The sequence below is a fragment of the Podarcis gaigeae genome (assembly GCF_964106915.1).
Source record: "Podarcis gaigeae genome assembly, chromosome: 15".
NCBI classification, from domain to species: Eukaryota; Metazoa; Chordata; class Lepidosauria; order Squamata; family Lacertidae; genus Podarcis; species Podarcis gaigeae.
The window spans coordinates 45645353-45713757 of NC_139692.1; the positions used below are offsets into that span (position 1 = coordinate 45645353).

Genomic DNA, 68405 nt, shown 5'->3' on the forward strand with positions numbered 1-68405 from the left:
AGCCTGTTTGGGCGCGAGAGCAGTGAAGCCGCTGCTTTGAATTTGGAGAGGTTGCAGGGTGCTCTTTCATAGAATCGTCAGGTTGGAAGGGGGCCCCCTCTGCAATACAAGGATCACCACTAAAGGTCAGGAGCCCTGGTGTTGCTGGAGTCCAATCAGCCCCAGCCAGCAAGGGATGATGGGAGTTGGAGTCCGGAGGCCTCTGCATGACCCCATGCTTTAAACGTCCACCCAGGGATCTGGAATCTACTTCTAGCTTGCTTTTGTGATTATTAAATTTGTTGGCCACTATCTTGCCCAGGGCAACCCAAAGCAATTTAAAAACAAACAAAAAACCCACAATGGTACACTAAAACGGGTGTGTGTGTGGAAATAAATTTAAAACCCTCTACTCAAAGGCCCCGTTCTCGTGTTGCTACTCTCCAGACTTCTTGTGGAGGAGGGCCTCTGGTGACAATCACAGCAGGTCGGTTCATATGCGGAGAGGCAGTCCTTGAGGTATAATAATAGTAGTAGTAGTAGTAATAATAATAATTTATTATTTATAACCCGCCCATCTGGCTGAGTTTCTCCAGCCACACCGGGCGGCTTCCTATTGAGTGTTAAAAACAATACAGCATTAAATATTAAAAACGTCTCCTAAACAGGGCTTCCTTCAGATGTCTTTTAAAGAGAAGATAGCTGCTTATTTCCTTCACATCTGAAGGGAGGGCAATCCACAGGGCGGGCGCCACCACCGAGAAGGCCCTCTGCCTGATTCCCTGTAACCTCACTTCTCACAATGAGGGAACCGCCTGAAGGCCCTCAACGCTGGATCTCAGTCTCTGGGCTGAACGATGGGGGTGGTCCTGAGCCGTTTAAGGCTTTATAGGTCAAAACCAGCATTTTGAATCAGGGCCCAGAAACTAATTGGCAGCCAGTGCAGTCAGGCCAGGATCAGTGGCATATGCAGTGTTGAATACGGGGTTCTCAAAGAGGTTGTGGTCATTATTACAATTTATTACCCTCCTTTCACCCAGAGATCCCAGGGTATTAACAGTTCAAAACAACTTGCAATCTCAGAAATAAGGCAAGACCTTAAAAAAAAGGGGGGGAAGGTTGTAGACTGCAGCCAGCAAAGCTGTAGTCCCAAACATGCCAGCTGGGGCAGATGGGAGATGTTGTCTGGCAACATCTGTATGGCACCAGGTTGTTGGAAGCTACCAAGTGGCTACTTCCCATCTATTTTTGTACTACAACTCCCATCAATCCCAAACATGCAAGTCAAACAGGGTTTCTGCTGCTCTGGAGGGCATGACCCAAACTGATGGACTCAAATGACAGGGAGGGAGATTCTGACTCGACATTGGGAAGAACTTTCTGAAGGGAAGAGCTGTTCCACAGTGGAAAGGACTCCCCAGGAAGGCAATGGAAGTTTCTAAGCAGAGGTTGGCCGGCTATCCATCGCGGATTCTTCATTGCAGACAGTTGGATTGGATGGCTCTCTGCCCACGCTGCAATCCTATGAAATGCCTTCACAGCATCACAGGTGTGGCTTCGAGAGCTCAGAAAATGTCTAGCAGCAGGCAGCAGCAGCATCTGGCCATGTCCTGCTTAATTCCTTCTCTTCATTCATTTGGGGAGAGGGGATGTTTGTGCTCTTGTTAACTGGCTGGCAGTACATCCCAACCTACTAGCAGTCTTAAATGGTGCCTGGGTATTGACCATTTTCGAGCACCATGGCTCTGATCCTTGCTAGCGATGCCATGGAAAGGGTTGTGTGGGGGGGGGGGAGTACCTGGTTGTGCCCTGGAGGTGGATGGCAGGGGAAAGAGTTCAGAACAGCTACCTTTGTCCCTCTGAGAAGGTTCAACCTCCTGGCCATGGTGTCCTGCCTCCCCAAATGGGAGAACCACCCTCTGCTCACCCTAGTTTTAATACCCATGGTTTAAACTGCGGAACTCCCTCCCACAGGAAGCAGCGCCGGCCACCAACCTGGGTGTCTTTAGAAGTTTTATTAGACCATTCCCTGGAGGAGAGGACGATCTGTGGCTCCAACCAGGATCACTTTACTCTGCCTCCACAAATGGAGCCAGGGATGCTTCCGAATCCCAGTTGCTGAAAGCCACAGGAGGGGAGAGTTGCTCTTGTGGGCATCTGGGTAGCCGCTGGGGGAAGAGGAGGCTGAGCTAGATGGGCCACTGGCCTGATCCAGCCGATTCTTACTGTGTTCTCTGTCTGAGCTGACAGGTTCACCCTTTGCCTACGGCAGGAGCCGTATCTTGTAACAGCTGTTTAACAGTGGAACAGTCGCCCTAGAGAGGTGGTGGAATCCCCTTCCTGGGAGGTTTTTAAGCTGAGGTTGGACGGTCATCTGCGATGGATGCTTTAGTTGAGATTCCTGCATTGCAGGGGGTTGGACTAGATGACCCTGGGGTTCCCTTCCAACTCTACAATACTACATTGGCTCCCAGTACGTTTCCAAGCACAATTCAAAGTGTTGGTGCTGACCTTTAGAGCCCTAAACAGCCTCGGTCCAGTATATCTGAAGGAGCGTCTCCTCCCCCATTGTTCTACCCGGACACTGAGGTCCAGCTCTGAGGGCCTTCTGGCGGTTCCCTCACTGCGAGAAGCCAAGTTACAGGGAACCAGGGAGAGGGCCTTCTCGGTAGTGGCGCCCGCCCTGTGGAACGCCCTCCCACCAGATGTCAAAGAGAAAAATAACTACCAGACTTTCAGAAGACATCTGAAGGCAGCCCTTTTTAGGGAAGCTTTTAATGTTTGATGCATTACGGTATTTTAATATTTTGTTGGAAGCTACCCAGAGTGGCTGGGGAAGCCCAGCCAGATGGGCGGGGTATAAATAAATTATTATTATTATTATTATTATTATTATTATTATTATTATTATTGACATGTAATAGGGAGCCTCTGGACTGCAGTGGAGCTCAACTGGAAGTATTTGCCTCCCTGCTCAGAGTGGCTCTTCAGAGGTGGTTGAGAAACCCAGCAAGGTGGGAGAGTGAAGACCAGATAAGCAGGGTGGTGGGAAAAGATGGGGAAAGGCTCAGGCCCATCAGGAAGGGTCCTGGCTTGGTGGTGGGGCCAGACCCAGGGGGTAATCCCTGCCCGAAAGCCTGGAAGGCTTCAGCCAGTCAGGGATGATGGGAGTTGTAGTCCAACAACATCTGGGGACCCACAGGTTGAGAACCGCTGGGGTGAATGGACCCAATGATCTGACTCCATGTATGGCAGTTTATTGGATTCCCAATCAAATCACCCCTTTATTCAGACCATGAGGACTGGGAACTTCATTTTAGGTGGGGAGTGCCACAGGTCTGTAGCAGAGTATCTGCTTTGCATGCAGAAGGTCCCAGGCTCTGCCCTGATGGCATCTGCAGTTAAGGCTGGGACAGAGCCCTGCCTGAAACCCTGGAGATTCATTGCTGCCAGTTGATGCAGACAACACTGTGCTGCCAAGGAGGCTTTGGGTGCGAATCCTGCCAACTCTAGGGTTCTGAAATTCTAGGTGGAACAAATCTGACTTGGTGGAAGACAGCGTCCTTTGCAAGCTTTGCAAAGACAAATCTTTGGCCGCAGGTCCCTAGGGAAAGAAGGAAGGCCTGGAAGCGCAGAAACTGTAAATCAAAGGTGTAAAAATGCTGGAAATTTGAGAGCATGGGCTTTAAAGGCTGCTCCTGTTGGCAGAATCTCTTTCCTCTCTCATCTGGGAGCAGCAACCTTGATTTCCCCTTCGTGTCCGGAACACCAGTGGCCTTTTATGAAGAAGCCAGAGAACGCGAGGAGTGCTCAGCAGGCAGACCATTCCTACCCAGAGCCTCTCAAGGAAGGGATACCAATTGGCCTCCATCTGTGAGCAGTCAACATCTGGGGAGGCAGACCCCCCTCTTGAAGTGTGGGGAAATGAGCCAAAAGTGCATATCCTTTGGTGGGCTCTTCCAACTCTTCGATTCTAAGGGTCCCACCACATCCTGAATGCACTTGGTGCTTTGTGCAGGATTCAGCAGCCCGAGAACCATCCCTGGGTTACAACACCAAAAAAAAACATGTTCTGGTCCTTTAGATTTAGCTAAGGAGGTCACAAAGGATGAGATTCACAAGCTGCTTTATTTTTCATCATAACATGGAATAGGAAGGGACTGTCTGCATTGCAATCCCTTGCAATGCAAACATTGATGCTAAAGAACTCCCAAGTCGAAACAAAATTTAAAAAAATAAATAAATTCTTCCAGAAGCACCTTAGAAACCAACTAAGTTTGTTATTGGTATGAGCTTTCGTGTGCATGCACACTTCTTCAGATACACGAAGGCTCATGCCAATAACAAACTTAGTTGGTCTCTTAAGGTACTACTGGAAGGATTTTTTATTTTTTTAATTGTGTTTCGACTATGGCAGACCAACACGGCTACCTACCTGTAACTAGAACTCCCAAGTGTTAAGGATCAAGCTGTTTCTCTCTACCTGAGGACTGTCTGTCTGTCCTGGAAGAAACAAGCATTTCTGATCACTTACTCTCTCTATTTTTCAGCAAAATGCAGCAGCGTCAGGGTTAGGGAGCCTTGGTCCAAAACACCTGGGGAGCAACATCAGGTTGGCACCAACTGGGCTTGGGGCTTGAGCCCTGAGGCCTTCTGCCTGCAGAGCAACTACTCTGCCCCCCTGTGCCCCCTTGGCAGAGCTATTGGGGTTTTGGGAGGTGGTCTTGTGTCCTGCTTTGCTTCTGCCACCTGGCAGACGAAATCCCGCAAAATGCAAGCAAACAGGCGCCAGTTTGCACGACTTGGCAGGATTTCATTCTTGAGTGCATGTATAGACTTCCTGGGGTGGGACACTTGGTGCCAGCGGACTTTGGCAGGCAAGCACCTTTTGACTGGGCAGGGTGGGTGCCAGGCACCCTCAACTCTTCCAGACCCCCCCTCCACTGATGTTTCCCTGCCCTCTCCTGGAGGGGAGCACACAAGTAAAGTCAGGGTCTTTGGGCTCAATCTGATTCTGCCTGTTTATTACGCAGCCTGGACTGCAGAGACCTTGCCCCCCGAGTCTGGGTGGGGCAAATGCTGGGACCGTCCATCTCTCTCCCTGAGATGCCTCCTCCTCCCTTTCCTCTTCCTCGGAGGAGGCTGGACAGTGGGGGGCCTGGGGGTGGCCTTGGGCAGAGCAGTTGGTTCTCTGCCCCCTGGTTCGGCCAATCCCGCAGGGTCATCGCCAAGGATGGCATTGAACAGATCTTCCTCCCCTAAGTCCGGACGCCCCACGGGGTCTTGGAAGTCCACCTTGGCCGGCTCTTGCTCCACCAGCTGCTTTGGGAAGGTGGCGGGGTCCTCTCTCGCCGGATGAGGAATGGGCGCAGCCTTTGCCACCGCCTTCTTCTTCTTCAAGCCTTTTCCCCTTCTGCCTTTTCTTCCTTTGCCCTTGCCCTTCCGCTGCTTCCTGGGGGTGTCGCTGGGCCTCGCCTGGGGGGCAGGAGTGGCCCCAGCCACTGCCACAACAGCCGGGTCCGGCTTGCGGGGAAGAGGAGATGAACCCACCAACAGACGGAAGGAGGTGGTGGTGGTGGAAGACTTTGCCGGGGGCGGCTGACGGGTTGCCAGCCCATCTATGAGCCCCCCGCCGTATTCGTACAGCACTGGATCTTGCGCCACAGCAACTGCCACGGTTGTGTAGTTCTTGCACCTGGCAAAAATTGAGCAGACACATAACCAGGAGTTGCAGGGGTTCCCTGAGCACACAGGGGAAACTTCACAGGCTGGGGGCATCACTTTGGTTCGTTTCAAAGTAGGGATGCTGAGGACTAGAAACCTGACCGCTTTTTAAAGCAGGGGTGGGGAATCCTGTGGTCTTCCAGGTGTTGCTGGACTTCAGGTCCTGCTAACCCCAGGGAGGGTGATGGGAGGTGAAGCCCAACAAATTTCCCCACCTCTGCTTTAAAATGAAAGAGATCAAGTTTCTAGTCCTTGTGCTACCATTGCGTCAGAAGTCAGATGATTAGCTGGGGAGACGAGGTGTGTGTTTTAAGGCTTGGCAGTGCTTCTGGCACCCGTAGCCACACACCTGTGACTACCACCAGCAGAATAAATTACCTGCATGGAAAGAAAATGTACATTTTTTTCCATATTTGCATGCAGCACATGTTTGCAGAATCTGGATTATTCTGGAGCAGGTTCCTTTTGTTTCATTTTAAGGCCAAGTCCAGCCAGCCCTAGTTGCAGGCTCCCTTCTTGCTAATTGATTTGAATACATTCTGATGCTCCCAGGTGAGTTTTACAAAAGTGCTTTTGTAACTGTAGAGCATAGAAAAGATAAAGCCCACTAAAACCAAACTGCAGCTTTTCAAGCAATGATATAAAAATCACCTTAAAGAATTTAAAACGTGCAACCTCATTGAAAACCGTGATTCTACCAGCAGAAAAGAAAACCAGGCAGCCTCTGTCTTGAATAAAAGCTAGGAATGGGGAGGGAGGCAACCAGGCCGGAATCCCCAGAGGGAGAAGAGTTGGATAATATGGCATAGTGGTTAGAGTGTCAGACTAGAATCTGGGTTCAGATCCCCCTGCACTCAGCCATGAAGCTCCCTGGTTGTGACTTTGGGCCAGTCACTGTCTCTCAGCCTAATCTACCTTGCAGGGTTTTAAGTGCAATAAGAAAATAGCACAAAAATCATCATCAACAACATCCCCTCTGTTCATTCCTTCCCTTGTTTCCCTCTGCATTCAAAGCAGCCTCTCCCAACTCCCAGCCCCTCTGTTTGTGCTTTGATGGAAAAGCCTGCTGCAATAATAGCAGAGCCATTCCTTGAGCACTCATCCTGCTTCTGTTGCTCAAGTTTGAAGAGGAGGTTGCTGGGGGCAGAGAAGGACTAAAAGCCGCTTACCAGACGTAGAGATAAGGCTCCACACATTGCTCTTTGTAGGCAAACTCAAAGCAAGGCACTTGGATGACGTTGAAGAAGGCCTGGCCCACCACGCGGGAGGCTGTGTCGTTCACGGCTCGCAGGCATGCCTTTAACCTATAAAAGGAAGGCGGAGGGGTTTCCATTTCACTTATTCTGCATAGAATAAACACCTAGTTTTTCCATTTGAAAAATCCCAAGGGGGCTCCGAAAACACATCCTTTTAATTTTTGTATTTATTTTTTTAAAAAACCCACACTAACCTTGTGTTGTGCATTGCAGAGGGTTGGACTGGATGACCCCTGGGTTCCCTTCCAACTCTACAGTTCTGTGCCATTGGGGATTGAACCTGGGCCCTTCTGCATGCCAAGCCAGAGCTCAAACCCTGGCAACCCCCTGACGTCTTGGTCTTGTGTTGTTTGAGGTTTTCTATGTTATAACACACAATAGCTCCACAGATTTCTGTCGCCTTATCTGGGCTGGCCTTGAAGATCTGGGTGTTTGGAAGAAATATATGGAGGGGGAGGCAGGATTGAAGAGGGGCTCCTCCTCCTCACTTTTGGAAACTGCAGGGCCGGGGTTTTACGCAAGAGGCAATAGCTCAGTTGGTTAGAGCGTGGTGCTGGTAACCCGCTAAGGTTGTGGGTTTGATCCCCGTATGAGACAGTTGCCTATTCTTGCATGGCACTACCATCACTACCGGGACGCGGGTGGCGCTGTGGGTTAAACCACTGAGCCTAGGACTTGCCGATCAGAAGGTTGGTGGTTTGAATCCCCGCGATGGGGTGAGCTCCCATTGCTCGGTCCCTGCTCCTGCCAAACTAGCAGTTCGAAAGCGCGACAAAGTGCAAGTAGATAAATAGGTACCGCTCTGGTGGTAAGGTAAACAGCATTTTCGTGCGCTGCTCTGGTTTGCCAGAAGTGGCTTAGTCATGCTGGCCACATGACCCGGAAGCTGTATGCCGGCTCCCTCGGCTAATAAAGCGAGATGAGCGGCGCAACCCCAGAGTCGCCCACGACTGGACCTAATGGTCAGGGGTCCCTTTACCTTTGCCATCACTGCCATTCTGTGGTTCTGTGTTTTGGGGGCCCTGCAGAAACTTCCTCCCAAACCCTGCCCCTCCCTTCCACTCACCTGTTATCGCAGTCGCAGTGGCTGATGGTGTGCCATCGGAAATTGCGGTACCCGTACTTGTAGGTGAAAGGGTGGATGACGTGCTGGCAGTGGTCGTGTTCCCGGCAGCACCTGTCCGTCTCCTGGTGAGCTCCTGAAAGAGGGCGGGAGGGATTGGAGGGCGGCAGGTAAAATTAAGAAGACCAGCCTAGGTATGGCTTTAGAAACAATGGCTCCACAAGCTCATCCGCTGTGTCCCCTCCCCTACCCCGAAAAAGCATCCTTCAGAATAGCAGCATGCATGACCCACTAAGCCTAGGGGGCACTGCCACGCTCCCTGGTCCAAGCCAAGCAGCTGCGCTTTGGGCTCCTCCTCCGGTCAGCCCCCATCATCATCATCATCATCATCATCATCACATAGCTGTGGTCACAGGAGGACACAGGAAGGCCCTCTGTCCTGGATGCTTTAACTGAGATTTCTGCACTGCAGGGGGTTGGACTAGATGACCCTCAGGTCCCTTCCAACTCTACAATTCTATGACACATTTCTAAGAGGAGAAGAAAAAGATCTTAATTGATGACTCTGAGCTCTTCTTTAAAAAAAAAAATCATTTTTCATTTTCATTCATTACATAATCTCAAATTCTTAGCGTTTACTATATATTCTCCCCTCCCTCTCTCCCCTCCAAGACTTCCCCCAACTTGCGTTTCTGGTTTGTTTCTATTTTCACCCACTTTGCTATCTCTCAACAGAAAAGGTTATTAATAACATAACTTCAAACCTAAAAACCATAAAAAGAAAATTAAATACATCATCTTATTTCACTATCTTCTAAACATTTTCTGATGCCAATAATGTGGATGTTTATTTAAATAAATAAATAATTAAATAGATGACTCCTAGCCAGAGCTGTCAACATTTCCCTTTTTAAAAGGGAAATTCCCTTATTCCGAATAGGATTCCTCACATGAAAAAGGAAAAGTTGACAGCTATGCTCCTAGCTCTGACTTTCCCTAGAGACCTTAGATCAATCATCATCATCAATAATAATAATAATAATAATAATAATAATAATTACTATTATTAACATTATTGCAATTTACTACCCGCCCTGCATCCTAAGGTCCCAGGATGGGGTGCAACTATTGATTGATTGATTGATTGATTGATTGATTGAATGATTGATTGATTGCATTTCACAGAATTGTAGAGTTGGGACCCTAAGGGCCATCTAGTCCAGCCCCTGAAATACAGGAATTCTGACAGATGGCCACCCAACCTTTTCTTAAAAACCTTTAGGGAAGGAGAGTCCACTCTTCCTGTCAGAAAGTTCCCCCTGACGTTTAGTTGGAATTTCCTTTCTTTCTTGCAACTTGAAGCCATGGGTGCGAGTTCAAGGTGGAGTAACATGGTTCTCCACCCCGCTCATTGACTCCCGACAACAACCCTGTGAGGTAGGTCAGGCTGACGGAGGCAGTGTCTGCTACAAGGACACCTGATGAGCTCCATGGCGGAGTGGGAGATTCGAACCCTGGTCTCCCAGGTCCTAGCCCGACCCTCTAAGCACTACGCCACACTGCCTCTCTCAAACATTGCGCTGTTCCATCCTTCCAGTCTTCAGGATGGAAGACTGAAGAAACCCCAACTAAAAAATCATGGCAAGAAAAATTGATGGACTATGCAGAACTGGCAAAACTGACATATAAGCTACGGGACAAGGATAATTGGGACTTTAAAGATGAATGGGAACCCTTGAAGACGCAACAAAGCAACTGGACTCCTTGGCTGGTTTTGAATAAACATTCACAAACCTTTTATTGATAATAATCAGCTAAATAGTTTGAGGATCTATACAACTGTGTAACATGCAGAAAACAGCATTTTTAGAGAAATCAAAAGACTGGAACTGAGGGAAGTCGGGGCTGGGTGGGTGTGGGTGGGTTCTGTGGGGGGAGGGAGGAAAAATGGGGGGGAATAAGGATTATATGTTTCTGGATAATATGTTTTGTTTTAATTTTGAATAAAAAGTTATTAAAAAACAAACAAACAAACATTGCGCCGTTCCAAGTATCCGGAGGGCGCCAAGTTGGCGAAGCAAGAGGCTCCTGGCTGGAGAAATCCCCCTCCTTCGTCCCCTCCCGCCCCACGCCTTCTCCATCTCCCGTTAGTTACCCAGTTCTTCGTAGCTCTCCGCGATGTTGCCGGCTCCGCACCAGAGTGTCCCCGGGTAGGTGAAGCCGCGCTTGGTCCGGCGCCGGGAGGAAGCCTCTCTGCCGTCCGCGCCGTCGAGGCAGGCTGCCTTGGCTTCTTCCATCCCGGGGAAGTCGGGCTCCTCCTCCTCCTGCGCCCCTGCGGAACAGCGGCTCAAGAACGCGGCCACCTCCCGGGGCTCCGCGGAGACGCTGCAGCCGCTCAGGCCGGCGCGTCGTCGGGGCGCCCAAGTGGCGCTCAGGAGCTCCTTCCCGTCGGATGCCTCCAAGCGGAGCACGCCGGCCGCTAGCGGGCTGCGGAGGACGCAGAGGGCCGCCGAGGGCCGGACCGGGCCGGATCCAGCCCCCGCCAGCAGCAGCAGCAGCAGCAGCAGCAGCAGCAACAGCGGCAGCGACGTGCCAGGCATCGCGGCGGGAGCCACCGACGGAGCGGGCGGCGGCGGCTCGCTTTCAGCACCAGGGCGCAGAGACAGCGCCCGGCGCGCCCGGCGCCTTTTAAGCCCCGCCGTGCGGTGGCCCGATCCGCGGGGAGGGGAGGGGCCGGAGCCCTCCCTCCCTCCCTCCCTCCCTCCCTCCCTCCCTCCCCCGCTCCAAATCTCGACGGGCTCCCAGCTCTGGGAAGCAGAAAGCTCAGGCTTTTCTTAGTCAGGGTGGCGGACGTAGTTCTTCACTTGACAGCTGCACTGGATGGCTCAGCAGGTGCGTCTGGGCACCAGACCGCAAAGGAAGAGACCGCAAAGGTCCAGGCCAATCGCCTGCAATTCAAGGAAGCACAGCCAAATGATCCTTGAATCATAGCTCATGGTTTTGGGCATACTTATAGTTTAGATTCCAATAAAACACCCCAGTCGTGTAAGAGGTAGGAGTCTTCCTTGCCAACTGTCAGCTATAGGATGGACTAGTCTGGAGCACACATTGCATGTCAGGCATCAAACGCTGTCAAAGCACCATTGCAGGTCAACGGTCAGATGCTGAGAGGTCACATTTGTCCAATGTGGAAATTGAGAACCGTCAGATGATGAAACACTCTGTGAATTAGCATTTCAGAGGCTGTTCAGAGGATGTTTGGACTTGGGCCTTCTCGGTGGTGGCGCCTGCCCTGCGGAACGCCCTCCCACCAGATGTCAAAGAGAAAAACAACTACCAGATTCTTAGAAGACATCTGAAGGCTGCCCTGTTTAGGGAAGCTTTTAGTGTTTAATAGGTTATTGTATTTTAATAGTCTGTTGGAAGCAGACCAGAGTGGCTGGAGAAACCCAGCAAGATCGGCAGGGTATAAATAATAAATTATTACTATTATTACTATTATTACTATTATTATTATTATTATTATTATTATTATATGTTGTCAAAGCACCTTTGCAGGTTAGCGATCAGATGCAGAGACGTCACATTTGTCCAATGTGGAAATTGAGAACTGTCAGATGATAAAACACTGGGTGAATTAGCATTTCAGAGGCTGTTGGGAAGATGTTTGGACTTGGCACCATGGAAGTCTCCACCCCACCTTCCACAGAGTTCCTCTCTTCACACTCTGAAAGAGCCATCATCATAATAATAAAATTTTATTTATATCCCACCCTCCCCAGCCGAAGCCAGGCTCAGAGAGGCTAACAACAATAAAGTAACACAGCATTCGAAAACCAATACATTAGAAAATCAATTCAGAATCAAATTAATGGCAACCATTAGGCTAGAGTTCTGTGAGGATTACCAAAGGAGGGGGTCAGACTGTGTCTTGGCCAAAGGCCTGGTGGAACAGCTCTGTCTTGCAGGCCCTGCGGAAAGATGTCAAGTCCCGCAGGGCCCTGGTCTCTTGGGACAGAGCGTTCCACCAAGTCGGGGCCAGTACTGAAAAGGCCCTGGCTCTGGTTGAGGCCAGCCTAACCTCCCTGTGGCCCCGGACCTCCGAGATGTTTTTATTTGAAGACCGTAAGGTCCTACATGGAACATACTGGGAGAGGGAGTCCCGTAGGTATGAGGGTCCTAGGCCGTATAGGGCTTTAAAGGTCAAAACCAGCACCTTGAACCTGATCCTGTACTCCACCGGGAGCCAGTGCAGCTGGTATAGGTAAAGGTAAAGGTACCCCTGCCCGTACGGGCCAGTCTTGACAGACTCTGGGGTTGGTGCGCCCATCTCACTCAAGAGGCCAGGGGCCAGCGCTGTCCGGAGACACTTCCGGGTCACGTGGCCAGCATGACATCGCTGCTCTGGCGAGCCAGAGCCGCACACGGAAACGCCGTTTACCTTCCCGCTGGTAAGCGGTCCCTATTTATCTACTTGCACCCGGAGGTGCTTTCGAACTGCTAGGTTGGCAGGCGCTGGGACCGAGCAGCGGGAGCGCACCCCGCCGCAGGGATTCGAACTGCCGACCTTTCGATCGGCAAGTCCTAGGCGCTGAGGCTTTAACCCACAGCGCCACCTGCGTCCCAATGCAGCTGGTATAGCACCAGGTAAATGTGATCCCGTGGCAAGGACCCTGTAAGGAGTCTCACCACGGCATTCTGCACCTGCTGGAGTTTCTGGGTCAGCTTCAAGGGCATCCATGATGCATCCAGGGGAGCCTTTTGTGTTCCCTATGGGTGCACCTATGGGTGCAAGAAGATCAAACCTCTCCATTCTAAAGGAAATCAGCCTTGAGTGCTCACTGGAAGGACAGGTCCTGAAGCTGAGGCTCCAAGACTTTGGCCACCTCATGAGAAGAGAAGACTCCCTGGAAAAGACCCTGATGTTGGGAAAGATGGAGGGCGCAAGGAGAAGGGGACAACAGAGGACAAGATGGTGGGACAGTGTTCTCGAAGCTACCAGCATGAGTTTGACCAAATTGGGGGAGGCAGTGGAAGACAGGAGTGCCTGGCGTGCTCTGGTCCAGGGGGTCAGGAAGAGTAGGACACGACTAAACAACTAAACAACATGGGTGCAGGTCCAGGCCGGCAGCCTTTCTCCCCCTGGAGCAGCCTGAGGACGAAAGGGTTAGCTCTTCAGCAGCTTCCTTCCCTCCTGCTGCTCCTGGGACTGACCGAGAGTTACCTCGGCAGCCCCCCCTTCTCGAATTCATGACTGGCTTCCAAGAGGGTGGGCTGAGGCCGGTCGCTGTGGCAACTGAGATGGGGTGATCTCGGAGGGCCCGTAGGACGCGGCCTCCTTTGGGATTCCTTCCTTTCAGGCCCCTTCGGGACAGAGCTCTTTGTCCAGAAAGCTGCGCCCGCCATCCCAGGTCAACGAGGTGACCCCCGCCTGCCCTGGTGGACTGGAGGGACCCCTGCAAGCCGGCTCTGGGGCTGAGCTGGTTTCTCCAGAAGTGTTCTAAGAAAGCCCTCTCTGTGTGTGGGTTTGTGTGCGGATCCTGGGGGAAGTTATGCAACCCACCTGCATCTTGGGCTGGACAAAAATCTAAGGCTGCTTTGAATCCTAGAGTTGTAGAGCTGGAAGGGACCCATGGGTCATCCATCCCAACCTGCTGCAATGCAGGGACCACAGTTGATCACAGTGCACATCAGGCCCCAGAAGGTGCAGTTCCCCTGCAGAGGGGAGGAGGAAGAAAGTTGCAGCATTGGGGAAGGAAAATAATAATAATAATAATAATAATAATAATAATAATAATAATAGTAGTAGTAGTAGTAAAATAAATAAATAAATTTTATTTATACCCTGCCCTCCCCAGCCAGAGGGACACGCTTGGTGCTGTGGGTTAAACCACAGAGCCTAGGGCTTGCCGATCAGAAGGTCGGCAGTTCGAATCCCCGCAATGGGGTGAGCTCCTGTTGCTCGGTCCCTGCTCCTGTCAACCTAGCAGTTCAAAAGCACGTCAAAGTGCAAGTAGATAAATAGGTACCACTCTGGCGGGAAGGTAAACAGTGTTTCCACGCGCTGCTCTGGTTCGCCAGAAGCGTCTTAGTCCTGCTGGCCACATGACCCGGAAGCTGTACGCTGGCTCCCTTGGCCAGTAAAGCGGGATGAGCGCAGCAACCCCAGAGTCGGCCACGACTGGACCTAATGGTCAGGGGTCCCTTTACCTTTACTCCGGCCAGAGCCGGGCTCAAGGCGACTAACACCAGTAAAATTACAATAAAGAAAATAATGGGGGGGGGGACCCAATTTAAAATGCAATTTAAAATGCAGCCTCATTTAAAAAGTAGCCCCTAAATCAAAACCGTAAAGGGAGGGAAACAGAAGGGTCAGACTGAGTCCAAACCGAAGGCCAGGCGGAACAGCTCTGTCTTGCAGGCCCTGCAGAAAGATGTCAAGTCTTTGCTGTTCTCCCTTCTCTCATCACACTAGAACTCGTGACCCCCCAATGAAGCCGAATTTGGAAGGTTCAGGACAGATAAAGTCCTTCTTCACACAGCACAGAGTTAAACTACGGAACTCTCTGCCACCAACTAGGATGGCTATTAAAAAGGATCAAACAAATTCATGGAAGAGAAGAGGGATATTGATGGCTTCTAGTCAATGAGATAAATAACTATGTAACTTTCGGAAGACATCTGAAGGCAGACTTGTATAGGGAAGTTTTTGATGTTTTATTATGCTTTTATATTTGTTGGAAGCCACCCAGTCATTATTATTATTATTATTATTATTATTATTATTATTATTATTATCCACAATGGCTCCTCTGCTCTGCCTCTACAGTTGGAGCCAGCAATATTTCTCAATACCAGTTGCTAGAAACCGCAGGAGAAGAGAGTTGCTCTTGTGCTCGAATCCTGCTTGGTGGCTTCTGGCAGGCATAAGGGATATGCCACCTTGAGGAACCTGGAGAAAAAGTAGGGATAAAAACGCAATAAATAGATAAATTTGCTGCAACCCAGAATCTCTGGATCTCTACTGGAGACCCTGGTAAGATCCTGGAGGAGCGGTGGGGTGGGGTGACCCACAGCTGTGTGCAAGATGGAGAGGATCCCTTTCCCCCCAGCGGCCTTGGCTGAGCCCTGAGCTGCAAGGCTGGGCTGGCTGTGCCCCTCTGCCAGGGGAGAGGCAGTGTGATTCACCCATTCAAGAGGTGCCCATTCACTCTGCCCAGGGAACAGACCCTGCATTGAGGTGGGAGCCCAGTCTCGGTGCCTTCTCATCCTGCCTTTTTTGTCTTCCCTGGGAAGGCGCAGGCTCAGGCCTGACCCTGGCAGCACAGGGAGGTGGCGCAGGAGTCCATGCCAGGAACCACCGGAGGGAGAGAGGTCCTAGAACTGTCGAGTTGGAAGGGACCCCAGGGGTCATCTAGTCCAACCTGCTGTAATGCAGGAATCACAGGTGAGGGCGTGGGAGGTGGTTAGGCGGGCAGTGTGTTGGGTCCTGCTTCTGGGTTTCCCATGGGGGCATCTGATCGGCCACTGGGAGGGCAGGATGTTGAATTAGATGGACCCCTTCGACTGGCTGTGCCCAGGCTTGTCTATTGTGATAGCAGAACCTCCACACGTGAGAGCAGTCTACCTCTGAACACCAGACAATGGGAACAACAATTGGAGAATACTCTTGCCCTCGGAACCTGCTTGTGGGCTTCCCTTTTGGGACTCTGGTTGCCCACTGTGAGAACAGGATGCTAGCCCTTTGGCCTGATCCAGCAGCCTCTTCTGATGTCCTTATATTATTCCAGCTGCTGGTGGTTCAGGAGTTCACTGACTGCATGTGTTTTTAATGAACTCCAAGGCAGCTTTTGATTACTACGCGTTTTTACTTAAGCTCCTCAGTTTCTTTCCATTTCATTCATTGCATTTATCTCCCACCTTTCCCCCCAAGAAAATCATCCACTTGGCATCTGGGGCTCTCCCCCTTTCAAGGCAGGTGCAGAGCAGGGCCAGCGAGAGGTGTGGCCTAAAGCAAGAGGGCGTGGCTAGGGAGGAGGGGTGGCCTGAGGAGAGAGTCTCGCCAGGGGCCAGACAGAGGCCTTGAGGGCCACATTTGACCCCTGAATCTGAGCTCTCCCACCTTTTAAGCTGGGTAGGCCAATGATCATATAAGGTAGCCTCCAACATCCCCTTCTTCCCCTTCTTCTGCTTGCAGTCACTGCGTCCAGTGGGATGTCCCTCTCCTTGGGATGTGTGTGTGTGTTTGTGTATACACACACACACCGTATTTTTCGCTCTATAACACGCACCCAACCATAGCATGCACGTAGTTTTTAGAGGAGGAAAACAAGAAAAAAAATATTCTAAACGAAACAGTGGATGTATGATTTTTGTTGTTCATGCTGTGGCCACAGACACATCTGATCTGACAGTGAGTTTGGAGAAGCCCAATGCAAAAATCCTGAGGATCCATGTGGATCCATGCTTTGTAACCACGTTTTTGCACCACTACGGCCCCAGGCAACAGTGGGTGCATGATTTTTTTGGTGCAAGATGTAGCCATGGACATGCTATGTGATCTGATGGTGAATTTGGGGTGACCCAGTGCAAAAATCCTGAGGATCCATGTGGATCCGTGCTTTGTAACCATGTTTTATGTGGGGAGGGAAGGAAAAGCACTCAAGGGACAAGGAGCACACGTGGGGTGTGTGGAGAAGGATGCTGCTAATAATGAAGAAGAGGGGTATAAGAGGAGAAGGCTCCTCTCCTCTCCCACTTTGCTCCTTTAAATCAAGCAGGCTCTGCTTTTCTCCCTCCTCCCCGCTTATCCCCGGCTTAGCGAGCTAAAAAACTTTGCTGCTATGTAGCGAGCTGAATGGGGAGGAGAGAGGGACAGAGAGCCTGCTTGCTTTAAAGGAGCCAACCGGACAGGAGCCGCTTACATTCGTGTAAGCGGCTCTTCTCCTCTCCCGCTTTGCTCCTTTAAAGAAGCAGGCTCTCTGTCCCTCTCTTCTCCCCATTCAGCGGCTCTTCTCCCGCTTTGCTGTTTCAAAGCGAGCCACGGAGGAGGGAAGGAAGGGGAACCATGGATCCTCTGCTCACGACTGCAGCAGATCCCCCCCCCCCCGCCACCTGTAGGCATTCCCTCCATAACACGCAGACATTTCCCCTTACTTTCTAGGAGGAAAAAAGTGAGTGTTATGGTGCAAAAAATACGGTACATGTATATATTCTCTAGTGATTCTACCAGCCTCCTGTTCTCACAGTGGGATGCGGGTGGCGCTGTGGGTTAAACCACAGAGCCTAGAACATGCTGATCAGAAGGTTGGTGGTTCGAATCCCTGCAACGGGGTGAGCTCCCGTTGTTCGGTCCCTTCTCGTACCTACCTAGCAGTTTGAAAGCACCTCAAAGTGCAAGTAGATAAATAGGTACTGCTCTGGCGGGAAGGTAAACGGTGTTTCCGTGCTTCTCTGGTTCGCCAGAAGCGGCTTCGTCATGCTGGCCACATGACCTGGAAGCTGTCTGTGGACAAATGCTGGCTCCCTCAGCCTATAGAGCGAGATGAGCGCCGCGACCCCAGACTCGGTCACGACTGGACCTAATGGTCAGGGCTCCCTTTCCCTTTACCTGTTCTCACAGTGGCCTCTCAGGTGCCCCAAAGGGAAGACCTCCCCACAAGCAGGACCTCAGCACATGAGCAACACTCTCCCCCTTGCAATTCCCCCAAACTAGCATTCAGAGGCATTTGCTGCCTCCAATGGGAGGGCGGGAGAAGAGGGGCGTTGTGGCTGGCAGGCCCCTGATAGCCCCCTATTCGTTTAACAAAACGGTTTGTTTTAATATTTCTGCAAAGCTCAGTGAGCTCAGCCTCCTGCTCTGTTGACAAAGCCGTTTCTTGACGATCGCTCTAGCAAGGAAGTGCAAGAGGAATAAATCTGCAGTTCTGCTGTGGGAGAGGAGAGATGGTCCGCAGCCCTCCTCTCTCGCTCTCCCCTACAGCTTAGGAGCTTCCCTGCTTGGCTCTGCCACTTCCAGACAGGACCCCCCTCTGCGCTGGCCTACTGATCTGAATTGTAAATGTGTTCCTTGAAACCCATTGTGTGCTGCAGGAGAAAAGCGAGGGGGTGTCCCTGGCAAGGCCTGCCTGGATTTCATCCCAGTAGTTCAGCAGAGCAAAGGATTGGCTGGTTCAGGGGGTGGGGGCTCCCCACCAAGTGCAAGCTCAAAAAAAAAGAGGGTGCAGGATTCAGAGACATGCTAGAACTTGGTCCTGAGGGAACAGAAATCTGGTTTCCCCACCACCGCCACCCCAAGAAAAACTGGGATCTTGTGGGACCTTGAAGCTTGCTCATTTTCGGCAAAGAGTCCTGTGTAGGTTTGAAGCTTGCTCGCTTATCGGCAAGGTGCGCTACCACAGAGCTATGACCCTTTCCCTAAAAACAAAGTCAAGTTCCAGTCCACATGGTTATGAATAAAGGGTTGATTTAAAGAGGAAGCTGTCCTAATTTTTCACAGTCAGGTCCATCTAGCTTAGTAGTGCCTACACTGACAGGCAGAAGCAGCTTGTTGATATTTCAGAGAAGGGTCTTTTCCCAGTCCTGACTAGAGAGGCTGCCAGTTAGCTTGGGTGGTTAGAGCATGTTAATACCAAAATTGTGGGTTCAGTCTCCCTATGGGCCACTTGCATATTCCTGCATAACGGGGCTAGACTAGATGTGTTATGTACTGAAGTTCTCACCCTGGGCCAGCAGGAGAATACTGTAGATAGTTCAGGTCCACATATGCAAATAAGGGATCAAAAGTGACGTTCAGTGATTGGATCGTTACAGAAAATGGTTACTGTTGCGTTCTAGTGGAGCTCTATATAAGCAGGCTGACTGAACCCTTCAGTTCAGTTCTGTTCTGGCCTGTGAATAAACAAGAGCTGTTTGAAGAATCGCTGTGTCGTCTGATATGTTCACCCAGAACTTAACAAGATGGCTCTGGGGTCCCCTCCAACTCTACAATTCTATGTTTGAACCCGGGATCTTTTGCATTCAAACCCAATGCTCTGAGCTACAGCCCTCCCTGTAGTTCCACACCATTCCTCCCAGTCTGATCTGTTTCCTGGGCAGCCCCAGCCAGTCCAGATCCCATCAAACAATCTCGGGAGTTGTCTGGGTTGCCCCACTTTAGGATTAATCCCACAGGGCCTCATCAGCTATTGCTCTATGACCCACTGGCAGGGCCGGATTTAGGTTTGATGAGGCCCTAAGCTACTGAAGGTAATGGGGCCCTTTATATGTCCAGCTGTCCTTTGTCAACAACAAATTGTCACTGTTTTTTGTTGTTGAATATATGCTATGTTGTAATTTATGGACCTAATAGGTATCTAATAGGGACGCGGGTGGTGCTGCGGGTTAAACCACAGAGCCTAGGACTTGCCGAACAGAAGGTCAGCAGTTCGAATCCCTGCGATGGAGTGAGCTCCCGTTGCTCAGTCCCTGCTCCTGCCCACCTAGCAGTTCGAAAGCATGTCAAAGTGCAAGTAGATAAATAGGTACCGCTCTGGCGGGAAGGTAAACGGCGTTTCCATGCGCTGCTCTGGTTCGCCAGAAGTCGCTTCGTCATGCTGGCCACATGATCCGGAAGCTGCATGCCGGCTCCCTCGGCCAGTAAAGCAAGATGAGCTCCACAACCCCAGAGTTGGCCACGACTGGACCTAATGGTCAGGGGTCCCTTTACCTTTACCTAGGTATCTAAAGCCATTTGCACATGTTGTGCCATGTAACCAGTCCATGCAGAATGTTGGCACCCTATAGATAGAAATGAGCAAATCAGTGAAATTTTAGGGAGCAGGCAGGGCCCATTACTTACATCACAGGAGCCTACACGACGCAAAACAAAACACTGTTGCTGTATGTAGGTTTTATTTTAATTGTTTTTTATCTTATATTTTGGAAATGTACATCCAGGTTGTTCTTTCTTTGATTTTTTTGCCCCCCCCCAAAAAAGAGTGGGGCCCTAAGCTATAGCTTGTTTAGCTTATACGTAAATCCAGCACTGCGGCCACTGCGGGAGAATTTTCAGGCACCGTTCTCAACCTTGATGTCATTTGACTGCGTATAGAGTTTGGGTTTTTGCTCAAAAGACTTGTGCATGAAGTTAGATGTAGCTGTGGTTCTGTGCTGCGGTGGGGTTGGACTAGATGAGCCCACGAGGTCCCTTCCAACTCTATCACTGAAATCTTGCCACCAGTGCTAGTCTGAGCAAGAACAAAAGTTCTTAGCTCCCTTGATTCCTTCCTTCCTGTAGCAGATCTGAGCATGATGGTCACTGGTTATTCATGAAGTTCAGCCAAAGGACAAGCCAATGGCGCCCTCAGGCGTTGATCTGAGAGTCCTGCTCAGCATTTGAGACGGACGTTCCTTCCACTTCTCTGCCCGCCCCAGACATTTCTATCACTCCCCCCCAAACCCCCCCCCAAAATAATCCTGGGAACTCACGGATCCCAGCACATAACTACCCAGCCACTGTTAAGAAAAGTTCGCTGAAAAGTTTCACTGTTATGAAAAGCTGGCAACCTTACCCTGAGCCTCATAGAATCATAGAATCTTAAGAGCTGGAAGGGACCCAAAGGTATCTAGTCCAACCCGCTGAAATGCAGGAATCTCAGCGGAAGCATCCAAGACAGAGGGCCGTCCAACCTCTGCTTAAAAACCTCCAAGGAAGGAGAAGTCCCCTGCCTCTCAAGGGAGTCTCTTCCATTGTTGAACAACTCTTGTCATCAGAAAGTTCTTCCTGATGCTGAGTCGGAATCTCCTTTCTTGTAACTTGGAGCCATGGGTTCGAGTCCTACCCTCCAGAGCAGGAGAAAACCATCTTGTTCCCTCTTCCTTGTGACAGCCCTTTGAGATAGTTGAAGATGGCTCTCCTATCTCCTCTCAGTTTCCTCTTTTCCAGTCCAAACATACCCAGCTCCATCAACTGTTCCTCATCAGGCTTGGTTTCCAGACCCCTGGTCATCTTGGTTGCCTTCCTCTGCCCACCTTCCAGCTTATCAACATCCTTCTTAAATTGTGGTGCCCAGAACTGGACATGGTCTTCCAGGGGTGGTCTGACCAAGGCAAATTAGAGTCGGACTATCACTTCCCTTGGATGTGGGTGGCGCTGTGGGTTAAACCACAGAGCCTAGGGCTTGCCGATCAGAAGGTCAGCGGTTTGAATCCCTGCGACGGGGTGAGCTCCCGTTGCTCAGTCCCTGCTCCTGCTAACCTAGCAATTCGAAAGCAAGTAGATAAATAGGTACTGCTCCAGCCAGAAGGTAAATGGCATTTCCATGTGCTGCTCTGGTTCGCCAGAAGTGGCTTAGTCATGCTGGCCACATGACCCGGAAGCTGTACGCCGGCTCCTTCGGCCAGTAAAGCAAGATGAGCGCCGCAACCCCAGAGTCGGTCACGACTGGACCTAACGGTCAGGGGTCCCTTTACCTTTACCTTTATCACTTCCCTTAATCTAGACACAAGACTTCGGATGACTTCAGCCTTGCTGAAGCAGGATTTGCCCCACATCCTAAATGAGGAAACCATCTGGTGGGTTTCCTCTGGGGCATGGGGCACTGCCTCCTCCTGAGCCAAAGCATTGCTCCATCTAACTCCATGCTGCCAACACTGGCTGGCAGCATTTCTCCGCTGCTTTTCCTTATCACAAAGAAGTCTGATCTTTTGAGGAAAGCGTGTTTGTTGCAAGCCTCCCAATGAACTGGATTGAGCCCTACTCCTGTTCCGCTGCTTCTCTGGACCTCCCTTGTTGTTTTCTCCTCCTCCTGGGCTCCTGAATGAATTGTGAATAGCTTTAACTGTCAGGCCAGAGCTGGCCCTGGAGTCTGGACCCTGGCCAGGCAAGGGCTGGGCTTCCCCAGCTGTCACTGTCCGTGGCCCAAGGCCCTCCCTCCGTCCCTCCGCTTGGATCCAGTAGCACCTTTGGCCTCCCAGGAAAAAGCACCTCCTGAGTGTCCGTCTGTCTGGAAGAGGCCTGGGAAGAAGCAAAGATCAGATCTCCTCTCCCAGGTACTGGGCATGCCACATGGGGGAATGGGAAGTAGTGTGCTTTGGGGGTGTTTTCTCCCCCCAGGGAAATTCTGGGGCTGCCTCTGACGTTTGGGAAATGTCAACTTAATTGGGGTGGGCATTTATGTATTTATTTCGGAGAGCAGAGACCCACAGGCAAGGACGGAAGAGGATCCAGCCCACATTTGATTCCTCCTTTAAGAAATCCACGCCAAACTTCCAGAATGTTGCTGTTTCCATGTAGGATTCCAGCTCATCCCAGCAAATTCAGCTGGAGGGATTCTAGGGCGGTTTGGGGACGGGCGGGGTTCTTGCACAACCATTTCGCTTCCCTGGAAAGATTGGACTGTTTTTGCAAGGAGGAAGGAAAGGGATCGGGCCTGACAGGCTGGGAAGGGTGTGATAACTCTGCTGGGATAGCGCTGTCGTCGGCAGAGCGGGGGACACTTCACCTCGGGTCACGGGGTTCGAGCCCCATGTTGGGCCAAAAGTTCCTGCATTTTAGGGGGTTGGGCTAGATGACCCCCCTTCCAACTCCACAATTCTATGGCAGCACCTAAACTTTGGAACTCCCTGCCTGTTGATACCTTTTCACCGTCCTCTTTTTGGCTAAGCCTGCTAAACCTACTTTTCTTCAGACAAGACTACCCAGCTGTTTAGGAAGTTGAGGCAAGTCTTAATCTCTTTTCAGTCTACTGTTATTTTAACTTTACGAAAGCTTTAAATTATTGTTGTTGCTGTTAATTTTTCTGATTTATAATGCTATTGGTTTTTTCCAGAATTTTTTTTTATAATCTTTGTATTTGATTTTCAAATATATATGAATAAATGTGCATACATACATCAAAAAGCAGTACAAAATCCAAATATTGAGATTACTCTGAATCTCCTGACCCCCCCCTCCATCCCTTCCATCGGTCCTTTTGATTCTATTTTCAACTGCTTATCAATACCAGTTTTTCTCCAGTTTTTCATCTTCCTAAGTTATCTATACTTTCTGTTACATTACAAGTGTATTTATAATCCTGCTAATGTTTTGACCTGTTTACAATTATTTTGTATATACATTATAAACATTTCCCATTCTTTAAAAAAAAATTCTTGTCTTCTTGATTCCCAAGTTTCCCAGTTAATTTTGCCATTTCGGCACAGTCCATCAACTTAATGTTATTGATTTAGCTCTTTTGTAAACTGCTCTGAGGGCTCCCCCACCCCAATAAACTGATAGGTAACTGTTAAGAAATAAATAAGTAACTCTTGTCTTGCTGCAACGTCCCCACAAGCCAATCAGGATGAATTGCTCAATAAGCTGGTCATTAGAGCCCTGAGCCAGAATGTGGGCCTCTTGTTCTGCCATTGAGCCCCCAGAAGAAATATTCGAGTCATCATGATTCTGCATAATGGTCACTTTCCCCCAAAAAAGAAATAGGAAGCTGCCCCAGAGTGAGTCAGAGTGTTGGGTCTGTCTAGCCCCATATTGTTCGCACTGACTGGCAGAAGCTCTCCAGGGTTTCAGGCAGCTGTGCAGACTTGGAGATGTGGAGCAAAGCAAATACTCCTAGCAAGAAATATTCTAGTCCTCGTGAAGGTCAGTTTCATCCCTTTATTGTTAGACTTCCCTTTGCGGGGATTGTTTTATTCTGTTGTATTTTGTATTAATCTTGTTTTTAAAGTTGTATTTCAATCAATTGTTTTATATCTGGTGTTAGCCGCCCTGAGCCTGGTCTTGGCTGGGGAGGGCGGGGTATAAATAAAATATTATTATTATTATTATTATTATTATTATTATTATTATTATTATTAACTTACTGAGATGCTCTCAGCGATGCTTAAATGTGCATTTGCAGCTGTTAGAGGGAACTGCGAAGCCTTTTCGACACGTGGTTTAACTCTGGAAAGGCAGCTCACAAAGAAATGTGGAAGAGTCTGCTCCAATTGGTGCAAGATTTCTGGTGACTCTTGAGGAACTTTGCGATAGAAAGCATCTCTTTGGATGTATTCTTCTCCAGCCCCCAACCCACCCACCTTCCCTTACAGCTTCTCCTCCATCTGCTGACCCTAACCACGTCTCCATGGATCTGAAACACGTCCCCGACCCACGAGAGCAGGGCTGGTATTTGGGGCTGATGGCCCCCAACGTCAAAGGCCCCAGCTTCGCCTGGCTGGACCCCTCCCGCCTCTACTGCCATCCCCAGGTACCTGATGGACCGCAGGATAGCTCAGTCAGCAGAGCAGGAGACTCTTAATATCAGTGTTGCAGGTTTGAGCCCCGCATTGTGCCGTGGGGTTGGACTAGATGACCCACAGGTAGGAGTTGAGGCGGTGCATTACAGTGGGGGGTGGGAGTGAATGGACAGAAGTAGCTTTTTGTAACATGAGAGGCTGGTGTGGAACCGGGCTTTTCTCAGGTGGGAGATGGGAGAAGATAAGAGGCAGTGCGGTGTAGTGGTTAGAGCGTTATCCTGGGACGGACCAGGGCTAAAATCCCCACTCAGCCATGAAACTCTCCCTGGGTGTGACCCTCAGCCTAACCTACCTCACCGGGCTGTAGTCAGGGCCGGATTAACCATTAAACAAAATAAGCCTGTGCTTAGGGCAGGGGTAGGCAACATAAGGCCCTGGGGCCGGATCTGGTCCAATTGCCTTCTCAATCCGGCCTGCGGACGGTCCGGGAATCAGCGTGTTTTTACATGAGTAGAAAGTGTCCCTTTATTTAAAATGCATCTCTGGGTTATTTGTGGGGCATAGGAATCCATTCATTTCCCCTCCCCAAAATATAATCTGGCCCCCCACAAGGTCTGAGGGACGGTGGACCGGCCCAATGCTGAAAAAGGTTGCTGGCTCCTGGCTTAGGGCATCAAGGGAAAGCAGGCAGCGGAGAAATTTCCCATTGCTAGATTTACCATGGTGCTGTTGGGGAAAAAAGGCTCCCAGAATAAATGAAAAAATTACATACACACACTAACAACAACAAAATAGTAATAATAGAGATTTCCCGCCCAATTTATTTATTTATTAAATTCATATTACATGTTAGTTACCGTACAATTTCAGCACTGTACATAACATATATTATATTAAACATACGGATTCCCCACATCTAACCCTATACCCCATTCACCTTTTATCCAAATATCCATGTGATTTCCCTCACTGACTTGCACGATGTCCTTCTCGCTACATTAAAACTGTCGTTGTGTTCATATTTGTTCATCACATTAATCAATCCTCTGTTCTAGAATCATTGCATCTTAGCTTAATGAACTCAGTCAGTACTTATCCAAAGATTTACACTACCATTCCTTTCTTAATTCTTGTTTTGATCACATTCTAACTGACGCTGTCATCTTGGCTCGTTCAATATATTCGCAGAATTTAATTTGCCACTCTGACATCGAGGGAGTCTCCTTGCTCTTCCAGTTTCTGGCCACAAGTACTCTTGTGGCCGCTGTTGCGTATAAAAAGACTCTGACCTTATCTTTAGGGATATAGTAATAATAGAGATTAATGATACGCATTGATATTGGGAATACACAGAATTAGAATGGCAACTGGAAGCTCCCATTAGAAGGGAAGATTTGTGAGCCCCTTGATGCTGCCCCAGTCACTCTCCCTCCCTCTCTGATCTCGCCAGGCCTTGCAGGACTGCGTGGAAGATCTCCTGCAAACCTTTCGGGGCGACCCCATCGACCTGGTTGCCGGCATTGACGCAATGGGCTTCATCCTAGGTGAGTCGGGGCTTGGCTTGGCCGGAAAGCAAAGATCAACGCAGAAGCGATCCAAGGGATAAGAGATGCAGTGGAGAGTTCAACTGTGGAACTCCTTGCCACAGGGATGGCCACTGATTGCTTTAAAAGTGCATTGGGCAAAGCCACGGAGGAGGAGAGGGCTATCGATGGCTCGTGGCCGCAATGGCTGCGCTCTGCCTCCAGAGTCAAAGGCAGTAATGCTTCTGAAAATCAGTTGCTGGGAACTACAGGAGGAGAGAGGACTCCTTGTGCTCAGATTTTTCTTGCAGGTTTCCCTTTGGGGCGTCTGGTTCTGAAAACAGCCTGCCAGACTAGGTGGGTCCTCTTTGGCCCGATCCAGCAGGACTCCTCTGTTGTTCTTATGTTCCTAAAAATGCCTCTGAGCACATGCAGAGGGCATTCCCTCTCCAGCAAACCTTTCCTGCATTTCCAATTACAGGTAGGTAGCCGTGTTGGTCTGCCGTAGTTGAAACAAAACAAAACAAAACAAAATAAAATTTAAAAATTCCTTCCAGTAGCATTGGTACCAATAACTAATTTAGTTGGTCTCTAAGGTGCTACTGGAAGGAATTTTTAAATTTTATTTTGCATTCTCAATATGATGGCAAAGGACGCTGGAGTATTTTCCAAGCAGGGTTGAACCCTGGGGATAAGTTTGGTGAAAACAACATGAATCGGTTTGGGGCTGGGGTTAGGGAGGGCATGGTGTGGCAACTTACGATTCAGGGGGCACCCCTTTGCCCTTCTCAACTCGCCCTCAGGCGCTGCCATTGCCCACACCCTCCAGAAGGGATTTTTGGCCATACGCAAAGCCGGGCACCTGTGCGTGAAAACTCTCTCGAAGCCTTACAAGGACTACCAGGCTCGTGAGAAGGTGATGGAGATGCGGGCTGATGCCATCTCGCCAGGTGAGCCGAGATAATAATAATAGTAATAATAATAATAATAATAATAATAATAATAATAATAATAATAATATTTATATCCCCACCCATCTGGCTGGGTTTCCCCAGTCACTCTGGGCAGCTTCCAGTACATATAAAAACATAATTCAACGTCAAACATTTAAAACTTCCTGAAATAATAAGAATTTCTCCTTGTTCAGTTCTCCCTCCCCAAAGGAACTGATGTCCACACACACAGAGACAGGGTCAGGGCCACTAACCATTGAGCTTGCTGGCCACTGGAATTGACAGGAGCTGGGGTCCATCTACGCCCTCCTCCATCAGAGGCAGTAAATGCCTTTGCGGGCGCAGGAGGGAAGAGTTTTGCAGTTGCCCTGAGTTCTTGCCTGTGGGCAGGATCTTCTGCTGCACTTATAAATACAAATTAATGGAGGTGAATGCTAAAAATGGCTAATAAGTAGGTTTTATCTCCCCTGTCAGAGGCGGAAACCCCTCTGGATACCAGTTGCTAGAAACTGCAGGTTGGCCCCTGTGAGAACAGGAGGCCGGACTGATCCATCCAGGTTCTTCTTATGGAGGTCTATTGTGATTGCAGAACCTCCATGTCTAGCAGCAGTCTACCTGTGAATACAGGCACTGGAGAATTGGGCTCAGGACCAGCTTGTGGGCTTCCATTGGGCAGGGTTGCCGTATTTCTAGAAGTAAAAGGATGCAAAAGATGTATTTTCAGCAAACGCAAAGTATCAGAGCTTTTTCTGGGAAATGAAACTCAAAAGTTGTTGGCAATCAACCTCAAAATCCCGGATGTTTTGCCGGTTTTCCAAAATTTCCCCAAGGTGCTCTATTTGCCATGTGGCAACCCTACGCTTGGGCCCCCTTGGGTCTGATCCAGCACTGAGGTTTCCTAGCTATTGCTCCAGATCCACATATATTTTTTAAAGCTCTCAGGTAAGGAACGGGGTGGGGCAGAACATGGCACACTAACCCCACCTTGCCCTTTGCCCCCTTTCTGACCAGGCCTTCGTGTCTTGCTGGTGGACCAGTGGGTCGAGACCGGGGGGACGATGCGGAGCGCCATCCGCCTGGTGGAGGAACAAGGCGGCCTAGTGGCAGGTGGGTCGTAAGCAGGCGGCCGGGCTTGGCCCCCTTGGCATTCCTAGCAGTGATAGAGGTTGGTGGAGCCTCCAGCTGCAGGAGCAGTCTACCCTGGCTCTGAAGCTTTCGGTGATCGCTGCCTTTCCCCCAACCTTGCCTGCAGGCATCGCCGCCATCTGCGTGGAGGACAGCGAGGGCGGGCTGTGGCTGAAAGACCACTACAAGTGGGCGCACTGTGTGCCCCCCAAACTGATGCCCCAGTTCAACGCTCACCAGCTGGACTCCTTCCAGGCCTTCAACTCCAACCAAGGACCGCAGTAGGGAGGAAGGCGCACAGGTATATGCATGGCCCCCAAGGCGTCCCGCAGAGGCCCGTGGCATCCCAATAGTGGCAAACTCCGCCTGCTTCCCGGGCCATTAACCTCCGGGATCTTGCAAGCTCATAACTCCAGACCAGTTTGGGAATCTTGCCTGCGTGCCTTCCAGCTTATCTGGCACTCCATCAGAAAAAATGTTCCTTCTCCATGTTCTTCTGCCCTGGTGTAGTAATAAACCACCCGCTGAATCGGTGAAACTTAGAATCCGAGTTCGGAGGGACCCGAAGGGTAATCCATCCCAACCCACTGTAATCGTGGCTAAACTTTGATAGTGTTGATGTAAAAAGTGCTCCACGTTGCATTAAAAAAACAAACACTGAGGTCTTGGGTGAAGGACCTGAGGTGCAGAGAGGAGAGGGGAATGTTGTGGGGAGAGGAGGGTGTTATGGAATTGTAGCGCTGGAAGGGACACCAAGGGTCATCTAGTCCAACCCCCTGCATGGTCCTGGGGCCACACAGAGATGCCTGGAGGGCCACAGTTCCCCCTCCTAGCAGCGGAGCATGAAATTAAGTATTGGACAATATGGTGGGGTTGTGCCCAGCCAAGTTCTACCCAAAGACATACTGGACCTAAGTTAGTCACACCTGTTCTCATTGGAAGGTTCAGGAGTAGTTCAGCCCTTTCACACAGCACAGGGTTAGACTGTGGAACTCCCTGCCACAGGAGGCAGGCATGGCCACCAAACTAGATGGCTTCCAAAGAAGATTGGACAAATTTATGGAGGAGGAGAGGGCTTTCGATGGCTACTGGAGGCAGCAATTCTTCTGAAACCAGGGGAGGGGAGAGTGCTGCTCTTGGGTTTGAATCTCGCTTGTTGGTTTCCCTTTGAGGCATCTGGTTGGCCACTGTGGGAACAGGATGCTGGGCTAGATGGGCCCCTGGCCTGATCCAGCGGACTCCACTGACATCCCTAAGGAACCTCCAGGTTCAGAGGTAGTCTATCTTGATTAGTAGGTTCCTAGGGGGCATTTGGCTGCTGTGAGACTCCATCACATTCCTTGAGGCCCAAACACTCTTTGCCTCAGGGTCTGCCCTTGGCCCCCAGAAAGTCCCCCACAAGGAAATGTGCCCCCCAGGCTGAAATGACACCCTGCTGCTGGCCAACCCCATCAACACACATTCAAGGCAAGTTAGAAAAAGCACAACATTTCAACTTTTATTATGACCGAATGCGATTCGTACTGAGAGACCAGAGGTGCTTTGGTTAATGATTGCTGTCTGCATTAGGGTTTTTATGGGGGGGGGGGAGTGGGTCTTTGTGCCCAATGGGGTGGGACATGTCTCATGACACCAGAACCAGGGCACTATCTTACATGTCCTGGCACAGGAATTGATGTCACCAACAGGAAATGGTTGTGGCGAAGGAGCCCATTGAATGTAGAAATGAATGTAGAAATGTCTGATTATTCTCTTCCTGGGCTGCCCCACAAGAAGCCAAGAGGGCAGAAATATTTGGGGGTGGGAGAGCTCTGGGGGCAGAAAAACAGAACAGCTTCACCCAGGGAAGAGGATCAATTGTAGAGTTGGAAGGGAGCTCCATGAGACATCTAGTTTAACCCTTTCCAATGCAGGAATGACATACTGCTCAGTGGTTAGAACACCTGCTTTCTGCATGGAAAACGATTCCAGGCTGAGTCCGCGGCAGCAAGCCCAGGTGGGGCTGGGGAGGTCTTCTGCCTCAAATCTCGGAGAGCCACTGCTGCCAGTCAGTGCAGACAATACTGAGCTAGATGGAGCGATGGCTCCACTTAGTACAAAGCAGCTTCTGATGGTCCTATATATGAGGCAATCTGTTCTTTTCTTTAAAAAAAAATCATTAAAAAACAGCAACACTTTTCTTTGGTATAGAAATAAGTTCAGTGCAAATGTTCAGGCCAGTGAAATTCCTTCCCCCAACTTGCGTCACTGGCAACATTTCGCTCTCCGACGCTTCTCGGTCAGGTAAAGGTCCCGCTCGTTGCTGTGGATCCCTGAAAGAGGCAGAGCAAAAAATACTGGAAAACTTCAGCCTCTATGAGTAAAACAAGTTTCTAGTCCTTGTGAAGGTACAGGCAAAATGTGCAGGATAAAAACAAAACAAATGCACAAGCTCTAAGTTTGTAACAAACCCTGAAAACTAACCCATCTTTACCAATTATTTAATAATAATAAAAAAATACCTGCGGTGCAAATAAACTTTGCGGCAAATCACACAATTTTGCTTGGCTTGCAGAACTGTGGATCGCGGGGAAGAGGCAGCCGTAACCTTGGCGACACGGAGCCCGCCCCCCATCCCATTCTCATTGGCTAAACTCTGCCTGTCACCATCCATCTGCAGAGCTGTGTGTTTATTGAAAAACCACAAAACAGGGAAGCTTCCCAAGAATCCTCAGTCTCTATGAAGCAAACAGGTTTCTAGTCCTCATGAAGATGCAGTGAGAAACATGGTGGGCCGTGCTAGAGAGGGGACTTGAGAGGTATTGCTATTGTTATCTTAATGATTAGCTTATAGATCTTTTCAGTTTTTTATATCCTGTCTGTGTTGTTTTGCTTTGTGTAAGCTGCCTTGAGTTCCTGCTTGGGAAAAAGCAGGATATAAAGAAATACACTAAAATTAAAACATTATTATTTAACAAGCTTAGAAACCGCTTTATAGCACGGAGCCCTCAAAGATTAAAAAACAGCAGCAGCAGCAACAGCAACACAGCACAGCAGCTCTAAAAACAGAATAACTTCAATGAACCAAAAAAAGCACAGCAGAAGCACCTCTACAAATTATATTTGAGCACAGTAAATTTTGCAATAATAAATTATCATTAGATTTATTTGTATCCTATCTTTTCCCCTGGACTGCGGCTCAAGGCAGCTCAGACAAATTAAAGCAAGGCAGACAAAATGCAAAAACAGAACCAAAACAAAACGAACCAATCTATTAAAACGCAGGGAACAAAAACAAGACGGGCTGTTCTGCTTGCAGAACTTTTGCTGGCGGAAGGATGTGGCTTTTTCCCAGGGCAGAATTTATACCGAAATTCTGCACCATGCTTTGGGGTTTTTAAAGTGCTGAATATGCACAGTTCCATTTACAAAGCTCTGGACAGCACCAAGCTGGTTCTGGGGCAGACGTGGGGCTGCCTTTGTGGAAACTGGGGGGTGGGGGGCTGTTTGAAGTTTCCGCCCGCTATGGGGCCAGCTGGACGCATGTGACGAGGGGCACACTTACGCACGACGTCGCCAATCCTTCTTGCGCTGCTCCTCTCCAGCTCCGCCATCACGCTGCCCTCAAAGGTCAGCGCTGCAACCCGGAAAAAGAATTCCCGCACATTCTCACCTGTGGGGAGGGGTGTGTGGGGGGTGATACCGTTTCCTTAAAAACCATAGACCACCCTCTCCTCCTCCATAAATTTGCCTAATCCTCTTTTAAAGCCTGTTAAGTTGGTGGCCATCGTTGTCTCCTGTGGAAGTGAGTTCCGCAGGTTAACCAGACACTACATTCAGAAATATACTCTTTTAGCTGTCCCGAATTTGCCAGTCGGAAGACCCTCCTGCTGGATCAGGCCTGTGGCCCATCTAGTCCAGCCTCCTGTTCTCACATGGGCCAGCCAGGTGTTTTGTTTTTAATTATTATTATTATTTATTGAATTTATATACCACCCTAAACCTGGAGGTCTCAGGGTGGTTCACAGAAAAAATCACAATATATAAAATCCAAACAAAAACACCGCCCTCAAAAGAGCCACATTTTAAAAGGATATAGGATGTCAATCAGATCAACCAAAGGCCTGGTTAAAAAGGAACTTTTTCCTGGCAACTAAAGGTGTATAGTGGACGCTCGGGTCGCGAACGTGATCCGTGCGGGATGCATGTTCGCAACCTGCAACAGTGCGTCTCTGCATGCGCCAGTTGCAGATTAGCGCTTCTGTGCATGCACAAAGCACGGTTTAGCACTTCTGCGCATGAGCGACTGCCAAAACCCGGAAGTAACCAGAACGGGTTTCTTCCAGGTTTCAGTGGTCTGCACCCAAAAAAAATGCAACCTGAAGCATCTGTAATCTGAGGTATGACTATATAATGAAGGTGCCAAGCGAATGTCCCTGGGGAGAGCATTCCACAGTCGGGGAGCCACTGCAGAGAAGGCCCCGTTCTCGTGTTGCCACCCTCCGGACCGCTTGAGGAGGAGGCACACGAAGGAGGAGGTTTATTATGGTTTATTCGAGCACAAGGGCAACTCTCCCCTCCTGCAGCCTCCAGCCACAGGTACTCGGAAGTATTTCGACCGAGAACAGAGTCGCTGTGCAAAAGAGAAACTTACCTGTGAGCGAGGAGACAGCCCAATATTCAGCCTCCATTTCCTTGGCCACCTTGAGAGCTTCCCTCTCGATGAGGCTGTACTGCGCCGGAGACTGTGAGAGGGAAGGGAAGGGCTCAGGAGGAAGGAAGGACAGCGGCAGGAGCTCCAGGAACCCAGCTAGAAGCACTGCTTCCCTGCCTCCCCTTCCCTCCAGGGTGAGTTTCAGATTGGAAGCTGCTTGGGGCAGAGAGCTACCCCCTTGCGAAGCACCAATCACAAAGACGGCGCTATGGCTGAGAGAATATAAGGTTTGTGGAAGTGTCCTCTTTCCTTGCCCCCTTAATGATAAATAACCGGGCTGGATTTGGCTGGATCCTGAACTGGGCTGATCCAACGGGATCCAGCTTTCGATCAAGTTGCCAGGATCACCTTGGAAGCAAAGCGGAGGAGTGGCAAGTCGGGGGGCAGGTAGAAGGAGTTTTGGCTGTGCCTGTTCCCTGTAAGCCCTCGTGAAGAACTTCCATGAATCAGTAGCCTCATCCCCCAGGGCATCATGGAATTGTGGAAGGGGCCTCCAGGGGTCATCCAGCCCAACCCCGTGCCATGCAAATGATCCTGGGCTGGAGGGCCAGTCAGTGGTTGGAGGAGGGAGGGCTCTGCGCAGCTTCAATGAATGAGCCCTGAACGGAGTTCGCAGGAGATGCCTTCTGAACAAGGCAGAGGGTCCTGCAGGGAGGTGGGGCAGGCAGGATACAGCCCACCCTCTGTCTCCCTCTCTCCTTTTCTCCCCAACTTACGCTGAGATCCTTCTTGGTGCCGACGAGGAAGAGAATGGCGCTAGAAGGGTCATTCTCCTTCAGGGCATCAGCCAGCCACTGCCTGGAACAGATTGGGCAGAGAGAGAAATCCAGGAGTGGAATTTATCACTGCTACTATTATTTATTTCCTTATCTATCTATCATCATCATCATCATCATCAAACCTTTTATTGGCATCACATACAACATCCAAAACAAATCAATAGAGAATTACCACTTCCCCAGTAGCACAAAACATTTGCTAAAAGAAAGGAAGCAGAGAGGTCTACCGTCACATGTCTTGGTCTCCAGGGAGATCAGACGTCTGCAGTGTATTTCGACAACAAAAAACCAAAGAGAGATATTTAGCCACTAACTTGGTGAGCTCCTGATCATTTCCAGTAAAAGAAAATGTATGACCTCTGACTCTCGCTTCTCGGCCTTTTGGCTAAGATCAACTGTAGTATCTTTCTATCGTGTTGATATCCAAGGAGCTCCAGGGGGCGTGCAGAGTTCTGCTCCTCCCTGTTTTATCCTCACAACAACCTTGCGAGGTAGGATAGAGGCCGAGAGGGGCCCTGACCTCCCCACAAAGCGTCAAAGGTACCAAAATGAAGGGGGTTGTTTTAATCTCTTGACGGTGCACACAGAGGTGTGAGGGAGCCCCAAAACGTCATCGAGTCCAGCCCCCCGCAATGCAGGAATCGCAGTACGGTCACACGGGTGCAATTTGGTTCTGGAATCAATGTTGAGTCAGGGGCTCGATCCAGCACAACTCACAGCCACGCACACACACCCTGTTGACAGCACAGCTTTGACGCCAGCTGGTGACGGCGAACTCGACAGGTAACTCACCTGGTATGGCCCAGGGATGCCACGTCATTCAGGTCAAAGACGATGATGATGGCTGCGGAGAGGCAGGGAGAGTTGCAGAGTTGAGGTCACGGAGGAGAAAAGGGGATCACTTTCTAAGTCCCCTTCCCCCCCAAAAAAAAATTAAAACAGTTCAAGGTCTGGAGAAAAGGGAGGGCTTAGATGTTATTGAGATGGTAAATTTTGGGAAATGCTGGATGGGGGACTTTCAGCCACATGCCCCAAAGTTAAGCCCTCAAGCACAGTGGCGTCACAATGGGGGGAGGGCGGTGCGCCCCAGGTGACATGTTGGGGGGTGATAAGAAGGCACCCCGTGGGGGTTTGCGGCAGCGTGAGCAGCCATCGTTCTGCCACAGCTGCATATGGAGGATACAATACGAGAATCTACGATACGAGAATCTTTATTGTCATTGTCCCATAGGGAACAACGAAATTGAAAAAATCTACATCAGACATTCAAAAACCAACAAGCCTGCTATCCCAGCTATCCCAGCCTGGTTAGCACCCTTAAAACTCTGACACCCCATAATTAAATACAATATACTCCCATAGAGACTACCTTATACTGCATTTAAAACCAAAATCACATTTGGATAGAAACTGTTTCTCTGCAGCCGCGAGCAGAGGATCCTGCTGCCGCCACCAAACCCCTATGTACAGCGCATGTGCGATGTCGCACACATGCGCTGTACATAACGACGTTGCACATGTGCTGCACATAGCGATTTGCCGCCAGCACCACCTAAGCAGAGGATCCCAGCACCATCCGTACGGCGCTGGAGCAGTGCCGCCGGCAAACCCCTATGTACAGCACATGTGCGGCGTCGCTATGCACGGTGCATGCGTCGTACGTAGTGACACCGCAGGTGCGCCCTACACAGCGATGCCCCGCCCTGGGTGTCACAACGTATTTGTTCGCCCCTGCCCAAGCATAACCAAGTAACAAGAGATATTCATTGGCACACACTGACTTCCCACATGGATGGGACCCCAGTGGTCACAAAAGAGGGTTCCTTCCTGCAGTTTTTCACCACCCACGGAGAACACCAAGAGGAACCCAGTTTTCCCCTTTCAAATGTTGCTCGCATGTCCTTGCAGGGAAGCCCCTGTTGGGATGCCACCGGGGAGACGGGGGCATTTGGCAGGCCCCTGACTCGCTCCAGCCCCCGGCCGGCAGCTGGGCGAACTCCGGTTCCCGGAACAGCATCAATCAGCGACACGAGCCTCCGAAACGTTCAGAAGCTGTGCATGCTCTTATCAGCAGAGTGAATAAATCCTCACAATGGAAGTGGTGGACAGAGACGTGTGTAAGAATTATTTACAGGCGTTTATTCAGCATAGTTCAGGAACAAAGGAAAAACATGTCTGCTTCCCTTCGTGTCCAACAAAACAGCAATAGCAAAAGCAATATACAAATGAAGTTCCCAGCAGACTGTGCTGGAAATGTAAACAGGCGTGTGACACACAACAGTCATGCCTGTTCCTTTTAAGGTGGAACAGAACTATATCCTAACAGCCCCCATAAGGAGCTAGTCCTCAAGGTTGCTTGCCCACCTGTTAGCTGTGTTCCAGGGAGCTATCTGCTGCAAAGAGAGACACAGACAGACAGACAGACAGACCCTCCAACCCCTGATAATCGCATTGTCTCACCTTGAGCTCCACGGTAGTAGGTGGAGGCAATGCATTTGAAGCGTTCCTGGCCGGCCGTGTCCCACCTGGCAGGGAGGCAAGGAAGGCATTAGGCTGCAGGTGCCGCAGAGCTCCAGAGCAGGGCTTCTCCACGTAGTGGGGATGACTGAGGAAGGGGGCCAAGGGGGGGTCCCCCTGCAGGACGGACAGGTTGGGTAGGTGGGCTGCAGGTACTCACAGCTGCAGGCTGAAGGGGACTCCCAGCACCTCAAACCGCTCCATCTCAAAGTCCACCCCAATGGTGGCTTTGTAGTTCTTGTCGAAAGTGTCTTTGCAAAAGCTGACGATAAGGAGAGAGAGAGAGAGAGAGAGAGAGAGAGAGAGAGAGAGAGAGAGAGAGGTGTCAAGGAGGAGAGGGTTGGCTTCTGCATCAGCCTCTTCCTGCTCAAGATCAATAATAATATTTTTTTATTTATACCCCGCCCTTCCCGGTTCAAAAACCAGGTTCAGGGCGGCTAACAACAAATTTAAAACAATTATAAAAGCAGCATAAAATGCAGTATAAAAACATGAATAACAATAAAATTAAAAAATCAATTTAGGGGAAATAAGCCTTAGATAATCCCCAGGTCTAGCTTAGATAATCCCCAGGTTGAGCTGGCTGAATTGGTCCTACTTGGGCCAGCGAGTAGGCCAGGGGAGAATTAGCTGTGGGGTCTCAGAGCGGGTGATCTTCATAAAAGGGAGGGGGAGGGAAGGGAAGGGAAGGGAAATAAAAGATCAGGCTGAATTCAAATTAAAAGCCAGGCGGAATAGCTCTGTTTTACAGGCCCTGTGGAAGGAGGTTAAATCCTGCAGGGCCCTGGTCTCATGGGACAGAGCATTCCACCAGGTTGGAGCCATCAGTGAAAAGGCCCTGGCCGAGGATAGGCTGACTTCCTTAGGGCCCGGGACCTCTAAACTATGGTTGTTCATGGACCTTAAGGTCCTCTGTGGGCAGACCAGGAGAGGCGGTCCTGTAGATACAAGGGCCCTAAGCCACAAAGGGCTTTAAAGGTCCATTGGCAAATGGAGGGGGTGCTCCTCTGCTCCCCCCCCCCACGAGAAACAGCAACCCTCTAGCAGTCATCCCTTTGCACAGTTCAGAGAGACATTTGCAGCCAGGCAAAAACACCCAAGGACAGTCAGGGTGTGGGGCGTACCGACAGCCAAAAGTCACAGGTTCGTCATCCTGGCATAAAAGGACTTGGGGGTCAAATCCACACTTTACATTTAAAGTGCTCTAAACAGCCGTGGGGCCCCCTGGGGATTGCCGTGTGTTCAGGGTGCTGAACTCCATGAGCTACAGTTCCCTGTACCCTGAGCAAACTACAATTCCCAGGATTCTCCAAGACCTGGGCCCCGATCCGCCCGGGTATTCCCCCATAGTTACCGGTTGATCAGGCAGGTCTTCCCCACAGAGAGGTCACCGACTACGATGATCTTGGAAATTTTAAACCTGTTGAGAAGGGGGGAAAGGCTGAGTTAATGTCTAGGGAAAAGGTAGCCTGGAGAGACTCCCCTAATAGAAACTGTTCATAATGCCAGGGGGCTTTTATCTCAGCTAAGATAAAGGGTGACTGAGGGGAGATAAAAGGGGTGGAGTGTGATAGAGATGGGTAAAATTACCCCTGGGGTGGCGAAAATCGGATAGAGAAGTCTTTCTCCTTCTCTCGTCATGCTATAGCGAAAGAGACTTGCACATTTAAAGACAAACTGACTTGCAGTTTCTGAAACAATACGTGAAGCAAAACACAGCTGTCCTTAGAAATTCACATTTTCCATGGATTTTGCAGTTCAGTTCTCCAGACAAGTAAAGTGTGCACGGATGAAAAGGGTGCATATGAATGCAGGCATCAGTGAAAAATAACATACAAGGCTGCATTCTATTCGGGGAAACCACTGTGCAAAAATATTCATGTTAGACAAGAATACAGAATACATTTGTACAGAAGGAGGAATTTGCAGGAAAATGCTGACAAATCAGCTGTGATGTTTGCATTCTGAGGGTTGGACTAGATGGGCCTTTCAGTCCCTCCTTCCAGCTCTACAATTCCAGGATTCTGTGCAGGAGATTCAGGAGAGAGAAAAGGAATAGACTTCTGTGCCCCTAACTGATCTGTGGATTGGCCTCTAGAAGGTCATGACGATGGTCTTTAAAGGTGGAGACAAGGGTCTCCGTAAATAAGAACATAATAAGAGCCTGGCTGCTGGATCAGGCCCAGTGGTCCATCTAGTTCAGCCTCCTGCTCTCACAGCGGCCAACCAGATGCCCCAAAGGGAAACCCACCATCAGGATTTGAACACAAGACCCCTCTCTTTTCCAGCAGCTAGTATTCAGAAGCATTGACTGCCTCTGACTATGGAGGCAGAGCAAGCTCATCCTGGCAAGGAGCCCTCGATAGCCCTCGCCTCCTCCAGGAATTTGTCCAAACCTCTGTCGAAGCCATCCAAGTGGCAGGGAGTTCCACAGTTTAACTCCGCACGGTGTGAAGGAGGACTTCCTTTTATCCACCCCAAATCTTCCGACCTTCAGCTTTGTTCAGTGTTCTCATGTTCTGGCGTTAAATACTCACCCCACGGTCCCCGTCCTCTGGGACTGGCACATCCCAACCACTTTGGGGTGAAAGGAGGTCCTGGAATGGAGCACGGCCCCTTTGGTGAAGCACTGGGAAGGAAAACGAGGAATGGGGGGAGTTACGGCACTGCCACACGCCCCATTCTGTATGCTCCTTCCAATGCAAAGACTCCCCCCAGCACCACATGCACAAACCCACAAGAAACAAATATGTTTGTGTGCATTTTAAAGAAAAGTTTCCCTAACCGCTGAGTTCACAGGCTACCTGTGCAGCCACACACACACACCTCTAAGTTTTTGATGCTCTTAAGTAGGCATAGGCAACCTTCGGCCCTCCAGATGTTTTGGACTACAATTCCCATCATCCCTGACCACTGGTCCTGTTAGCTAGGGATCATGGGAGTTGTAGTCCCAAAACAGCTGGAGGGTCGAAGGTTACCTATGCCTGCTCAAGAGCATGGGTAGGCAAACTAAGACCTGGGGGCCTGATCCGGCCCAATTGACTTCTCAATCTGGCCCCCGGACGGTCCAGGAATCAGCGTGTTTTTACATGAGTAGAATGTGTGCTTTTATTTAAAATGCATTTCTGGGTTATTTGTGGGGCATAGGAATTTGTTCGTTTTCTTTTTCAAAATATAATCCGGCCCCGCACATAGTCTGAGGGACAGTGGACTGGCCCCCTGCTTAAAAAGTTTGCTGACCCCTGCTCTTGAGGAATTAAAAGGGTTTTCCCTCCACCGTTTTCTCCCTACCAGAGCTGAACGGGAACCCTACGGTCATCTAGTCCAACCCAGGCCAGGAGACTGATTTTTTCCCGTTATTGTCCTCCCCCTGATTTGAGCCGGTGGGCCAGTTGAAAAAGGCTCCAGATCGTTTTCCCCAGGACATCCGGGGAATATTGCATGGGGACGGGGCCTGGGGTTGGGCTAGATGACCCTGTGGGCTCCCTTCTGACCCTACAGCTCTATGATTCTTTAAAAGGCCTGCTCTCCAAATACAGGTCGCACACCCCACTCTCTGTCCAGGCACAGCCTCCCACCAAAAATCTCCAATCTGGTGCAAGCACCCCAAAATTCCAGCACCCCCAGTTTGGCTCCATAGCTGAGCCATTCCTGGCTTCCATTCTCTTTTCCTAGCAGAAAGGGGGGTGAGAAATGTGCATGCCAGCAGGACTTGGGAACCGTTCTCAGATCAAGGGCCACACCGGCTCCTTGGCAACCTTCCGAGGACGGAAGATCAGTGGTGGGTGGGGCCAGAGGGGAAAGGGGCGGAGCCACAGGTGCAAAACCACCCTGATGCTAAAAAGTGAGATTCTGACACCATAAGTGTTGCTGCTGAGCTCTGCCTGCCACCCCCTGCCTCCAAGGACTCCTGGCCCCCTTACCGGCGGCAGTTCGGCAATGACGCGGTCCCGCCTGACGGGGGCAAGGATATTCATCGTCGGGACTCGAGGTTTGACTGCAGAGCCGTCCAATATTCCCACCTGGAAGCACAGATTTTAATTTCTGAAAAGTGGGCAGCGCAGGTGTCCATGCCACACACACACACCCTTGCCCTTCTCCTTGGGGCAGTTTCGAACTTTGGACTGTAAGCTCCTTGCCGCTGGGACCTTTCACTGCAGTCATTTCCCTGCTTTTTTAAAATCATAAATCTAGAAGTGATGACATAAGAAGAGAGCCTGTTGGACCAGGCCAATGGCCCCTCCAGGCCAGTATCCTGCTCTCACAGTGGCCGACCGGGGCCCCAAAGGGAGGTATTCAGAGGTAGACTGTCCCTGGGCATGGAGGTTCTGCTATCACAGTAGAGCTCCATAAGAAGTTGCTGTCTCTGTCCATGGAGTTTTCTTGGCTGGGATACTGGAGTGGCTTGCCGGTTCCTGCTCCAGGTGGATCATGTTTGGTCAAAACTCTCCACTATGACTTGTCCATCTTGGGTGGCCCTGCATGGCATAGCTCATAGCTTCTCTGAGTTATTCAAGCCCCTTCACCACAGCAAGGCAGTGATCCATGAAGGGGCTGAAGAATGGATGCTTTTGAATTCTGGTGCTGGAGGAGACTCTTGAGAGTCTCATGGACTGCAAGAAGATCAAACCTCTCCATTCTGAAGGAAATCAGCCCTGAGTGCTCACTGGAAGGACAGGTCCTGAAGCTAAGGCTCCAAGACTTTGGCCACTTCATGAGAAGAGAAGACTCCCTGGAGAAGACCCTGATGTTGGGAAAGATGGAGGGCACAAGGAGAAGGGGACGATAGAGGACGAGATGGTGGGACAGTGTTCTCGAAGCTACCAGCATGAGTCTGACCAAACTGCGGGAGGCAGTGGAAGACAGAAGTGCCTGGTGTGCTCTGGTCCAGGGGGTCAGGAAGAGTTGGACACGACTAAACAACAACAACAAGAGGTTGCTGGATCAGGCCAAGAGCTTGTCTAGTCTAGCATCCTGTTCTCACAGGGGCCGACCAGATGCACATTATCCATCACTGAAAAACTCTTCCCCAAATATTCTGCGTTACCTGATACTTGATGTTTGAGGGACCCACTTTGGGGCGCTGAAAAGACCTCCAAAAGAAATATGGGGCTTCCGGTGGGAGCAATAGAATCCTAGATTTGTAGGGGGGGGGGACCCTGGAGCCCTCCAGGTGTTTGGGAAGGGCTGTGGGTCAGTGCTGCAGAGCATCTAATTTGAATGCCAACCCCCCCATCTTACGGGGTACCTCTGGCTCAGACACCATCCCTTCACCCAGCTTACCTTGCAGGGTTATCATGAGGGTTAAAATGGAGAGGGCTATGCCAACCACCTTGAGCTCCCTGGGGGAATATAAATTGATAAATGATGGTGCTGCACGCACTTGCCTCATTCATACAGGGCACCCATAAAACAATCCAGGGTGCGCCCCCAAAACAGTGCCTCGGGTGAAGGCGTCCTGGCTGGCAGCAGGCGGGTGCAACGGAATTGCTGTAGGCCGCTAAGTTTTCCAGTCTGCGTGTACAAATTTTACAAAATAAGAAAGAGGAAAAAAACTCTTGTGAGAGTTTGGATCCAGGCAGGGAGATTAGGAGAGAGAGCGGGAAAAAAATCATAGGATGTTCCCTACGGAGTCAGATACATTGGTCCATCTGGCTCAATACTGTCTACACTGACCGGCAGCAGCTCCTCAAGGTTTTTGACAGGAGTGCTACCTGGCGATGCTGGCAGAATTTGAATCCAGGACCTTCTGCATGCAAAGCAGATGCTCTCCCACTGAGCTATAGCCCATCCTTTAAAAAATAAACCAAGATTCTAGTCTTCCTGGCTCTGGGTTAAAGGCTGGTTTAAATGGGGACACAGAAGAAGTGGCTGTATGCCTTTCCATACGATGCTCCCTACTGAGTCAAGACACATTGGCCTGCCTAGCTCAGGAGTCTCTGGCCGGCAGCAGCGGCTCTCCAAAGTTTCAGGACTGCATTGGGAGCCTTCTGGATGCAGAAAAGCTGCTCTGCCCTTCCCCTGCTCTCCCCCCTCCGCCCCCCAAATCAAAGCCGTCTGTTGTTTTTCAACTCTTCTCCTAAGCCTGGGAGGGAGCAGACATCCTGGCAGGCCTCAGCACCTCTCCTGGATGCGGGCAAGACGTGGCGAAGACAGGGAGAAGGAGGGAGAGGGAGAGGGTGGGGGCCCCTTTTGCAGAGGGTGGGGGCGCTTGCAATGCCCCGGGCAAGGAAGGCATGGCGGAGCCGGGAGCCTGGTACTCACCGCCCGCCCCGCCGCCTGTGGTCCCGCTCGCTGGAAGTCTGCAGCCGGAAAGGAGGAGGAGGAGGGTCGCGTAACCCGATCCCCGGAAATTCCAGGGGATGCGGAGGAGGAGGAGACCCGGGATGGCGAGACACCCGTTCCTTCCAGGTTCGCCTGCAGCCCAGACGGGGCGGGCGCAGGCGGAGGCTGGGCAGCCCGCCGAGGATCTGGTCCCGGGGAAGGAAGAGGTGCGGGGACTCACGGAGACTCTCCTCTTGGTCATCCCGCACCGATCCAGGCGCTCTGCATAGTCTCAGAGGCGCCCTCGCCGTCCACAGAACAAGCGCCGCCAACCCTCTCCTCTCCTCTGCGCCCATCCTGCATTGCTCAAGGCGCTCTGCGTAAATTCAGAGGCGCCCTCGCCGACGGCAGGGCGAGCAAAATAGGTGCGGGGGCTCCCGGAGGCCACCAACATCCCCGTTCCTCCTTGTCATCCATCCTATCCTGCGCTCAAGGCGCTCTGCGTAACCTCAGGGGCGCCCTCGCCGACGGCCGGGCGGGCAAATAGGTCTCGGGGCTCAGCTCACCTACCCACCCAGCCTCGGCGGTTTGCCCAGCGCCCCCGCCTCTCTGGCTTCTCCCCACCCCCTCCGTGCGCCCCCTTACCTTCTGCAGCCAGGCGAGGCTCTGGCCGGAGGCATCTGCTCCCGATTAGTGACTCAGAGCCCGGCGGGGGCGGAGGAGGCGGCGGGGCGGGCGGAGCCCCCTGCAGGCGCCGACGGAGGGCGAAGAAGCCGCCTTCGCAGGGAGACTCCAGGGAGGCGAGGTTTGCACTCTGCACACGCTCAGATGCTCGCGCGATTTCTCATGGGGACTCCACCGGCGATCCTGTGGGATTTCGGCTCAGCTCAAAACTGTTCCCCTGGCAAGATGTTTCTCTTGTCCCTCTTTCCGATTGTAAGACCCTCGGGGCTGAGCGCGGCTCTTCCCTTTAGTTTCCTTCTTCTTGCGCTTCACGGGCGGGAAGCGAGCGATCCAGTCGAGTTTGCCTCTTCGCCTAAGCAACGAAGAGCTTGACCGGTCCTCGCCTGCCCTTTGGAACTCCCTGCCCTTTGATTTCGGGCAGGCGCCTGCACCGTGGCGATTCAGGCGCCTGCTGAACAACTTTCCCCCAAATTTCTAGTTACAGGTAGGTAGCCGTTTTGGTCTGTCGTAGTCGAAACAAAACAAAACAAAACAAAAATTCCTTCCAGTAGCATCTTAGAGACCAACTAAGTTAGTTATTGGTATGAGCTTTCGTCTCCGCAGGCGTGTCCTTTTTCGCCTGCGATTCCCACTCGCGATTTTACGTTAGTATTTAACTAAGAAATTGGTGGATTCATAGAGAAACAGGGCTAAGTGAAAATAGCCACTGTAAATAGGCGCATCTGGATACTTTGTTACCATTTAACTGAGTTACGCTGCAAAGACCATTTGCAGAAGGGCTCCTGTTGCATTACCTGCAATCACCTGCAGGAGTCTTGGAGTTTTGTGGACACGTGTATGTGCAAATGCTCCCACTCTTTCCGCAACCTTTCCTCTCCCCGCCCCATCCTTTTCCAGGATGTTCGCGTTTCCGCCTGCTTCTTGCCCTCTTTCAAGATGGTGCTGTGGCGTCACGTCGCCTCTTCCCACCCTCACCGTCTCTCCTGAAATGGCGCCTGTCGAGGACAGGAAATGAAGGTGGGACGGGGGCGGGCAAAGGAACCTCCTTTTGCGTCACTTCCTGCCAGGGAAGAGGGGCTGTGGTCTCGCTCTTTTGCAGAGCTGCGTCCTTGGCGCCTTCTGGGACCGGGTGAGATTCCTCTCTCTTGTCCCTTGCGGAGCATCGGGGAGAATTAAGAGCCCCGGGCTGCAGGCGGAGGCGGCGTGGAGGGACGGTTTAGCTTGTGCATGGAGGTGGGGGGAGGACGGGGGGCCTCCAAATCTAGGAGCAGAGGCTATGGGGTCTTCTTCTTTTCTTTAGCGATCCCTCGTAGCAAAGTAAGATTGCCTTCCATGAACACATTCTTAACAGAGGACTATTCTGGATCCACACGTCCTTCCACAGTGGGGCCATAGGTTTCTGGGCGGGAGTTGATTCCGGTGAGGGTTTGCCAAAAGTGCCTTCTTCTTAGCTCGTTTCACCCTTTCATCCTGAGTTGAAGAAAAACATTCTTCAAAGTCCAATACTCCTTTGGTAAAGGCTGTTCTCCAACTGGTGCGCTCACAGGCCAGTGTTTCCCAGTTGTCGGTGTTTATACTGCTTTTTTTAGATTTGCCTTGAGACAAATCTTTAAACCTCTTTTGTTGACCACCAGCATTACACTTTCCATTTTAAAGTTCGGAATAGAGTTGTTGCTTTGGAAGATGATAATTAGGCATCCGCCCAACATGACCAGTCCAACGCAGATGATGTTGAAGTATCATTGCTTGGGCACTGGTGATTGTTCCTTCTTCCAGTACACTGACATTAGTTCACTTGTATTCCCAGGTGATGTGTAAAATTTTCTGAGACACCGTTGATGGAACCTTTACAGAAGTTGGAGATGGCATTTATAAGTGTTCCATGTTTCACAAGCAGACAGTAAGGTTGGTAATACAATAGCTTTGTAAACAAGCATTTTGGTGGTGGTGGGGAAACCACACACACCCCAAGCTAGCATTTTGATTTCTCTACGAATGTCTCTGTCCTCAAACACTCTGCACTTCAGTTGGGAGAATACAGCACTTGCAGAGCTCAGACAATGCTGGAGTTCGGCATCAATGTCAGCCCTTGTGGAAAGATAACTGTCCAGGTAGGAGAAGTGATTAACACTTCCCAACATAACACCTTCGAGTTGGATTTGTGGCACTGCAGAGGGGTTGTTTTACACTTGTTGGTGCAGCACTTTGGTTTTTTGGATGTTGAGCGATAGGCCAAGCTTTTTGTAAGCTTCTGGAAATATATTTAGCATGGTTTGGAGGTCGTCCTCTGAGTGTGCACACACTATGTTGTCATGAGCATATTGAAGCTCTATGACAGAAGAGCTTCTGTCTCAGAAGAGCTTACTCTTTGCTTTCAGCCTGCTCAGATTAAAGAGCTTTCCATCTGTTCGATATATGATTTCTACTCCTGTAGACAAAAATGACAGTCCAAATTCCTCATTCATCAGTTGCAGTTCTGACTTCATTCATTGACTGAAAACACCGAAAGGCAGGAGCAACCAGGCTGACTCATCTCACAGAAATCCCTTAAGGTGCCTGCACATTTTGCATGGTAACTTTTCTAGTGTTGTTGTTTGTTATTTATACCTCGTCCATCTGGCTGGATTTCCCCAGCCACTCTGGCTGGTTTACAGCATATATAAAAACAAATTAAAACATCAGATATTTAAAACTTCCGGATATATGACTGCCTTCAGATGTCTTCTAAAAGTTATGTAGTTCTTTATCTCCTTGACATCTGAAGGGAGGGCATTCCACAGGGAGGGTGCCGCTACCGAGAAGGCACTAGGAGAAATAGGGGCTTCTCCTCTTCCTTCCTTTTTAACTTTGAAAAGAAAGTTCAAGTCAGTGCCGTGGTATAGTCCAGGACTGATTCCTTGCAAGGCTCATCCACGCTTTCTTCTCCTGACAGTGTATCCATTTTATAACAGAACAATGTGTTTGTGCTTTGTAGGACTTTTCTAGCACCTCTAATTTGGACAGACAGAACTTGGCAGAAGAAAAAACAGATTCTTTCTGATCCCTTGGAGGTTTCTTGAGAGCACAGGTGGATGAGCAAGACTCAGCTGACCCTGGAGGAGGAAGAGGCAATTTCATCCTAATGGGGAGCAGCAGGGGATTCTGGGAAAACTCTGTGCAGATCCTGGGTGAGGAGGACACCCTTCGCTCTGATGTGCAGAGCCAGCAGTTCTGCTACCAAGAGGTCAAAGGTCCTCGAGAGTTTTGCAGTCAACTCTACCACTTTGACCGTCAATGGCTAAAGCCAGAAAGGCATACGAAAGCTGAGATGCTCGACCTGGTGATCTTGGAGCAGTTCCTGGCTGTCCTTCCACCGGAGATGGAGAGCTGGGTGAGGGAATGTGGAGCGAAGACCAGTGCCCAGGCAGTGGCCCTGGCCGAAGGTTTCCTCCTGAGTCAGGCAGCGGAGAGAAAGGAGACAGAACAGCAGGTGAGGCTTTCCTCTGAATACTCCCAAGGTGCTCTGAACATGAGGTAGGGTATCCTCAAATTCTCAACCAATGGCACATCTTTTTTGGAAAGCATCCATGGAATGCTATCTGATACCCCTAATGTTTTTGCCTCTGCCGTTCCTTTTCTAACTCTTCTACAAGTTCTCTGTTTGGAATACTTGTGGAAGTTCCTGCATTGCAGAGGGTTGGACTAGATGATCCTTGGAGTCCCTTCCAACTCTGTCATTCTGTGATTTCAGGGAAATTATCTGTTTGCAAAAATGGGCACGGATTCCTCTGAAGCAGAGAGGACTCTGTTGGATACCAGAGAGAGGCCCCTGGGTAAGGAGGAATGAGTTATTTCTCTGTTGGGTCACATTCTGTAGATTTTGAAACATAGCAGTGGGTTATTTGAATCTTTTGGGGGAAGACATTTGGGGCCAAAACCTCCAGGAGGGGAAATGTATATTTACACAACTAAAATATGAAATGGGTACAAAAGTCCAATCATACTCAGTAGGGGAGGCTTTTTCAAAGGCCCATATGTAGTTAGAGATGCACTACTTAACCTCCAAGAGAAGCAGACTCCCTTGGCTTCCCACTTACCTTTGTCTCTCGCAGGTGACAGAAAGACATCAGTGAAACCTCATCCATATTTTCATGGCAACGGAGAGGGAGCAGCAGCTTTGGAACCAGATCAGGTAGTGGGAAGGAGCATTGTGGGGCGAGAGGCCGAGGGTGGGGCAGCTAGGTGCCTCTGTGCCCAAGCTTCTTGTCAAACCTGCCCTGAACAAAGGCTAAAAAGGCCATTTGAGAAGGTTTATTTACTAAGAATAAGGAACAGCCTCCTCACCTCAGCTTCTGAATGTCACTTATATTATCCCTGTCATTTCCATTTTCTTTATAAAGTTATAATTGAATGCTACAACAGGTTTCTAAGAAGTGGACGAACCATAAAAAAGAGTGGCCAGGATTCACCTAGCCACCCCAATCAGTTGCACAGCAGGGCTTTCCCCCTCTATCCTCTCCCTTCCCAGGTCCCCATTCACCCCCTGAAGTCCACTTTAGGGCATTAGGAGTTTCCCCTGAAGAATTTGCTGCAAATGTGCAGCAAAACAATCCCATTAAAACAACGCAGTAACCAACAGGCAGAAAACAACAGAGCAATGTGTAGTAGATCATCTTTATGCTGTCTAAGTGGAGGACATTTTCCTTCTTTTAGGGTCCAGTGTGCTTTGAAGATGTCGCTGTTTGTTTCACAGACGAGGAATGGGCATTGCTGGATTCTGACCAGAGAGCTTTGCATAAGGAAGTCATGGAGGAGAATCGTGGGATCATGGACTCACTTGGTAAGGCTCGCTGCTGGTTCATAATATCTGTTTTGAAAATCAATACATACCTCTTTGTAACAAACCTCCAATATTTTGATGGAGCTCAACAGGGCTACTATAGCATCTGAGATTCTAACATCCCCACAGCTCACCTTGAATGGAAGGCTGCCTACTGGTTTGTCTGTGATTATTCTTCCTCCATTTGTTAATATTATTATCATTAATTTCGTTTCTCTATCACTTTATATTTTTCGGGGGGGGGGAATCAAAGCGGTTTACAACCTACATTAAACTGCAAATAAAACATTACAGAAGAAAGTTAGGCTTGTCTGAACTGCGCAATCCTTTTAAAATATAGGCTTCAGACTTGTTAGACAAATGGAAGTAGCTTTTGTCACGTTTTATGTTTTTGCTGCTGTCCATTTTCAGTTGGTCAGAGAACTTACTGACCTTTGAGATGAAGCAGATTCTATGATTGGGTCAGATCCAACCCAGAAAGAAGCCAGGCTTTTCGAATTCCAGGTTCCTATAAATATGTCCATAAATGCTAGTCAACAAAGGCAGTGAACTCTGTAGGAAGACCTCACATCTGAACTCTCGTCAGTTCTCCCTCTATCACAAGCATTCATAAGCATTGTTAAATAACTGGGGACTCAATTTCTTCCTGTGACTCTAATCTCTTTTTCTCTTCAATGTAGGTGGTGATAAATTAGAAATGATCAAGGGAGACCATGGCAATATCCACACAATGAAGAAGCCACATAAATATTCGGAGTGTGGAGAGAGATTCCGTCAGAGCTCTCATTCCACTTCCCATCAAATAAATCCCACTGGGAAGAAATCCTATCAGTGCATAGAATGTGGAAAAAGCTTTGGTCGGAAACGAACTCTCACAGCCCATCACAGAGTCCACACTGGGGAGAAACCGTATCAGTGCTTGGAATGTGGAAAGAGCTTCAGTCACAACAGCAATCTCACTTCACATCAAAGAATTCATACCGGGGAAAAACCCTATCAGTGCTTGGAATGTGGAAAGAGCTTCACTCAGTGCGCAACTTTCACCTCCCATCAAAGAATTCATACTGGAGAGAAACCATATAAGTGCTTGGAATGTGGGAAGAGCTTCCGTCACAGCACCGCTCTCACTTCCCATCAAAGAATTCACACTGGGGAGAAACCCTATCAGTGCTTGGAATGTGGAAAGAGCTTAAGTAAGAGCTCTGCTCTCACTTCCCATCAAAGAATTCATACAGGGGAGAAACCCTATCAGTGCTTGGAATGTGGAAAGAGTTTCCGTCACAGCACCGCTCTCACTACACATCAAGTAATTCATACCGGGAAGAAGCCCTTTCAGTGCTTGGAATGTGGAAAGAGCTTTGGTCAGAAGGGAAAACTCACTTTACATCAAAGAATTCATACTGGGGAGAAACCCTTTGAATGCCAAGAGTGTGGAAAGAGCTTTAGTAAGAGCAACCATCTCACTTCCCATCAAAGAATTCATACAGGGGAGAAACCTTATGAGTGCTTGGAATGTGGAAAGAGCTTCACTCGGAAAGAAAGTCTCGCTTCCCATCAAAGAACACACAGTGAGGAGAAACCCTATCAGTGCTTGGAATGTGGAAAGAGTTTCGGTCGAAAGGAAACACTCACTTTCCATCAAAGAATTCATACTGGAGAGAAACCATATCAGTGCATGGAATGTGGAAAGAGTTTCAGTCACAGAGCTAATTTCATGGCCCATCAAAGAACTCATAGCGGGGAGAAACCATATCAATGCTTAGAATGTGGGAAGAGCTTCCGTTACAGCAGCAATCTCACTGTCCATCAAAGAACTCACAGCATGGAGAAACCATATCAATGCTTGCAATGTGGGAAGAGCTTCCATCAGAGCAGCGCCCTCACTTCCCATCAAACAATTCACAGTGGGGAGAAACCATATCAGTGTTTGGAATGTGGAAAGAGCTTCAATCACAGCAGCACTCTCACTTACCATCAGACAACTCACAGAAGAGAGAAACCATTTCAATGCCAAGAGTGTGGAAAGAGTTTCAGTCATAAGGAAAGTCTCACTTCCCATCAAATAATTCATACAGGGGGGAAACCCTATCAGTGCTTGGAATGTGGAAAGAGCTTCAGTCACAGAACAACTCTCACGGCCCATCAAAGAATTCATACCGGGGAGAAACCTTTTCAGTGCCAAGAGTGTGGAAAGAGCTTCCGTCAGAGATCATCTCTCACTACCCATCAAAGAACTCACAGTGGAGAGAAACCATATCTGTGCTTGGAATGTGGAAAGAGCTTTAGACACAGTCGCACTCTCACTTCCCATCAAAGAGTTCACAGTGGAGAGAGACCATATCAGTACTTCAAATATGGAATGAGCTTCACTGGCAGTGACAACCTCACTTCCCATCAAATTCCCAATGGGGAGAAACCATAGCAGTTGCTGTTTACAAATTTAAATATATGAAACTTTAATTAGTAGGTGGGTGAGTATTGCTATGGTGTTCGTATTATCTAACATTTCTTCATACTACATGCCCACATCTGTGAGGTGCAAGTCATTGGCCGAGGTGTTGGAATACCTTCTTCACATCACACCTGGGGAGAGAGTCATGCATGATTTGGCAACACAACACTGATGAGGTTGCCTTCAATCAGTGCCATCTAGTTGTGTACTGAATTGACCCTCCCTCCTGTCAATATCAATATTGCTTTACAAAACTCAAAACCCCAGAAATGTGGGGGGAGTTGTGCAAACGTGTGTTTACACAATAGCAGTTTGACAAACAATTGTGAGCCCTACATTGAAATCCCCGAGGTTTGACTCTTACCTTAAAGCCTCTTGCAGCAGAGTTTAATAGTTTGAACAGCGATACAGCAGGGATAAAAGGCTGTGAAGCCTATATTAGGAATCCTTTCTGGGCACTTGGGATTTGCTACCCCGCCTCTTTCCTTTTTACTAATAATAAGATCAGGCTTTCAAGTAAGCAGAAAAGTTTTACCTACAATAAATCTAGTGTTCTTCAACTCAATATGAATATAAACAAAGGCACAGCACATCTTAGATTAAAAATTACAGAAGTTAAGATGAAGATCATTTATGTGAGCCTGCAGAGTAGCCACACATCCTTCCAGGTTGAGAGCATGGTAAGGAAGAGAAAGAAAAATTTGTAAAAGACAAACAGACCTTTTTACTCCTGCCCTTGGAGAGAAGAGGGATCAACACCAATCTGAACCTTGTAGCCTTCTCTAAGATGTAAAGACTGCGGTTCTTAACCCCTTGCTTACTGGCAATCTATTCACAGTTGTATTTGTCTGCATTAAACTTCACACAATAAATACAGTCGAGTGAAGAAGTGTTTTTGATATACCTCTAACTCAACATATTTATAATGCGTAGTCTTCTGTTTCCAGTTGCTTCCAAGCAATGTTATTGGCCTGATAGCATTCCAAGGCCACCACAGAAACAGAGTGAACTAAATGTTCTTAAAAGAACAAGGCAAAGAAGGGGATTCTACAGGAATAGTACCAAAATTCTAAGAATTTTGCAAAACCAGTCTGTTCTAAAAAATTCCCCTTAAAGAGACAATGTCCCAGGCTTTGCATGGAGGTGAAGAGTGTGAGTGTTACATAAAGTTAAGTGCCCACAGATGTCACTGCCAATGACTTGGATAAATTGGTTTTGGCTTCAAGCTCTCAACCATACAATTCAAATTCTGGCTAAATTCTCACATGAAACAATTAACCAAATTCAAATTCTGGTCTTAAGCCCTATACCTTTGCTTGCATGACCCTTCAAATATGTATTTTCAACAGTTGCCAACCAAAGGGAAGCATGTATCAGTTAAACTCTCTGGAGCTAAAACTTATTTACCCTTTGCAAATGGTTTAGAAACTATGGCCTCATTTATCACAAAGAGCTTCATTGCCAGGGACAGCTGGATGGGAAGAGTAACACAGGGACACCTTTTAATTGTCAAAATAAATGTTGGACTTTAAAAGTCCAACATATGTGAGGTTAAATATGCCTTAAGCCACCCTTGCCGCCCACATTCTCCACTAGAACTGTTACATGTGTCTGAAATAACATGCATGTCTAGTTCTCATGTGTATTCACACACAATGAAGGCTTTGGGATCTTTTGCTAGTCATAACATGCATCCTTTTATGAATATGTGTTTGCCTTTAACCCTACGCCAACAAGAAGTTATTACATAGGGCTTCCGTTTCCAGTAGGGAGCACGGGATGTTGCTCTCCCAGGTTCTCCGAAGCCCCAGGGGTGTGTGTCCTTGGGTGAAGATATTGGGGGTGGGCTAGCATCCCCCTTAATCCTTCTGATGAAATTGGGGAGTGTCATAAACTTACAGACACCTTATAATATCTGTTTTGGTCTTGGATGGAGTTGGAAAACTTCACTGAGAAAGGAGGGGCAGGGTTCTGTCTTTTGGTGTGACTCCGTTCTCAAGAAGGACTCCATTGACAACCATGTTTGCTGTGAATCTCCTTTGATTTCAGACAATTGGACTAAAGTGAAGAGGTGCCCCAGCCTACATGATGTTAACCAAAGCTGTGGAGACTATTTGACTGTTAATTGAAGGTTTTGTAAGATGCTAATTTCTGCTGGGAGGGGTATTGGAAATGGGAGGGTGGATGGTTTCTTCGTATAATTTCTTTGCAACTAACCTCTGCCGAGCAATGGAATTGTAAGAATTTAAGAAGAGCGAACCTTAAATATAAATTAACTTTGCCAGCTAAAAATTGATGGATCCTGTATGCAAATGAATTATTGGATGGTGTGTGTGAAAATCTGCCTGGGTCATTTAAATACAAATTTTTAAAAGGAATTAATCCTTGTTCTGTACAGGCTCATGGAATAAAAAGATGTAATAGAAACTAGAGTAAAGCTGGATTTAGAGACAATGGACCAAAGCATTTGGCGCGAGAGAGTATGAAGCAGCGTTTAAATCCCAAACTGTTGTAACATTATAAAATTGGATATACCTGGTAAAGAATAAATAATCTGAAATTGTGAAGTATAGAAGAGGTCAAGAACATGGACAGACCAGATGCTGAAGCCTGGGAATATGAAGTCACCAGTGACCCTTTTGCTATATAGCAGTGAGAATCAGGAGATCCTGTGGATTGTTTGTGTGTGTGAAGATGGAATGGAATGCTGCGGCTGAAGAGGACTTCTTATTTACCATCACCAGTTAGACATGTGCACATGTAAAACGGCAGGAGAAATAAGTTGTATTTGTGGGATATTGATGCATAACCAGTGATTTTTGTAGGCTGACAAAGTGAAGAGTAACTCTATTTGACATTTTGGGAATATGTTATAGTAAAATAAAAGTCTGTGCAGGAATTGAAATGTGTACAGTGGTATCTTGTTTCCCGAACGGCTTAGTTGTTGAACAAATCGGCTCCCAAGCACTGCAAATCCGGGAGTAAGTGTTCTGGTTTGCGAATGTTTTTCAGAAGCCAAATGTCCAACATTGGTTCCACTTGAGTGCAGGAAGCTCCTGCAGCAAATTGGAAGCCGCGTCTTGGTTTTTGGATGGTTTTGGGAGTCAAATGGCCTCCCAGAACAGATTAAGTTTGAGAACCAATGTACCACTGTACAGCCAATGGGAAATGAAGAAAGGGAAAATAATAAGTGATAAAATATTTTAAGTATTGAAATGAAATTAGGAAATGTATGCTATATTGAGCAGTGAGTAAGGGAGGAAAGAGAAACATGGATCCTGGGTGGGAAGTCAACTTTTAAATCTGTATTAAATTTGTATTAATTTGATGTTAACTTGATGTTAACTTGTTGAAAACTTTGAAAAGCAATAAAAATTAATTGGACAAAAATGTTTTTACACAGAGGAAATATTGAAAATGACAGAATATATATAAATGCTGCTTCAGGCAGCAAAATGACAATTTAAGCAGGCAGCAGATCCTACAAGACATACGCAGCTTGATCTAAAGAGCAGAAAAATCCCAAAAGCCTATGGAAAGAGACAATTTTGCCCGAAAAATCACATTAATATCAAGCCAAGAAATGTAGGGGGTGAGAAAGTCTATAGCTGTCGTTAGGTGAAGCAGATGTGCACTGATTCCTTAGGAGCACTGAGTAAGTTCTCTGTTGCAGCTGGAAGAGCCAACTGACTTTTTGGAATATGGGGTTTTTATAGCTTTTTGGTCAATGGAGAAGTGAGGGGGGTCTTGAGATGAGCAATTCCAGCAATTCCCATAATTCTGTTGTCTTTCTGCCAGAGTTTCCTGACCGTTCCTCACCTCTCCCGTCTTGCAAATATTAAGAGCTGCCTTGGCTGCCTGCCTTGCTCACGGCTGCTAGTCTCCTTGTTCCTGCAAATACTGCAAAGCCAGTCTCCTTGTTCCTTCAAATACTAAAGATGTGAACATGCAAATGTGCTACTGGGCTAAACGGGAGGAGGAGGGCTTCTGAGTTCCGTGCAAAGCTGAGCCAGGGACCTGGGCAGCCCCCAGGTGCTGCAGATTGTCATGCACTTAGGGTGGACACTGGCCTTTGAGGGCAGCCTCCCCATGGGGCTGCACTGAATTCTTCGTGAAGTGTTAGGGATTAGGGTTTTAGGAGTTAGAGGGTTGGGGTGGGGTGAGGGTGAGGGTTAGGGGTTAAATGTTAGGGGTTGGGTTTAGGATGAGGGTGTAGGGCTAGAGGGTTGGGTATCAGCTTAGTGATATAAGGAGCATCTATTTCAGCAGTTTGCTCCTTACTCTGGTCCTCAGCATATCTTCAGCAGCCAGTTTGATGATGACTTTAGCCAGTTTGTAGTCTACACTATGTGCTGACCTGATTACAGTCTGCAGAATTTTATTAATGCACAATCGATGCTTTGGAGAAATCTGCAGAAAAGAAGGAAATGAGAAAGGAAACCAAAAGTCTCGTGCCAAGTGCCAAAGGTGGTTTGTGGATGCATGCAAAAAGCAGCAAAGCCCAAAACTGGATTCACTCAAGGCACCCTGCAAAAAGAAGAAAAAAGGAGTCACACCTGACTCCTCAAAGAATCCACGCTGGGGAGAAGCCACAGAAATGCTTGGAGGGAGAGACAGATTCAAGGTGAGCACAAGCCTCCTCACCCCTCACTTGGAGGACTGCAAAGCTTTCCTCTCACAGAAAAGGGGTGAATCCTGAACTCCCCCACCCTTGTGGTCCAGGGGTTGCTAAAGGCAAGAAATACTGCTTTCAGAAGTGGAGATAAGTCGTTGTACAGCTTAGCTAGAGCGGATCTAAAGAGAGGTATCCGTGTAGCAAAGGAGGCGTATAGACAGCGGCTGGAGAATCATCTACAAAGCAACAACACCAGGCAGGTGTGGCAAGGCGTACAAGAATTAACAGGGTATAAATTCAAGGATTCCCTGGCAGACGAGGGAGGGGCATCCCTCGCAGAGGATCTGAATGCCTTTTTTGCCCGCTTTGAAGTAACATCTGCAGCAACACCTGCTGAGGCTTTACCACCACCACCACCACTCCCTGTGAAGGCTTTGCCACCATCACCACCATCGTCATCATCAGTACAAAGGAATGTGGTAGTCACTGTGGAAAAAGAAGAGATGAGGAAGGTGCTGAAGGGAATCAACCCAAGGAAGGCCACAGGGCCAGATGGGGTAGCTGGAAGGGTACTGAGAGACTGTGCAGATCAACTAGCAGGAGTTTTCACTGGGATTTTAAATCGATCCCTAGCCCAGGCTATTGTTCCATCCTGCCTAAAGTCCTCTACTATCGTTCCAATAGCAAAAAAATCTAACCCGGAAGATCTGAATGACTTTCGTCCAGTAGCACTCACACCTATAATCATGAAGTGCTTTGAAAAGCTGGTACGAAATTATGTCATTGCCTGTTTACCAGAGGGACTGGATACATTCCAATTTGCTTATAAAACGAAAAGATCGACAGAGGACGCTGTGGCGATTGCCCTCCATGCCGTTCTTGCACATTTGGAGCAGCGGGGGGGGGGGGGTTATGCCAGACTGCATTTTTTAGATTTCTGCTCGGTATTTAATACCATTCTACCACAACGTCTGGTGTCTAAACTGGAAGATCTGGGGCTCCCGTTATCACTTTGTGGGTGGATATCGGCCTTTCTGTCGGACCGCACCCAGAGGGTTCGGTTGGGCCCTTATACCTCTAATACACTTAAGACTAACACAGGAACACCACAGGGATGCGTACTTAGTCCGCTCCTTTATATTCTCTACACGTACGATTGTGTCGCTGCTCACCCTAGTAATAGGGTTGTCAAATTTGCAGATGACACAACCGTGATTGGGCTCATCTCTGAAAGGGAGGGTGAAACGGACTATAGAGATGAGATGGAGCGGCTGACAGAGTGGTGCAGAGCTAACAACTTGCTCATAAATACAAGGAAGACAAAGGAGCTTGTGGTGGACTTCAGGAGACAGAAGAGCAATGTCCAGCCACTTCGGATTGATGGGGTCTGTGTGGAGAGGGTAACAACGTTCAGATTTTTGGGTATTGAATTACAAGAGGATCTGTCCTGGAGTGTCAACACAAGGGGGCTTGTGAAGAAGGCGCAGCAGAGACTGTACTTTTTAAGAATCCTAAGGAAAAACCATCTTCCACAGAAACTGCTGCTTGCCTTCTATCACTGTGCCATTGAGAGCGTGCTCACTTAGGGCTTATGTGTGTGGTACGGAAGCTGTACTACCCAGGACAGGATGGTGTTGTGCAGAGTTGTTAAGGCAGCAGAGAGCATTGTGGGCTGCCCACTCCCCACCTTAGAGCAGATTTATGCCACAAGGTGCCATAGGAAGGCACTGGACATAGTAAAAGATCCATCGCATCCTGGTCACTGTCTCTTCAAGCTCCTGCCGTCGGGACAGAGATACAGGACGATGATGACAAGAACAAGCCGTCTCAAGAACAGCTTCTTCTCCAGAGCGATCTCGGCCCTGAATGGGAAACCTGGACTTTGAAAGTCATCTAATCTTCCTTGCTGTATTATATTATATTGTTTTAATTAGTGTTTTTATAGTTGTTCTGATTTTGAGTGGAGTGCCCTATCTGGGTGGATGGAGCAGCCAAGTAATTTCGTTGTCCCTGAGAGGGGGCAATGACAATAAAGACATCATCATCATTATTATTATTATTATTATTATTATTATTATTATTATTATTATTATTTTAACAGTTGGCTGGGGCGTCTCACCTGTCGCCTGATGGCCAAGCTGAAAAAAAACAGATTCCTTTGCAGACAGAGGAAGGTCCTTCATTGCAGCAGCTTCCATTTAAGCAGGTGTCACAAAGGGGCCTGCTCTGGCCAGTGCTGATCAGCCTGCCTTACCCCCCCCCCCCAACATCAAGGCAGAGCAGTCCTCCTTGTGTCCTCCCCATGAGCCATACTTTCTCCTTTCGACAGGGCTGTGGTAATGTAGAAACCACATTCTAACATTGCTTAGATGAAAAGGCTGTCCAAAGTGGCAGACAATTGCCACAAGTGATGTGTAATCATTGGTGGTCACAGGCGGACTGGATCCAGGAGACCCCTCATTTCCCTCCCGCTGCCCTTTTGCAGCTAAGCCTTGTTGCCATTGCTATTTAACATCAACCCAAAGCTGTTGGGAGGAGCCATGAGACATTTGAGAGCATCTCACTGTCACAGCCTATTAAACATTGAGAGGGTTAAGTCTTCACCTGCCTCCATGACACCTTAGGCAGATCACCTCATCTCAGGAGAGGGTTCCCAAAGACAGGAGTCAGAAGGACAAAACGTTTTCCTTTAGGAAACTGTTCTCTCTCTCTCTCTCTCTCTCTCTCTCTCTCTCTCTCTGTGTGTGTGTGTGTGTGTGGTGTGTGGTGTGTGTGTGTGTGTGTGTGGTGTGTGGTGTGTGTGTGTGTAGAACTCACATGGACAGATGAGCCGCAGAGATACCCTGGGATCAGGACCTGTACCATTTAAATATGAATAGTTATGCTGCAATGTGTCCAAGTGGCCTCAACAAAGCTTTCCCCCCCCAGGGAAGAATCCAAATGCCTTTTCAGCTCAAAGGAGCAAGAAAACAAGAGCAGCTCAGTTTGCAGAAGGCGCCTGTGACTCCCCTCTGAGCCCCAGGTCTCCAACAAAGGAACAACAGGGAAGTGTCAGTATCAAATGTGGCATTTCACTGATAAATGTATCTATGTACTGGCTCAATGGGAAAACTTTAGAAATTCATAAGAAATCACTTGTATCAATCCCATCAATTCCAAGTGCATTTAGGACCCAGGGAAGGTATAAGGGGAGGGGTGAGTGAGAGTCATGACTGGTGATATTTCGCCCCGAGTGTCAGACAGGTAACCATCTCAATCACAATGCCTACCAACCCAAGAGTGAGATGACGGACAAGACAAAGGTGTTTATTTTACTTAGCTCAGGGATGAAGCAAGTGTCAATGCTTTCCTTTGTACTGTGATGGAGCATATAATCACTCACAGGGAAGGCAGAAGGGGTGACTACCTTTTGCAGCCAATGTGCTTTCTGGCAAATACTGACCAGCCAGGTTGCTGTTTCCTCATCAAAGGAAATTTACTCGGGAGTAAGTTTACGCAATGAAGCACAGAAATGAGAAAAAGCTTGAAGAGACAACCAAAGGGGGGGGGGGAGTTTTCCAAGAAAAGGGGCCAAGAAATCCTACCGGCAGAGCAGATAGACCGGGCCGCCCCTCCCCCCCTTTTGCCTTTGGCTCGTTTTCCTTTGGTTCTCCTCCTGTCCTCCTCCTCCTCCTCCTGCCTTCCGGGACCCACCTCGTGGGTGAGTGTGGGTTCCCTTCCATCAGGTAGACCGGGCCCCGAGCGGTATATCTGGTTACTATGCCACCCGGTCCACCTGGTGGAAGGAAGGGAGCGACCACCGTGCCTATCTGTCAGCTGCCTGGGGGCGCCCCTGCGCTCCTAAGCAAAGGGGCTCAGCGGTTGCCCTGGTCTATCCGCTCAGCGATGCCGCAGAAGATCCACGGTGGAAGGGGCGTCCCGGTCTACCCTGAGGAAGGGAACGGCCTCCCAGTTTAGCAGCTGGCTGGATGGCGGCGCCCCAGCGCTCCCAAGCAAAGGCACCGACAGCTGCCCTAGCCTACCCGGTTGGTGGCACACGGTCCCGGTCTACCCGAAGGAAGGGAACGGCTACCCCAGTCTAGCAGCGGCCCAGAGGGCCCTTCACATGCTTCTGACTGAGGGCATCGGCGGCCGCCCGGTGTACCTGCTGGAAGCCCCCCCCCCTCGACGGCCACCTTGTCTACCTGCTCGCCGGCCGGCTGGAAAGGAACCGTTGCGCGAGTTGGCCCAGTCTACCCACAGGAAGGGAGGCCGAGCCCGCCCACCTCGCTCGCTCTGCAATGCCACCCATTCCGCTCCCGTTCTCCGTGGCCAGGCGGAGAAACTTGAGAAAGGGGGACAGGCGATCTACCCATAGACGGGGGCAGGACGGGAGCTTCCATTACCTTCAGTTCCTTCGCCAGGAAGTTCCCAGCTAAAGACTGCTCGCCGGCCAGCTTAAAGGCAATTTATGAAGATGTTCTCTACACAGGCTCTGTATTCTCCATCTCAGCCATTGCACACAGAGACCTCTTTGTTTGGGGAACAAATCACAATTGGAGAGAGACCTGTTGGAATGTAATGTAAACTTCTTGTCTAAAATGTATAAAATATTATTGGAATGGGAGACAAAGGATGAGCAAGAAGAATCTTTAATGATACACTGGGCGATAGATATTGGTCATAATATAGTTATGGAATTTTCCCAATTTTTCTCACAGGCCCATATAAGTTCAGTACAAACAGTTGGGCCTGGTGAGCATTTAAGGTCCCCAACCCTAATTTGCGGGCTGCCATCCGATTGGATTTTATTCTGATCCTTATCTGATTTGAGGATGTATTTTAATTGATTGTCTGATTTTATGTGAATGTATTATACACTTGATGTTAGCCGCTCTGAGCCCGGCTTTGGCTGGGGAGGGCGGGATATAAATAAAATTTATTATTATTATGGGAATGATTGTGGAATTTGAATATAAAATTTATAGCATGTTATGGTCTAAGAGAAAAGTATATGAAAATGATGTATCGGTATCTAACACCAAGTAAATTGGCAAAAAAATGTATACCTGTAAATCATATTCAAACAAATGTTGGAAATGTAAAGAGAAATAAGGTTCTTTTTATCATATATGGTGGTCTTATAGTAAGGTTAAAGTTTACTGGGAAATGATATCTAATGAATTGGAAAATAACTTTTATTTAAAAAACCAAAAGCTTGGTTTTTATAGGAACTGAATTCCCTAAATAGAAATGTATTTATGTACGCTACTACAGCAGCAAAAATGTTACTTGCCCCAAAATGGAAAGAAGCAGAAGTCCAGTAAAGAAAGAATGGATACAAAAACTTATGGAATTTGCAGAAATTGCAAAACTTACCAGAAGAATAAGAAATCAAGATAACAAACTCTTTATAAAAGAATGGTAATGGTTTATTGAATATTTACAGATAAATTGTAAACAGATTAAAACATTAGCAGGATTATTGTAATAACCTGTAGTTGTATAAGAGTATATATTTACAGTAGATAATTAAAAGAGTAAATTAAATGAATTTGGATATGCAGAATATATGAAAAAATAAATTTAAGGAACTGCAGGAAGAGGGGGAAGGAAGTAAAATTTTGGAATGTTATATGGAATGTAAAATTAATGAAATGTATAGATTTGAAAAGTATAAATAAAATCTAAAGAAAGAAAGAAACCTGGCAGACTGATTTGCTGTAAATCCATAAAAGACAAAGGGACCCCTGACCTTTACGTCCAGTCGCGGACCACTCTGGGGTTGTGGCGCTCATCTCACTTTACTGGCCGAGGGAGCCGGCATTTGTCCACAGACAGCTTCTGGGTCATGTGGCCAGCATGACTAAGCCACTTCTGGCGAACCAGAGCAGCGCACGGAACACCATTTACTTTCCCGCTGGAGAGGTACCTATTTATCTATTTGCATTTTGATGTGCTTTCGAATTGCTAGGTTGGCAGGAGCAGGGACCGAGCAATGGGAGCTCACCCCGTCGCGGGGATTCGAACCGCCAAACTTCTGATCAGCAAGTCCTAGGCTCTGTGGTTTAGATCAGAGCACCACCTGGGTCACCACTGGAGCTTGTGACTTCCTTTTGCGGTACCCCTGCATCCAACCACTCCCACAAGCACTCCTTTGGGTCTGCGGTTCAGAACACCATAGCAGGGTTTTCTTCTCTTCTTCACCTGAGCTGATGGAGAAAGTAATAATTTCATAACCTATGGCAGTGATGGCAAACCTTTTAGAGACCAAGTGCCCAAACTGCAACCCAAAACCCACTTATTTATTGCAAAGTGCCAATACGGCATTTTAACCTGAATACTGAGGTTTTAGTTTAGAAAAAAATAACTCATACATTAACATCTTTTGTCTTAAAAGAAAAACACAACAGAGCTTTCAACGATACAAACAACTTTTTTTTTTAAAGGTAAAATTTTGCATTTGGCACGCTTTTGATCAGTTAATGTGATTTTTGTTGTTGTACGCATGCTGGTAATTTGTCTAACCTTGCTGAACTCAAGGCAGCTTACTCCTGAGTAGGAACAACAATCTGGTGGGAGGCCCTGACGCATCAAAAGCCGAGGCCTGCTAAAATGTATAAGCTATTGTTGGAGTGGCATACAAAAGATGAACAAGTTAAATCTGTGATGATAGAGATGCAAGAGATGTAGGATATAATATAATGTTTGAGGATTGGGAAAGATTGTGGAAGAAAGTGGTCAAGATCACCGGATGTACTGTGTTAAAGGAAAATATAATGAAAATGATGTACAGATGGTATTTGACTCCTGTAAAATTAGCAAAGATATATCATAACTGTGATAATCTATGTTGGAAATGTAAAGAAAAGGAAGGAACCTTTTATCATATAATAATAATAATAATAATAATAATAATAATAATAATAATAATTTTTTATTTATACCCCGCCCTCCCCAGCCAAGGCCGGGCTCAGAGCGGCTTACAAGCAATAATAAAAACAAGATGAATGATTACAAACTTAAAAAGAAAAATAAAACACAACAATTAAAATAATGGAACATTAAAATATTAAAATGTAGCCTCATCGCAGGAGGAGAAGGAAAAGAAGGGGAAAAAAGAGAGAGAGAGGGGGGGGAGGGAGGGAGGGAATCAAACTGGCTCCAAGCCAAAGGCCAGGTGGAACAACTCTGTCTTACAGGCCCTGCGGAAAGAAATCAGATCCTGCAGGGCCCTGGTCTCATGAGGCAGAGCGTTCCACCAGGCCGGAGCCAGAGTTGAAAAGGCCCTGGCTCTGGTCGAAGCCAATCTAACTTCCTTAGGGCCCGGGACCACTAGGGTGTTGTTATTTATGGACCTTGAGGCTCTCCGTGGGGCATACCAGGAGAGGCGATCCCGGAGGTACGAGGGTCCTAGGCCGTGAAGGGCTTTAAAGGTCAAAAGCAGCACCTTAAATCTGACCCTGTACTCCACCGGGAGCCAGTGCAGCTTGAAAAGCACTGGGTGAATATGCTCCCATGGCAGAGACCCCGTGAGGAGCCTCGCTGCAGCATTCTGTACCTGCTGGAGTTTCTGGGACAGCTTCAAGGGCAGCCCCGCGTAGAGCGAATTACAGTAGTCAAGCCTGGAGATGACCGTCGCATGGATCACTGTGGCCAAGTCAGGGCGGGAAAGGTAAGGGACCAACTGCTTGATGCGGCGAAGGTGGAAAAATGTCGCCTTGGCTGTTGCTGTAACCTGCGCCTCCATGGAAAGGGAGGCGTCAAGGATTACACCCAAACTCTTAATGGAAGGCAATGGCACTAATTGGGCCCCCGCAAGAGAAGGGAGTTGGTCCCTCATCCCCATGCCATCCCGACCTAGCCATAGGACCTCTGTCTTCGAAGGATTTAGTTTCAATCGGCTCCCACGAAACCATCCAGCCACAGCTTCCAAGCATCTGGTCAATATGTTTGGGGCCGAGTCGGTGTGGCCATCCATCAGCAGATAGAGCTGAGTGTCATCAGCATATTGGTGACAGCCCAGCCCAAAGCTCCGGATAATCTGGGCAAGGGGGCGCATAAAGATGTTAAAAAGCATCGGGGAGAGAATTGCGCTCTGCGGCACTCCACACACCAAGGAGTGGCGCGACGACATTTCCCTCCCTAGTGCCACCCTCTGTCCCCGACCAGAGATAAAAGAGCACAACCAGTTACGGGCTATGCCCTGTATCCCCACGTCTGCGAGGCGGTGGTCCAGAAGATCATGATCGACCATGTCAAAGGCTGCTGACAAATCTAAAAGGATCAGCATTTTGATGTGGTGGACCTGTCCCAAGGTGAAAGACTTCTGGGAAAAGATTTATAATGAATTGAAAAAAATCTTGAAATATACATTTATAAAGAAACCAGAGGCCTTTCTTCTTGGAATAACAGGTTTGGAATTGCCCAAGAAAGATGTTAAATTATTTTTGTATGCCACAACTGCTGCTCGTATTTTATTAGCTTAAAAGTGGAAAACCCAAGAATTACCAACGATAGAAGAATGGCAGATGAAGATGATGGATTTTTCGGAGCTAGCCGACCTAACCGGAAGAGTCCGCAACCAGAAGGAGGAGGCATATCAGGAAGAGTGGATTAAATTTAATGATTATGTAGTTAAATATGTTAAGTTAAATTAACTGAAAACAGCTTGCAGATACTTAATTGGCTTAGGATTTTATTTATGTTAGGTGATGAATTAATATGTTTAATTTCATAATGTGAAGATCTAAGGATGTTAATGTTTAGGTTAAATTTTATAAGAACTGTGATTTGGAAAACCGTTAAAAGGACATGCAATTAAATTCAACCAAGGGGAAGCGAGGAAGTCACTTAATGTTAATAAATGTAATTTTTAATAAGGCTATGATTTGTGTTTGTTTGTCTTATGTGTTTGTTTATAATGTTGTGAAAACCAAACCAATAAATATTTTTTGGGAAAAAACCCTAAATGTGAGAGCAGAGCAGGAAGGCGGGTCTGGCACAACCGAGCATGAGGGCGGGGAGGGAGCACCACCCCAGAGGTGGTTGTCAGGTTTGGTTGCAGTGGCAGATGGGCTTGGTCAGAGTGACTTGAGTAGCGGTGGCGCAGGCTTTGAAGGGAGCAGCAGTTTCCCAGCATGTGCCCTCCTCTCCTTCTCCCCCCAGCGTGGCCCTGAGGGTGAAAATGGAGGCCTAGCAGCACTGCGACCATGCTGGAAGCGGCCAGGAGCCTCCTGTGCTCGTTTAGGAGCGCCAGGCAGCTGGCAGGCAGGCAGGCAGGGTGGCCGTCCACTGCCTGCCTTCCAGGTAGACCGGGCAGGAGCCTGTAGCATTGTTTAGGAGCGCCAGGAAGGCGGCAGGCGGGCAGGCAGGCTGAGGTGAGCGTGGGCTCAGTACGGTTCCACTCCGTACAGCAGGTAGTCCGGCAGAGCTGCGTTTTCCAGTGGGTTGACCGGGAAGCCTACCGTTCTCTGAGGAAGACCGGCAAGACCCAGGCTCCCCACCCTCCGCTGGCGAGTAGACCGTGCAGCGGCTCCAGTCCCGCCGCCGAGTGGACTGGCGCCTCCTGGGCCCAAGGAGGGGAGACCGGGAAGCTGTTTGTCCTCCAAGGGCGACCTGGAAGCCCCACACCCTCTGGCGAGCAGGCAGGCAGGCAGGCCGTTCCCTTCCTGACCTAGCAGGTAGACCGGGTAGGCGCCCCTCCCTTTGAAGCCGTTTGTCCTCCGAGGTAGACATGGAAGCCCCAGACCCTAGGGCGAGCAGGCAGGCAGACAGGTAGGCAGGCAGGCAGGTTGGCCGTGCACTCCCTTCCTTCCAGGTAGACCGGGCAGGAGCCTGTCCCTCGGGAGCGCAAGGCAGGCGGCAGGCAGGCAGGGTGACCGTCCGTTGCCTGCCTTCCAGGTAGACCGGCGGGCAGGAGCCTGTAGCATGGTTTAGGAGCGGCAGAAAGGCAGCAGACGGATAGGCAGGCAGGCCGGGGTGAGCGTGGGCGCGAGCAGCCCACCGGGCCTGGCACCGAGTAGACCGGCCAGCGGTTCCACTCCGTCCGCCAGGTAGTCCGGCAGAGCCGCGTTTTCAGGTGGGTAGACCGGGAAGCCCCACGATCTGAGGAAGACCGGCAAACCCAAGCCTTCCCGGCCGGTAGACCGGAGTGGAGCCGTGGGCAAGGAGACTGGAGAACGCCACCAGCCTTTCCAGCGAGTAGACCAGGCTCATCATTTGCTAGGCAGACGGCGGCATGAACGGTCTACCGATGCCTGATCGCATGGGTAAGCCGGCCTAATAGCCATGGATACACAGCGTTCTGATGAAGGAAAGTGGCTACAGTTTGCCAGGAGAGGCTTCCAAGAAGGCGACATAGAACTGTGATAGTGTCGGTCACCGAGCCAAAACTGAAACAAGGCAATTGAGGAAGGTTTGCGCATGAAGATTCTGGCTCCTTCCGCCAAGAAGACCGGCCAACCCACCCCCTGCTTGCCTTCCAGGTAGACCGGGCAGTAGCTTGTCCCTTGATTTAGGAGAGCCAGGCAGGCGGCAGGAGGCAGGCAGGCAGGCAGGCAGGCAGGCAGGCAGGCAGTCAGCAGGCCGTGGTGTGCGTGGACGTGAGGAGCCCACCGGGCCTGGAACCGAGTAGACTGGCCAGCGGTTCCACGCCATTCCCCAGGTAGTCCGGCAGAGCCACGCTTTCCGCTTTCCGGCGGGTAGACCAGGCTTCCCGGTCCCGAGACCGAAAAGTCTACCGTTCTCCGAGGAAGACCGGCAAGACCAGCTTTCTGGGACGATCGACCGGAGTGAAACGAGTGCTGGGAGACCCGGAAACGCCGCCAGCCCCTCCGCAGAGTAGACCGGGCTCTCCGGAGTGGAGCCGAGGGCCGGTGGACCGGGCAACACCGCAGCCCCTCCGTCGGGTAGACCGGGCTTCCCGAGGGCCGGTGCCCAGTAGACCGGCCAGCTGTTCTACGCCGTACGCCAGGTAGTCCAGCAGAGACGCGCTTTCCTGCATGTAGACTGGCAAGACAGCCTCCCCCACCTCCGCTGGCGAGTAGACCGGGCAGCGGCTCCAGCCCCCCCCCGCCTAGTGGACTAGCGCCTCCCGTCCCAAGGAGGGTAGACCGTGAAGCCCTTTCTCCTCTGAGGTGGACCGGGAATGCCAGACCCTGCGGCGAGCAGGCAGGCAGGCAGGCAGGCAGGCAGGCAGGCAGGCAAGCCGGCAAGCCATTGCTGCCTGCCTTCCAGGTAGACCGGGCAGTAGCCGGCCCCTTCGTTTAGGAGCGCCAGGCAGGAAGCCAGGCAGCCAGGCAGCCAGGCAGCCAGGCAGCCAGGCAGCCAGGCAGGGTGTCCGTCCGCTCCCTGCCTTCCAGGTAGACCGGGAAGAGCCTGTTCCTTTGTTTAGGAGCGATGGCCAGCGGCAGGGAGGCAGGCAGAACATGGTGTGCGTAGACGCTAGGAGCCCACCGTGCTTGGAACCGAGTAGACCGGCCAGCGGTTCCACGCCGTACGCCAGGTAGCCCGGAAGAGCCGCTCTTTCCTGTCGGAAGACCGGGAGACCCCCCGATCACAGCCTCCCCCTCTCCGCCGGCAAGTAGAACAGGCAGCGGTTCCTCGCCTAGTGGACAGGCGCCTCCCGTCCCCAAGGAGGGTTGACCGTGAAGCCGTGTCTCCACCGAGGTGGACCGGGAAGCCCCAGATCCTGCGGCTTGCAGGCAGGCAGGCAGGCAGGCAGGCATGGTGGCCGTCCCCTGCCTGCCTTCCAGGTAGACCGGGAAGAGCCTGTTTCTTTGTTTAGGAGCACCGGACATGCGGCAGGTGAGCAGGCAGGTAGGTAGGTAGGTAAGTAGGTAGGCAGGCAGGCAGGCAGGCAGGCAGGCAGGCAGGCAGGCAAGCAGGCAGGCAGGCAGGCAGGCAGGCAGGCAGGCAGGCAAGCAGGCAGGCAGGCAGGCAGGCAGGCAGGCAGGCAGGCAGGCAGGCAGGCAGGCAGGCAAGGAAGCAGGAAGGCAAGCAGGCTGGGTGGTAGACCGGGTAGGAGCCTGTTCCTTTGGAGCGCTGGACATGCGGCAGGCAGGTGTTTGTGGACGCGAGGAGCCCACCGGCCTGGAACCAAATAGACCGGCCAGCGGTTGCACGCCATATGCCAGGTAGCCTGGCAGAGCTTCGCTTTCCTGTGGGTGGACTGGGAAGCACCGCGATCTCTGACGTAGATCAGCGAGCCCAGCCTTCCCGGCAGGTAGACCGGAGAGGAGCCGAGGGCCGTGAGAACGGGGAACGCCGCCTGCCGCTCCAGCGGGTAGACCGGGCTTCCCGAGGTCCGGCGCCCAGTAGACCGCCCAGCGGTTCCGCGGTGTACGCCAGGTAGTCCGGCAGAGCCGCGCTTTCCTGCATGTAGACTGGCAAGACAGCCTCCCCCCTCCGCCGGCGAGTAGTCTCTGCAGCGGCTCCAGGCCCCCCCCCCCGCCTTGTGAAGCGATGATTCCCGGCCCCGAGGAGGGTAGACCGGGAAGCCGTTTCTCCTCCGAGGAAGCCCCAGATTTGCGGTGAGCAGGCTGGCAGGCAGGCAGGCAGGGAGGATGGCCGGGAAGTCGTCGGTCCTCGAGGTAGAGCTCGAAGCCCCAACTTGGGTTCTGGCTTCTGGTTCTGGGTTCTCCACCCCTTAAAGATTGAACATGGGGGTGGGTCATCATCGGGTAGAGGCTTATTCAAACTCATCTTTGTGCTGTACTCTACTTTGTGCATGCACTGGGTCAAGATATGTGCATACACTTGCCCCCAACCCTATTGTGTAGACGTTTATTTATTTTAGGGCGTGTGTGTACATCTCTGATTTTTTAAAAATAAGACACCCCTTAGATGCTAGATTTGCATTCTCTCACTTTTAGGAAGATCCCTTAAACCTCTGGAATGGGGGGGGGGGATACATGCGCCCACCACCAACTCCGGGGAATAAAGGGGCGCATTAGACCGACCGGCAGCATCCCTTCGAGCAGGACTGCAAGTTCTTTGCTTCACACTGGGGGCGAAGCAGGCCCAGCCAGAGAGAGGGCCATATGGGCCACTTGGCCGGGGCCTCCGATTCCAAAGGGGGCCTCGGTCAGCATATTGATCTAAATTTTCCATTTTGTCTTTATATGCAGATACGGTTCAAGCCTTGAAATAAAATTATTTGCCAGCATAACTTTTGTGAAAATTAATTTTTTACTTCCTTATTTATATCAGTTATCCCCAGGGTAAAAAAAAAAGGAAAGGGGGGACACATTATCTACTTGGCCCGGGCCTCTGCCTGGCTCTGCAAGGCCCTGGGGCGAATTATGATCTGAAATCCTTCCAATAAATACACAGAAGACAGGGAGGGAGGGAGGGATATAAGGTGGTTCACTAGGTGTGTGCCCAGTGTTAACCTCTTCCTTCCAGCCTTAACATCACCATCAGCCTTCGAGGTTAGAGCATCAGGATCGCACCAGTCAGTCGGATCACTGGGGCAGTTGCGCGTTGCTCGCCACCGACCGCAACGAGGCCTATTGAGTAGAGTCTGATAACATTCTCACAGCCTTCCCCACGTAGCACTCCGTACATAGCAGCAGGCACATTAGCTGGGGGTGGAGAGAAGATTGGGGAAATGCCTTTCGCCAGCAGCAACAGAGACCTCTGCTTGGCCGCTGAGAAACAACAAATGCAGCATGAAACGAAAGCAATTCTTCGAGTCTCTGGATCGTGCGGGAAACACTTATTGCATGAATGAAAAACGTGTTTGGGAAAGCTGAATTTTGGT

At 49.5% G+C, this 68405-nt stretch overlaps 4 protein-coding genes across 26 annotated transcripts; 2 read left to right on the forward strand and 2 right to left on the reverse strand.

Annotated features, from left to right (window-relative positions):
- Positions 1-4985: 4985 nt before the first annotated feature.
- PROCA1 (protein interacting with cyclin A1) lies at positions 4986-10716 on the reverse strand. Its single transcript, XM_083715207.1, has 4 exons — positions 10178-10716; positions 8026-8158; positions 6873-7007; positions 4986-5674 (listed from the first exon to the last, which is right to left on the reverse strand). The coding sequence occupies exons 1-4, from the start codon at positions 10620-10622 to the stop codon at positions 5005-5007; spliced, it is 1383 nt and encodes a 460-aa protein (XP_083571333.1). The 5' UTR covers positions 10623-10716; the 3' UTR covers positions 4986-5004.
- Positions 10717-21914: 11198 nt separating this feature from the next.
- Positions 21915-30791, forward strand: LOC310832942 (adenine phosphoribosyltransferase-like). 3 transcript variants are annotated; one of them, XM_083715309.1, is made up of 7 exons: positions 21915-22053; positions 24091-24248; positions 25688-25781; positions 26564-26710; positions 27725-27820; positions 27966-28139; positions 30393-30791. In XM_083715309.1, the coding sequence occupies exons 2-6, from the start codon at positions 24126-24128 to the stop codon at positions 28121-28123; spliced, it is 618 nt and encodes a 205-aa protein (XP_083571435.1). In that variant the 5' UTR covers positions 21915-22053; positions 24091-24125; the 3' UTR covers positions 28124-28139; positions 30393-30791. The 3 variants fall into 3 exon arrangements, with proteins under 3 accessions (XP_083571435.1, XP_083571433.1, XP_083571434.1); XM_083715307.1 differs by lacking the exon at positions 30393-30791 and having other exon boundaries at positions 27966-28499; XM_083715308.1 differs by lacking the exon at positions 30393-30791 and having other exon boundaries at positions 21918-22053; positions 24063-24248; positions 27966-28499.
- Positions 29311-43675, reverse strand: RAB34 (RAB34, member RAS oncogene family). 4 transcript variants are annotated; one of them, XM_083715277.1, is made up of 12 exons: positions 42737-42849; positions 41111-41169; positions 39751-39849; positions 38365-38456; positions 37182-37247; positions 35988-36089; positions 35771-35835; positions 34103-34154; positions 33248-33329; positions 32472-32562; positions 31383-31490; positions 29311-30150 (listed from the first exon to the last, which is right to left on the reverse strand). In XM_083715277.1, exons 3-12 carry the CDS (start codon positions 39802-39804, stop codon positions 30083-30085), a joined length of 780 nt encoding a protein of 259 aa, XP_083571403.1. In that variant the 5' UTR covers positions 39805-39849; positions 41111-41169; positions 42737-42849; the 3' UTR covers positions 29311-30082. The 4 variants fall into 4 exon arrangements, with proteins under 4 accessions (XP_083571403.1, XP_083571402.1, XP_083571404.1 ...); XM_083715276.1 differs by lacking the exon at positions 42737-42849 and adding an exon at positions 42092-42304; XM_083715278.1 differs by lacking the exon at positions 41111-41169 and having other exon boundaries at positions 42737-43675.
- Positions 43676-43703: 28 nt separating this feature from the next.
- LOC310832852 (uncharacterized protein) lies at positions 43704-53436 on the forward strand. 18 transcript variants are annotated; one of them, XM_083715083.1, is made up of 8 exons: positions 43704-43904; positions 44583-44680; positions 45154-45327; positions 45750-46244; positions 46506-46587; positions 46867-46946; positions 47468-47594; positions 48275-53436. In XM_083715083.1, exons 4-8 carry the CDS (start codon positions 45897-45899, stop codon positions 50014-50016), a joined length of 2379 nt encoding a protein of 792 aa, XP_083571209.1. In that variant the 5' UTR covers positions 43704-43904; positions 44583-44680; positions 45154-45327; positions 45750-45896; the 3' UTR covers positions 50017-53436. The 18 variants fall into 18 exon arrangements, with proteins under 18 accessions (XP_083571209.1, XP_083571219.1, XP_083571215.1 ...); XM_083715093.1 differs by having other exon boundaries at positions 43706-43792; XM_083715094.1 differs by having other exon boundaries at positions 43821-43904; positions 45154-45347.
- Positions 53437-68405: the final 14969 nt, after the last annotated feature.

Coding starts and splice junctions, on each gene's coding strand:
- PROCA1 (XM_083715207.1), bottom strand. CDS start 10,622: ATGCCTGGCACGTCGCTGCCGCTGTTGCTGCTGCTGCTGCTGCTGCTG. Junction 8,159..10,177: donor GGAGAGCTACGAAGAACTGG/GTAACTAACGGG, acceptor GCCCTCTTTCAG/GAGCTCACCAGGAGACGGAC. Junction 5,675..6,872: donor GAGCCTTATCTCTACGTCTG/GTAAGCGGCTTT, acceptor AATTTTTGCCAG/GTGCAAGAACTACACAACCG.
- LOC310832942 (XM_083715309.1), top strand. CDS start 24,126: ATGGATCTGAAACACGTCCCCGACCCACGAGAGCAGGGCTGGTATTTG. Junction 24,249..25,687: donor GCCTCTACTGCCATCCCCAG/GTACCTGATGGA, acceptor TGATCTCGCCAG/GCCTTGCAGGACTGCGTGGA. Junction 27,821..27,965: donor ACAAGGCGGCCTAGTGGCAG/GTGGGTCGTAAG, acceptor CCTTGCCTGCAG/GCATCGCCGCCATCTGCGTG.
- RAB34 (XM_083715278.1), bottom strand. CDS start 39,804: ATGAATATCCTTGCCCCCGTCAGGCGGGACCGCGTCATTGCCGAACTG. Junction 38,457..39,750: donor TCATTGCCGAACTGCCGCCG/GTAAGGGGGCCA, acceptor TTTCCTTCCCAG/TGCTTCACCAAAGGGGCCGT. Junction 31,491..32,471: donor GGCTGTCTCCTCGCTCACAG/GTAAGTTTCTCT, acceptor CCCTCCCCACAG/GTGAGAATGTGCGGGAATTC.
- LOC310832852 (XM_083715083.1), top strand. CDS start 45,897: ATGGGGAGCAGCAGGGGATTCTGGGAAAACTCTGTGCAGATCCTGGGT. Junction 46,947..47,467: donor CAGCTTTGGAACCAGATCAG/GTAGTGGGAAGG, acceptor TCCTTCTTTTAG/GGTCCAGTGTGCTTTGAAGA. Junction 47,595..48,274: donor TGGGATCATGGACTCACTTG/GTAAGGCTCGCT, acceptor TCTTCAATGTAG/GTGGTGATAAATTAGAAATG.